Raw genomic sequence first — 72,089 nt, 5'->3', positions numbered from 1 at the left:
CCGCTGGCCTCCGGCCTAATCACCTGACTGCACGGGACACTTGCAGGGTCATTCATTTGCTCCCCTTAATGCCGAGTAATCTCGGAGCTCTTCCAGTTCCCAGTCTCTCTGGCATGAACATCTAATCCTGTTGCCTTTCACTGCCGCTCTCCTTGCCCGAGTAATGCTCTTGTGTTGCTATATGACCTACGCGTGGAACCAAAAACAATATTTCCAAATGCTTTTCGAGCACACTTTGTGCAGTATGCGGACGTCTGAGATTTCAAGTACGTACCTGATGCAGGTGTTGCGAGCTGGAAAACCTCTGGAAACCAGAATGATACTAATGACACACCTATGCAGGGCTTGTGATTTAGGGGACCAGCGCCCTGGTGTGGGGTGTGATGTTTGCAGGGATGGCAATGGCACACATTAACTTAACCAGAGGGGCACGGATGAGTCAGCCCCAACAAGACAGCTAATAAGTAAGCTATTTCAAATCATAAATAACGAATGTGTCACTGCCAGAGTCCACGCTGCTGTTAGAATATGTCAGTACAATGAACTTGGTAGAAATTCATTAAGGAGTGTACATGCCTGCTCCAGTTGTTGGCTTTCCAAATACCACCATGTTATGGCCCCGGAATTCCTACTCCGTTCTAGGAAGAGAGGGCTTCGTTGATCCCAGAAGACGACTAACTAGCCTTCTTATAGCTTTGTTATATCAGAGTGCTTTGCACGCTTGGCTTTAGGTATCTGAGGAGCCTGGTAATGACATAGTCCATCACCTGCGGTCTAAGGCCAATTGGAACACACCGCCCCAAGCATTCAGCTCATTGGTCACTCACGACGGTGTTGCGGACACCAGATAATATACAGAATACGTTTACATTAAGGGGCTCGTTTTCAGTTCATTTTACATTTACATCATGGACAGAAAAGGGGAAAAGAGCGAAAAATACTTTTTCAGTGCAGTCCACCGCATGGAATTCTGATGCAGGTTGAGACTGATGGAACCTCATGGATTTGCCCTGTGTAAATTCCGGAGGAATCCTTCAACATGCATACCTGGGGAAGGGCACTCAGCCAATCAGGTGGCTGGAAAAGTGGACTAGAACTGACAGTGTACTGCATGTGTTTTCCAGCCACGCAAGGCCCTTCCCTGGGTGCTGCCAATTATTTTAGGATTCTCAGCAACCCCGCCAGGCCTCCATCTCTGCCCACCTCCCCGGCAGTGGACAAGGGAGGGAGTATTGCTATCATGGACACAAAAAATATAAGAAAGAAATAAAGTGACAAGTAAGTAATGAGGAGTTTTACCGTAAAGCTAACACTAATCCGACATCTCTATCCAATTGTGATCAAAGCCAACAACTTAGGTATTGTCATTGATGGAGAAAAAACACATTCTCTTAAAAGAATAACCAGTTGCTATCTAATTTCTCCACAAAATACATAAGTACATGAACAACCCACCACGCAGGATGATTACTTCAAGTTTGAACTCAGTCTTAGTACTCTTGCCAGCATTTTCCGATGGATTATTGAGACATGTGGTTGAAGAAACAATATACCATGCACATGATTAAAATCTTAGGAATCGTAGAAAGCACTATGTTTAATGCCAGAACAGATATGTTAGTTACCATGGATATAGAAGCACTATAAGTATATACTGCACAGTTTGATTCTTTATAAATATTGACTTTTATTTTGAAAATAAATCAGAATTTCTAATAAATCTTTCCCAGATTGTGTTCAGAAAAAAATGTATTTCTATTTAAAGACCAATTTTATTGGCAAGTTAAAGGCACTATTTGGCTGGGCTCCACCTTTGACCCTTGAAGCCAATTTTCATATAGCTTATTATGAGAACAAGCAGGTATATCATGAGTTCAATCTATTTAGATATTTCATTATTAAATGGCACAGATACATTGACGATATATTTGTAATTTGGCACAATAGTCCAAATGAACTAAGTAGTTTCAAGATATGGTTATACAATCCGAATAAGAATATAAAACGGATGGTTCAATGGTATTATAATCAAATCAATTTTCTTGATTTGATCATACAAGACCAGGGACATCTACTGTCTATTGATCCATACATTAAATCTTCGGACAGAAATGCATTGCTTCACTTCAACAGCTGTCATCCTATGGGTTTAAACAAATTTACCATTGGGCCAGATCTTTTGAAGTCATCAGAACTGTTCCTCGGGTCATGATTTGGAGAAACATGCATATGCATACAAATTGAAATTAAAAGAAAGAGGGTACCACACACATGCTATCAATCAGGCATGCAACAGTGCATGGTTTAGTAAGCGATATGTACCCCTACACCCACAGAATCGAGAGAACACACAGAGCAAGATAGTTGTGCAGCAACGTTCTCTAGTGTGAGCAACATATTCAAACAGATGATTACAGCTTATTGGCATCACATTACAATACAAGGCAAACAGATACCAACACCTCTGTTTGCATTCAAAAAAGGAAATAGTATTCAACAACAATTAGTCAGAACATATGCAACACTTTAAAGACTTCACAATCCATTACTACAATGTGGGGTCTGCAACCATTGATTGGTGTAGTCATTGAATAAATTGCAAATATACCAAATTGACAACATTTTTACATGTACTGTCTTTACTTGGAATTTGCCTAATTTCTGATACTGTCAAAGTAAGCAAGTGGTTTATGCTATGAAATGCCCCTGTGAACACAAATATGTTGGAATGACTGAAAGGAAAATCATAAAATTCATAGCTGAATACTGCTCAAATCTAAAAAGAGATGATACAACCAAATCTCTGGTACAACACTACATAAGTGCGGGTCATAGTAACAACACATTTGAATGGTTCTTTATTGAAGTAATTCACATCAGTATGCGAGGCGGCAATGTAGAGGCCATCATACTGAAGAAGGAACAAATATGGTTATACCAGTTAAACACCAATGTAACAGGTCTCAACAAGCAAATTCAGTGGTTTACTTTGGCTATGTTGAAATAATTAAGTTTGAGATGAACATCTGATTCATGACTAATAAAAACTTAGCAGTTGAATCAGTTTTTCTCAAACATATTTAGGAATGAGACCATCTAAAGGATTTAAGCAATTTCCATCTGAAAATAACTTTGCATAACTTTCAAGCAAGGCCATATCTTTAGCTACAAATGGCATGCAAATAACTCTGTGACTAATACATGAGAAACTTTCTGGTCATTGTCATTCCACCATGTAATCAGATTGGTTACATGTCACAGAATGATGCATAGTACGTGATGACATTTACACATCACAGAACTAAAATCAGTACTCTTAGTGGACACAGCAGTTTTAAAATGAGCAGACAGACCCTTGAGCATGCCCATTCGAATTGAAGATCACACGCACAAGATTTATTCAAGAATATGCTCCCATTTAAGCCTGTAAGTACTGGGTAGTTGATGAACAAGTCCAAACGAAATACAGGGAACAAGGAATTAGGCTATTCATTCTTACTAAATCTGATATCATTTACAGGACCGCCTATGGAATGACTGATGCAATGACCAACACATTTTTTAGGTGCAAAACGAAAATAAGTGTAATCTAGCATATTATGACTATGTGTGAAATAAGGCCCACAATACATTTTATATTAAACACCAAAAATGCATATATAATAATTATATTTATGAAGTAGATCTGTGTGTTTGTGTTGTAGGTTATTAGATATAAAGTACTTTGACTCAAACATTCCAACTTCATATGATAAAAGAACTGTTCTAACACACGGGTTTACATTTTGCATTGCATGCTATTTGAAAACAAGTTCTGCCATTCTAGCCCAGCTGCCAACTGTCTATGGAATGAATGCTGCAATGATCAACACATTTTTGAAAGACAAAAGAAAAGTTATTGAATATAAAGTACTGCTTTTCAAGCATTCCAACTTCACAGGATTAAAGCAATGTTCTAAGAAATGGGTTTCAATTGTGTACTGCTTGCAATTTGAAAAAAAAGTTTCAATTAATAAGTAAGGCGTCTGTACTTGTCATATGAAGCAAGATTCCCAAATAATCTTTCCATGAAAAACCTATGGTTTAGAATGCAGGCGAAATATTGCGGCCTGACGAAACCCCATAAGTAATATTTCAAGTGGTTGAAACACGCATGTCGATGCCACTTATACTTCTACTGACAATCTCTCAGTCAGTTTTAATTGATTCGGACATGGTCATGTATTTAAACTGTTTAATATTGATGCTTGCTCCTGTATCTTATTTTTTTGGACACTTGGTTGATGTTTTGCATAGGCACATGACTTTCCACTTTTTACACATCTTATCGATCCCCCCGAATTTGTATTGTTCATGATACATTTGGTTGTATTTTCCAATAATTTACACTCATGAATGTTTGTGGGGGGGAGTACAGAGCAGGATGTCCTGTGATTTGTATTACGAGGTGCACAGAGTGATGCCAACAAATCTAGGTGTTTGTCAGGGAGGAATGGTGGGGGCACCTGCGGGTCTGGGATAAGAAGAAGCACCTCTCATCTTAGAGGGCTAATTTGACCTCGAGTGTATCCACTGTGCTCATGTCTAATTACCAGGTGCACATCATGTGAGGTGTTCATGGGGAGGAAAACATTTTTACATGGGCCGCCAATCATGTTCTTAGAATCCAAGGTGGAAATGCTGAAGACCACGTGGAAGGAGGCTGGCATACAGTTTAACTGCAACCAATTATCCGATGTCCCATAGGTAGCAGGTGGTATATTTATAGGGGTTAGCCTATGAGGTTGGGGAATGAGTACCATTTACTGATGATGACATTGCCCGTTATAATGTGTTGCTTCGCTTTGAACTAACTAGTGCGCTCTGTGGCAGTTGGGATTGAATGCCCCCACTAACACTTTCTTTTGTGTGAGAAAAAAACCTTGTCATCTTTGCAAGTGGTGCACCAAGCATTTTTGTTTGTTTTTACTCATCAGGTTGTTGGTGGTCTGTCCTACAGAATGTTATGACCTGACGTGATCCCAGACCCCTCCACAGAGACAGAGGATTCCTGGCTGCACATCTGGAGGGGCTGCACCCTCCTGCAGTGACCAGTCACTCGTGCAGAACCTGGAGCAATTTACAAGAGGTGTGTTGCCAGAATTCCCATTTGTTCTTTGGTGCGGGGTGCTGCTCCCAGATTGTGCAGGCTGTTGATGGGACTCTGTGATGGAGGAATTCAGGAGAGCACGTTGATGTAAGCGAACCTTTTATGGGAGAAAACAACATGGGGAGGGGTAAAGAGGATATGTGTGACTGTTGAGCAGTGTGGAAGGAAGTGGTGATGCAGTAATTGAGGTGTGGGTGTGTAGTAGGAAGACCACATGGCGTTTTGGTTTTTTATATTTTTTAAATTATTATATGGACTAAGAGGATGATGGAGTAAAGGGATCCTTTCCAATTGGGGGAAGAAGACAGTGCTGTATCTTTAAGGAAAATGAGGAAGAAGGGTAGAGGCTCTGTATATTGAATGGGCCCAGGAGCTCCCTGCTCGATGTAAAGGAGGAGTGGGAATGAAACGTAACATTTTTTATTGTTTTATATTGATTATGTTGGTGTATTAGTATGGAACGAGGAAGGGTACAGGTTTATTGTCTGGAATTTTGTGGAGTTGTATGGAGTGAGGGTGTGAGCGGTTGGTCTGTAAGAAGATGGAGGTGTCTTGGTGTGAGACTGGAGTGAGACAAGAAAGCGTGATGGAGAAAAGCAATGTGGAACAAGTGGGGGTATCACAACAGGTATGGGTGAGGCAAAGGGACGATAGAGGTGCCGCTGGATCGGACCTCAGATAAACATAAAGTTTTTGCTGTAATACGTTTTGATTGGTGTGGCTAAAATGGAGAATATATGTGTGGAGCCTTACCACTGTACAAGGAAAAGGTTTTGAAGTATCACAGAGAGTGGGTGGCCGAAACACGGGTGGGGGGCTGTTTAAACCTTGGCCAGAGCAGGGAACTAATAATGAGGAGGTTTTAGGCCACATGTACACATTCCTGGCATCCGAATATAAGGGGGGGTGTTAAGAAATAGAAAATAATTGTTGGAATCCTACAAAATGGTAGAAGATGTAAAGGATGTCTCCCAGCCAGGCAAATACATCAACAGGACTCCCATCCCACTGTCCCACCCACACCAGAGTCAACTGCGCAATTGCCATCAGGTACACCACAACCCCCGTTATGATGTTATCCTACCCAGACAGCCTCAGGGTACACACACCCTGAGTACATCCCACTCCCTGCCATAGCACAGCTCCCTCAACCACCAGCCCAATAAAAGAACCTTCCCAACCCCATACCTTTGGAAGCTGTACAGGAGCAAGATCAGGGGGACCAAGATCGGAAACCACAAACATAATTAGGTGAGGCACTGAGGAGGACACAGGAGGAGTTGGCATGATTGAAGATGGATCAGAGGGATGAGCAGAAAGCACCTCCTGGGTTGGATGAATGGAAGGCAGAGGAAATATTGTTCAAGACTGATAACACTGCTATTAGGGATGTACACATTGAGAAAGAGGACAGGGGGCGAGAGAGACAGCAGGTGGGATGTTTGGAGTGGGGACAGTGTGGTCAGAGGATGAAATGGGAGGTGAACCAGGGGAAGAGGAATGGGCACAGTGGATGAGGTAGAACAGAGAGAGGCTCCACCCGCAATATCACCATGAGTGGAGAGTTTGTGGGGGCCCATGTTGAGAAATTGTTATGGGCGCATGGCAGTGGCAAAAGGCAGACAGATGGAGGAAAGGGAAAAAAACGGGTATAGACAAAGGTGAACAAAGGGGTATAGACACAGCTCTCCTTGTTACATAAAGGGCCAGGGAAGGCACAGTATGTTCCATGGCTGCACATGGAAAGAAATGATCTAATTAAAGTACTGCCATCTCTCACGGCATGGGCAAGGAAATGGATTTACGAATTTGAGAAACAAACTGCCGGTATCCCTCTGGCCATAGGTGATCTGAAAAGCTTATTTGTCACAATCCTAGGGGACCAGGCAGATGACATATGTGTGACATCAGGGTATCTCGGGGTGCAGTTAGGGGGCAACATTCATGATGGGGTCCATTTTAACAATATCAGGGCACAGGTGTGGGCTGCTTTAAGACTTGCCTACCCAAACACCCTAGATCTTCAGTCCATCATGCAACGCCCAGTATTATTTAACAGACACAGGAGATGTGAATGGTGGAAATGGGTGAATCATTAGATCGATCAATCCTATTCTTTTATTTTGTGGTAAAACATGGGCTACTCAAGAAGATCCAAAAGGCTCACAATAAGATAGTAGGGCTGGAGGCAAAGGGGTGGGCGGAGATATAGTCCATAATCATACACCATTGTAAATGGTTGAGAGAATAAAAGAAGGAAACAACCCAGCGAGTACAAACAGAGGAAGCAAAACTGGTGCAGAAGAAGTTAGAGAAGATATCAGTAGAAGGGGTGGTGGTAGCAGCCTTACAGGATAAGCAGACAGACCATAGGGATGTACCGCCAGACATGAGGATGGCACCTGCATGGGCAAGAGGATACAAATGGAACATTGGGTTTCAGCTGCAGTTGCAAGAGGGGCATATGCAGGGTCGCAAGGGGAGAGAGGAGGATTTGGAGGGATGGTACCTACCTGGGGGTGATACACAGGACAGTGTTGGACATGCAGGCAAATGGAACATTTCTCATGGGAATGTAGGAGCAGGACAGCTGCTGCCTACAACCATATGCCCCCATATGCCACAGGAACACCAGCCCCAAACATACAGCACTATGCCCTGGGACCTACAGTGGCCCCATATGGCCCCGTACAGCCCACATCAGCCCCACCCCTTCCACAGTTTCCGCAGCTGCAAGCACAAATTCCTAATGACCCTGATCCTTATACAGCACATCCTACCCCACCGCAAGCACCTCAAATACCCAACAATAATGCAGTACCCAATGGGACTGTCATGCACTATCAAGAGGCAAGCATGATGGGAGAAAACCCTTTTGTCTTCCCAGGGAAAAACACCTATCCAGATTAGGACAACCCACAGAGAACCTTAGCATGCCCAGTCCTGTTAGCCACTGCTAACCGAGACAAGAAACCCTTGGTGCTTGTCGAAATAGGCGATAAACCCTTCATACTAATGGTGCACACAGGGGCAAGTAAATTGTGTGTCAGGCAAGGTTATGGACACGCAGGGCTTCTCTGGAGCTGTGGAATCGGGTCCATTCACAGGAGAATTAGGCATCAAGATGGGGGGCAAGGTAGTATGGGTCTGCTGTTGTTTTCAACAATGTCCCCTTTCAACCTAGTAGGACAAGACATGTGGACAAGTTTGGTGTGTTCAACCTCAGGAATTTGCCTCATACAAGCCATGGTAGTCAATGATGCCTTAGGGAGTGAGACAGCAGCGGGGAAATTCCAATCCACCAGGATATTTTTTATCTATGGGGTTACAGTGTTGTTAAATGCAATCTTTCAATTGGTTAAAGGGTTTTGGCAGATACCCTCTGATTTCTTATTCAGGCCTGCCCAGCTCCAGGACATGTGGTGGGGACCATCCTCACCTTGGACATAGAAGGAGCGGTGGTGTCGAAAAACAGAGTTGTTCTAATATCGACAGATACAGATGGAGGGGAGTGACACAGAGTGCTGTGCATAGAACCAGGGTAACCATTGAAAGAAGTCACTGATGCTGATTTGTTTGAGGACCAGAACAATGATGAGATCGTGTTAACCTTATGTGTCCCTTATGAGTTCATGATCCAGTATCATGTAAACAAATGAATGTACCCTTACTGGTGAGAAATGCACTAAGCAATTTGTTTACATGGACAGATGCAAGACTTTAGGGCCTGTCCACAGATTTTTTTCTCTTTTTCAAAGGTATGGTCTCCTAAGTAGGGGATCCAAAACAGGGAGTCTGTAAATACTAGACGCTCACTGTGTTGGAAATATACACAAATACGAAAGCAATAGTTTATTTGCTAGTTACATGAATACATATAGTGCAGAAGAAAAATTAAAAAACAATATTTAAGAATTGCAACATACATGAGAAGAGTAACAATTAGCAATGACTTTAAATGCAGAGTGAAAATTATAACATATGCAATAGAGTGAAAAAGAATTAATATATACACTTGTGTGAACACAAAAAAAATGCTTTGTGGTAAATCCAAAGATCAAAGTGGAAACAAAGGGGCTATAGAGTCAACCCAGTTTCTAAAGGATGTTCTAGTTGGGAAATCATTCCTTATATGTGTGGGATATTCCTTCTAGGTATACCAATAAATGTTACAGGGTCATATGGAAAACAAGATATCTTATGGCCTATAGCCCATGATCCAGTATCACCAGGTCTTGGTTCCCATGTAGTGGCAGAAAGTGTCCCATTCTTTGCCCAAGAAGATTTACCCCAGGTACTTGACATTTTGTTGGCAACCAAGCCCTGTGACTTAGCATCCCTGCAAACATTGATCCCGTCCAAGTTATCCTTAAACCAGGAACAATATTGTCCCGAGTGAAGCAGTACCAAATGTCCAAAGAAGCAGAAGAGGGAATAAAGGACAGCATCACTGCACTCATGCATCAAGGCACTATTATACCCTCTAACTTTCCCTGTAACACAGCTATTAACATCATTAAGAAATCAAAAGGATCTAGTTGAAGGATGAGTCAGGACTTATGCCCTTTGAATGACATATTGCAAGCTGAGTTTCTGGTAGTGCCCAACCCCATGACAATAATATGTAATTAATATACCAACACAGCAACCCACTTTACTGTCATTGACTTGAAAAATGCATTTATCTCTGTACCATTACACCCTGTCTCCCAATATCTCACAGTGTTTACGTATGATGGGAAGTGGGAGGGGATTCCAGCACACAATACTGCCCCAGGTATACTGTGAGTCCCCCAGTATCTTTAATAACGTTACACATAGATCGAGGGAAAATAGGTGTGCCAAGCAACAATAATTCAATATGTGGATGATTTGTTAATGTGTAGCGCAATCGAACAACAGTGCAACACCCTATTGCAACTACTTGCTGACAAGGGGAAAAAGGTGGAAAGATGAAGCTGCTGGACCGCCAGCAGGAGGTGCTATATCTTGGTCAACTTATTTCTGTTCATGGTAAGAAAATAACACCAGAATGTGTTGCAGCTGTCTGCAGCACTCCCCAACCAGTGACAGTTAAGGACATGCAGAAATATCTAGGGTTGTGTAATTATAGCAGTGTATGGATCTTTGACTACACAATGTAAACACGACCAGTGCCGCACTCAAAGACGCCCAGAAAACAAAGAACACAGTTACATGGACAGAGGAAATTATCACTAGTTGCCAAGAGTTGAAAAATATTAATGCCACTGCCCCTGTCCTAGCAACCCCTGACTACACACAAGACTTCTGTCTTTTCTTCATGCAGATGGGCAGATGATAACGGCAGTACTGACCCAGAAATGAACGATGGGTCATAAGCCCTTGGCATGCTACAGTGGAATGTTAGATTTGGTTATGCAGGGCCAATTCCTGTGTGAACAAGCTCCTGCTGCAGCAGATTTTGCTACAATGAAGTCAGTCACTATTACAATGGATGTTCAGTGACATTGTACATGGAACTCACAGGGTTTGAGATCTTGGAGTGATCCAAATCAACCCTGACCACACAGAGGGCATCGGCCTATGAAGTTATACTGTAAAGTCCTAACATTCACATAGTACGGTGTAAAACAGTATATCCAGCCACTTTCCTTACTAAAGCAAACACTGACACTGATGATGTACATGACTGTGCCACCTATGAGGGACCCGATGATGACATTTAAAAAGCACGGGTATATGCCCTAAATGGCGAGAAGTGTTCTTTGTTAATTGGTCAGCAACTATTGACCAGGAGATGGGAAGGAGGCACATGGGGGCTGCAGTGGTCCATCTAGTAGACGTAAAATACAAAGTGCTAGTGCAAAAAAAGGTTACCCATGCTCTGCTCAGTGCAAGCAGCTAAACCTATCACCTTAGATAAGGCTCTGGAGACATCACAGGGCTGCTGGGTTACAATATATTCTGACTCAGCCTACGTCATGACCATGGTCCACTCAGGGTTGTCTCAATGGAAAGGGAGGGTGTTTACAATAGCTGATGGGTACCCAGTACAGAGCACAGTCCTGTTGGACAGATTAATGTATGCCCTGTCACGTCCCACTCTAGTAGCAATGGTGAAATGTGCCAGACATACGAATAACACAGGCGCAGTATCCCTTGGCAGCGCTGCAGTGGACGCAGCAGCAAAAGTAGCAGTCTATCTCCCAGTACTGGACATTTAGGAATACCCATGGATTGCAAGAATGCAAGTACAACTACCAGATCCATATGCGTCTTTACCAATTACTCAGATTGTTGAACTACAAGGCCAGGTGCCACAAGAAGAAACATTGTTATGGCAAAAGAGAGGGTGTGAACAGTCCCCCAAAGATTTAATGTGGAGGCAGGGCAATAGAGGTGAGGTGGTGATACCATGTGAGTTGGTGGTGGCCGCATTTGAGCAGGTGTCATGTATCGACGCAGCATATCGCTGTGGAAATACAGGAGGACTAGTATGTGACTAATCTTCAAGAATTGTTAAATGTGTTCATATCAAACTGCATAGTATGCCAAACATACAGTACTGGGTAAACACTAGGGACAATGACTCACCCTAGCGGGCTGTGCCGTGAGCTCCACATCAATTACGCTGACATGGGAGAACGGTGCAACACCAAGCGGTACTTAATTGTGGTGGTGTGCCAGTTCTTCCCATTGGGTTGATGATGGTCCATGTGCACATCCAGACGCCAAGTCTGTTGACACATTTTGAAGTGTTCCCATGGTGGGGAGTATGCAAGATATTAAGATCAGATAATGGCACACACTTCTTTTTTTTTAATATCATATTTTATTGGTTTTTATAACATACAACTGCTGGTCCTTACCGGGCCAGCTCACATTACCATAGTAACAATAACATTCGATGGCACACTTCTTTAAAAAGGTGTTTCAGGAGATCACATCTCGGTTAGGTATTAAGCATAAGCTGTGTTCCGTTTACCACCCTCAAACCAATGGCATTGTCGAATGAATAAACAGCTTCTTAAAGGTCAAGCTATCTAAACTGTGTGTCACCCTCAAGAAGAATTGGGTCCACTGTTTGCCCTTATCCCTTTTCAGCATGCGGATGCAGCCCTGTAAGGATTACCATCTTTCCCCTCATGAAATTGTGATCGGACGGCACATGCATACACCGTTGTCACCAGTTGAGAGTGCCTCTGATGCTCACATGGCTGCATCCATCTTGGGGGATGAGTTTAAAATGCACCTCTCTGCCTTGATGAAATCAGCTACACTTTTTTTTGACAGATAGCACTGCAGCGATCAGAAGACAACAGCGCTGCACCTGAATCTGCGAGCTCACCACCCATCCATCTGGCAACAGGGGACACAATCTATTTGCAGATTTTTGTCCACAGGTGGAATGAGCTGAGGTACAACAGTCCATTTACCGTCGTGCATGCCACTCCATTTGCAGTCAAGGTAAATGACTTGCAGTTTTGGGTGCATCTCTTGGATGTCCAGCGAGCTCCCCATACAGCAACTCCTCTGTCTGAATCACTAGCACAATGTTCCCCAGTGTTATGATTGTTTCTTCTTTTATGTCTGTATGAAGAGCATAGCACATGATGACTGGACATTCAATTGATCTTTGACATTATGTTTTTTGCTTATGTATATTTTATATATTACACAGCCACGTTAGTGGCTGTGTAGTTATGGTTAAATTGCTAATCCCATAGGAAGAGCAGTTTTTGGGCGGCTTATAACTTCGCTCCCCTGGACGAATCCTCACCAAACTTTGCAAAAAGAGTATATGGCCCACTCTGAATTTATTTTGCAAATTTTAGTGAGGTTTGGTTCAGGGGGGACAAAGTTATAGGTGGGGTGCCAAAATTACATAATGGGAAAAAGCTTTGCGCACGCCTACAGCTCAAACCACTGGACGGATTTCCACCAAATGTGTGGCAGGAGTGGTGGCTTAATCCCAAAAGCATGGTTTTGGTAATTTGGTGTAAATCCGTCCAGTAGTCATGTTTTTAAATGGCCAAAATTTAAGGCAAAATAATAGTGATATCTATGTCCACTCCTGGACACACTTCCCTGTTCGCTCCGCTGACAGGACACCGATTGTCTAGTCAGCTTGTGTCATGTCTGCGGACATCCAGCGTGTTCGCCGATTGGCTGGGGTGAGGCGTGAGGTGCATCACATTGTTTTGATGTGCCCACCATCTTGGATCCGCCGACAGCGTGGCGGAGAACAGAGGCAAAATACAATTTTTGGGAGTGTGTTGGTGTGCAGGAGTGCTTGGGGAGGGTTGGGGAGTAAGAGATGGGTCAAATACTGTATTTATTTAGGTGACAGGTGCCCCTGATGTGTTTGCCATGTCCACGGTCGTAGCGGTTGCCCGCGGAATTAATCAATGCACTACTGGCTATTTTACTTTAGTATGATGTTGGTTTTGGATTGTTCATAGAGGATTAATTGTAATTAATATCCCCTATAAGCAGCCCATATACCACAGCCAAAATGTTTGTATTATAGGTGTGTTATGCTGCGGTGGTTGGGGCCAGGGCCTAGAGTGTTAGGTGCATGGCGGAGGCCGTAGGCCGTAGGCCATGCACCCAAGACTGTACGCTCTGGACACAACCACCATAGCATAACACACCGATAGAATCAAACATCCATCAAATATCCAGAATGCAAAAGTTTGTGTACTGTTTCATTTGTAGAGTTTGTATGTGAAGTTTTGGCTAGGCTATGCAGTTCGAGTACTTGTTTGACTGTACCATGTAGAAGATTGTTATTTAAATTGACTAGTGCTAAAGCAGGACTTTTAGCATAGTACAGTTTATGGACCAGATTTTTATAGTTGCATGATGTGTTGATATAATTTTGATATGATGGAAGGTGGTTTTGCAAATAGGTCCTGAAAGGCAGGCTAATGAATGTGCTTATAGTCCTGTGTATTTGTGCACTGGACAGCCATCCATATTCTGTAGTAGTTTCATTTTTATTTTGTCTTTGCTTTTTACATACTGATTGAGGAAGTGGCATAAAGATTTGAAAGATTTTTTGGCAATGTTACACATTGATGTGCACGGCCATTTGTAGACTGGACGTTTTGGTTTATTGGAAGAGAGAGGTGATACTGAGTTTTTTGGGGATATTTTTGTGAGCAGAGCTTCTTGTTTCATAATGGTGTTATTATGTTTTTCATACCCTCGTCCACTGCTATGTATGGCAATTGGGTTTGTTTGCTTTTGTTTATATGCTTCTTCATGAAAATAGTGTTCTGTGGTCGTGGTGTGACTCCATTCACCTCCACAGATGTTTATGGAGTTGTTTGTCTGTGGCGCACCATTTTTTGGAACATAGTTTTTTTGGTATGGTTAGTTGCTACTATATCAAGATTTATAGGTGCAGCGTTAGCAGTAGTGGTAGCTGAAGTCTTGTTAATCACTTTCTGTTTCGTTTTACATTTTGATGGAGGAGGGAAAGTTTCTGTAGTGGAAGCTTCTTTTGTTTCGTGTAATGACTGAATTAGCTGTTTTGTTTGAACTTTTTGTACAAAATCTGGTAGAGATGGATGATTATTTTGGACACTTTTATTTTGATTTGCTCTCTTTCTGCGTTGCTTTCTACTGAGTTGCTTTTGGTAGGCATTCTTTGGGGTTTGTTGGAGAAAAAAGAAAGTGTGGGTTGGCTTGTTGTGCAGTGTATGCGTGCTTTGTGCATGAGTGTCTGAAAATGATTGTAAGGATGATGGTGGAGGTGTGTGATTTTGCAATGGGCAGCTATAATAAGTTGGGAAGGTTATTCTTGTATTTGCGTGTTAGCATACTGGGCTTGAGATGACAATATAAAGTATGTAACTGGTAAGGGGAAGCGGTAATAATATATCTAATGGGAAAGGGTTAATACACTTCTTTGTTCTACAACAGTAAAATGCTAGTGTGTTTGAGTAACAGTTGGAACATTATATTAGAATTGTACTTACTTTTTTGTATGGAAAGAGTGGGTTTCTTCTAAGTTCTTCTTTGTACTTCAGACACTGCTGCTTTTCAGGAGAGTGGTCTTCACTGCAATTGTAAAAGAAAGAAGCTAGTGAATATGTGTGTTTACAGCACTTTTGTTAATGAAGACATTGTTTTTTTTTGTTTTTGTAGTAGTAGTGTTTTCTTACATCTGAGCATAGTATGCATATGCACTTTCTTTTGTCTATGTGCATCTTGTCTATTTTATTAAGAATCTATTAGTTGAATATGTTTTACAAATGAGTATAATAGTAAACATATAGAGCACACTTGTTTTTTTAATGTTATGTGATTGGATGGTGAGAGGTGGAAGAAATAATCATATGCATTTTTTGCTATTTTTACAGGGTAAATTGCAGAGATTGTACAGAGAAGCACGCAATGTATGCATTTGTGAAAGTGTGGGAAATAAAGGAGTAAGATGTCATATAGAGGCAGTGGTGTTCTTTGAGCTGGGAGCCTTTGTAATTATATTGTCTGTGTGTGTGTGCTTGAGTGAACATGCGTGTACTCAATCAGGCTGCGTGTAATTTTATAACACACTGGACAGTCTTTTTCATAATTATATTGTTATTTCTCACATCTTTTATTATGAAATAAAACATTTTTAGATATCTGTGTGAGTAAACAAAGATTTGGAGAGGAGACAGGTTTGCAATTGATACTTCATCATACCAAATGGGATAAATGAATTAAGGTCACTCTCCCCTGCTAGGGCCCTCACTCTAGACACTGCTAACACCAAACCATTTGCCTTCTCACCGCTCACAGTTACCGAGGTAGAAAATATCATCCTGAGAATTAAACCATCCACTGCCAAGGTGACCCCTGCCCAGCTCCCATCATTAAGGACTCTGCACATGATTTGGCCCCATTCATTAGGCCTTCATCAACTCCTCCTTTAAAACAGGTATTGTCCCGGACAACCTTAAGGACGCTTGGGTGATCCCACTGCTCAAAAAACCATCCCTAGACCCAAGCATACCTACTAACTTCCGACCTATCACCGCGGTACCGTTGTTGCTTAAGATTTTAGACCGCGCAGCATACCTTCAGATCCAAGATTACTTGGAATCTAACAATCTGCTAGGTCTACGACAATCCAGATTTCGTCCCAGACACGGGACGGAAACTGCGTTAATAGACCTAAAAACCCAAATTGAGGTATTGAAGGATAAGGGCAAACTAGCAATGCTACTACTCCTTGATCTCTATGCCGCATTTGATTTGGTCAACCACCAGATCCTATGCAGGCACCTCCACTCTGCTGCCAACTTCTCGTCCTCTGCTGTGGCCTGGATCAAATCCTTTTTGAGCAATAGATCCCTGAGGGTCTTTGCCCCATCCGCAGCCACGGACCCTTCCCCAATTCACTGCGGCGTACCTCAGGGATCTTGTCACCTACACTCTATAACATTTTCACGAAACCACTCTTTGATGTGCTTGACTATCTGGGTGTCTCCTACACTAACTATGTGGATGACACCCAGATACTCATTCCCATCACAGGTGATTATCTAGCTGACACCAAGGCCCTTAACGACGTCTACCTGATCATCCAAGCCTGGATGGCCCAACACCAGTTATGCCTAAATGACGACAAGACTGAGCTCCTTATCCTGGGCACCTCACAACACCTGAGCAAACTAGAGCCGTCCTATCAGTCATTCACCATAGACGGTAATACCATACGAGTCTCGAAAGACACCAAAGCGTTAGGTTTTTACCTTGATGCCACCCTATCCTTATCTCAACAAATAAATGCAGTCAGATCTGCCTCTGCAAACACGTGCAAACCTATTGCAGCTTGCAAACCATTTCTTACCACCCCTAACTGTGTCACACTAGCTAGAACTCTCATTATGGCCAACATTGATTATTGTAGTGCCCTTTACCTAGGCACTAGCCAAGAGAACTTGAATAAACTCCAAACAACCCAGAACAATGCCATTCGAGCTGCCCTAAACATCCCCCGCAACCACCACATTTCAGAATCCAGAACCAACCTAAAGTGGCTACCTGTCAAGCAGAGAATCTCACTAAAAACACTTGCCCTTACGCACAAATGCTTGGCCAACAAGGCCCCTATCTACCTCTGCAGTCGGCTGTCTCACCACTCGACCTCCCGACCTCTAAGAACTGCCCAGACTCACTGTCTATCGATCCCTAGGTTTAAACTTCAAAAAGTGGGGGGCACTAGCTTCCCTGTCATAGCCTCTAAGCTATGGAACTCCCTCCCCGCTACAATCAGAGCTGAAGACTCATTTAACACATTCAAGGCCAGAACCAAATCTTGGCTTTTTGACCAGCACTAAGACATGCTCTGCGCCCTTGTCTTACATACACTGGCCCGCTGACCTGCGTTACTATTTTCTGTACACCCTATGGGTATATCCAATGTTAGCATTCTGTTAATGTAATTTTTATGTCTGTATATAAGCATTACTGTAACTTTGTACAAATTGCGCCCTGATGCCTCCGGGCCTGATGGTCTGCGCGTTATAAATAAAACAAATACAAATACAAATACAAAGGTCATTTTACAGTTTATACAGGGTAAGTGGAAGTTACTCTGTTTCTATATATTCTTAGAAGAGCTGTACATGTACTGTGTAGAAAATATGAATGCCTGTAGTCTGTGTTCATGCATGTGGATGTGCATGAATCTGCAAGTAGAAATATTGGCCAGTTGTATAGAAGTTGTTGCTGTAGGTCTGTTTCAGTGACAGCGGAATTGTACTGAGAGTGATCAATAGTACATCTAAAGTGCTGATGTGTGATGATAGAGTTAGATATAGAGTTCTTGGATGTGATTGGTGGATGATTGTGTGACTGTTCAACAGTAGCCAATGAGGAAATGGTGCAGAGAGTGAAGTGGAAAGGTTAGAAGGGCTGCCCCAGTGTTACGCGCTCCTCGAACATTGTGGGTGTTCGCGGGAAGAGCGTGCTACATCTGGGGTCTCAGCAAATGCAGCATGTAAAGGGGACTGTAAGGGTGAGCCAATCAGATGTTGAGTTTGTGGTTTGTGTTGAAAGAGGCTGTGTGTAGTGAAGATGGTAGAGATGGAGAAAATCAGGGTGTTGATGGTTGGAGATATGTTTGTGCATGGTTTGGAGTGGTATGCTAAATGTAGGAATGTGCCAAACAATTTTGATGTTAAAAGAGTGAAGGAGGTGTGGAGCACTATGCCTGGTTTTAATGTGCAGGGAATTAGTGAAGTTTGTGGAGATATGGGCAGGGTAAACATTGCACTTGTAGTTGTTTTGCACTGTGGTGCTTTGTCTTTGGGGTATGTCAGGGTCCCTACTTTGTTGGCAGATTTTGAATATTTGGTTCAGGCAGTAATGAAAATAATTCCAAATGTCAAGGTTTTTTTTCTGGTTTAGTACCTGGAGCAATATGGCACAATAGTTTTTTTTTGGGCTCAGCAGGTGGAAAGAAGAAGATGTAGGGTGCGGTTTATTGAGGTAGGTGGCAGAACTTCTCATTCTCTGTTGTACAGTAATGTTGGTATCATTATATTTGACCGATCCACAATTCTTTTCTATATATGAAGTGTAGTGATGTGTATTGTTTGTGGCTGCTGCATGGTACAATATACCTAATGGTGTGAGTTTTTTTTTTTACCAAGTAATAGTTTACTATTTGTAAATCCAGTTAGCTTGCAGTTTTTGGTACCATTTGCATTCTAATATGAAGGCATGACTATTATGCATTTAATATGTGTCTGTATTTGGAAGGTGGTAAGATGCCCACACCGTTCATTTCGCTGGTGACCGAAAGTGGGATAGTACAAACACACATGTGCAAATTATAGGCCATTAATATATAAGTGCGGTCATTGGGGTCAGGGTCCCCGGTGTGGCTGGAGGGGGATGTAGCAGGGTTTGTTCGGACATTCTCATATGACCAATGTTTGTCAGGGCTGGAGACTTGCTCCTTTTTAAAAAAATGTTTACGTGAGTTGGCCTGTGAAGAGGAGATGCAATGAGGTGACAGGTGGTTTGGCCTGACTGTGGGAGTCACTGGGAGGGTGCGAAGTTCTCTAGAGAAACAAAATAAATCCGTACAAATGTTGTCCGCCTTGGTGAAGGGTAGCATACAATTCATATGTTTTTCAAAAATATTTGTAATGCCACTGTTGTGTGAAGCGCTATCGGCTCCCATTCTGAGTGAAAGTCAGTGCCGTTGAATTTTTGTTTCCTACCTGAGCAAACCCACGTATGGTACACAGTATAAGGTTCAATTGTTTTTTGACGTTGAAACAAAGGGAGGATTGCGAACGGATGTAAGACTTTCAAATATGATAATGTTCACCATTCAAAAATTGGACAAAGGAACATGTAATTTCATTTTCTGAAAATTCGTTGAAGTGAAGGGAGTGTCTGTTTGACACCGATAGAATAGAAATGCTGAATATTATGTACGTTTTACTTTGGAAGATTTTATATACAAACTAGTCAAATTATCATTCAGTGACATTATTGGTGGGGTACATTGTATTTTTTGTTGTGTGTGGTATATTGCAATGACACGCAATTACAATTTGTGTGTGTTTACCTTGTTTTGTCGTGGGCACATGGGCAGTGCAACATCGAGATGGGTATACTTCAGTAGTGGGTTCCCCCAGTTTCACAAACGTATAATTGAAATCTAATCTTTAATTAAAATTCTGTGTATGTGTTTTTCTTAGTTATAATTAGCTCTCTGATTGCAGCGTCAGCCATAGCATCCCATTTCAAGCTGACCATACTCCATAGCTGTAATTTGTACAGCAAACTGAAGAGTACTTTGCAGGTTGTTTTGTTTAAGTTATCATTGTTTGACGTCCGTGTTTATCAATAGTTGTAACAGGGGCCCAAATTAATGATTAAAATGATAAACTGTAATAAGATCAGTTACTGAGACACATTTCTGTTATCTTTTTTTAAACAGCTACATCTTGACTTTCTGCGATTGTCATCGATTCCAGATACCAACTGACATTTTTTTTTACCGTCAGCTACAGATCCACGTGAGTGGGTAGATCACAGTGACGTTTTTTTGGGATGATCGACACGGGCCCATATGGACTAGCACGAAGGTTATGCAAAGGCTTTGCGAATCACAGTGCATCCAATGCATTCTTATATCCAAAAGGAACAACGCGTGACTCACAATAAACATTTGTGGATCGAGAATGAAGAAAACATTTACATATTTGCTTACATATGTAAGTCTCCGTATGTTCTGGGAGCGTTTATTGTGAAATAAATGTACTTTACAAATTGTAAAGTTTTGCAATTTTTTAAAAAGTATGGTGTCATATTCTGGGACGCGCTGTGTTGTGAGATGATGTGTGTTGATATTCCGGGTTATGCGTCAAGTAACGTTATCACGTAGGTGATGATTAGGTGCGTTTTACTACGCTGTATAGTAATATTCTGGAGATAGATGGAGCATATCTCTAGCTTTGGTGATGTTAGCTTCAGGGGCGGGGCATATGAATTAGTCCCGCCAGGGCAGTCCACCTGCGGGAACGGATAAGATTATCACAAGATTGCCGCGCCCTGCTGCCTGATTTCGCATGTGTAAAAAAGAGGAAAATTACAGTAAGGTGCATAGGAACTGTTTGCAGGATCTATCAATGTATGCTTAGAAGTACATGCCCTAACACTTGGGAAAATAATATTTCTGAGTGCAGTATTATTTTAATAGATCAATTTTTTGCTGCATTCGTTGCAGATGATTTTCTAAGGTCTGTTTCTGTAATATTTTTAATGTCTGTATGGTGTGTTTAAAAAAAAAAAAAGGGAAATTACACATAAAGTAATGTGTAATAATTTGTTTATATAGAGAAGTGTAGTGTCTTCCATTAGGAGGGCCGGTCTTACACCTGATTGTACCCCATGCAGGAAGCATCATTGGCGCCCCTCCCCGCAACAAAAAATAACAACAACATACCTTGGGTGCAGATGAGCACAGACCGTCTTACTATAGTATTTTGGGGGCGTGATTCAGGGTGGGCTATGTTTAGAATGAATAAACTAATTACACCTGCATGATCTTCACTGCAGAATGTTCCCACCATACAATGCATTATTCACCAACATAAATATGATATCCATTCTCTTGAAAACTGGTTATAAAAAGAGGCATGTTAGTATGACTTAAATTCTACAGTTCACTATACAAATGTGGATCTTGCACCAGTAAATGCAAGGTTAGTAAGATGAAGAGAGGTAAAAGGTATGGGTAAATCATATTGCTTGACAATCAGTGGTCGAAGTGAGCGGGAGCGGCGGGAGAGGTGCTCCTCTACTTTACTAAATTACCATTCACAGCTCTTATACTTTTATTTTAAAAAGAAACCGTTCAGGAATGGTTTCATTTTAAAATAAAAGTGTAGGAAGAAGTTGAAACTTGCACTTTCAGTGCACTGCACTGAACGTTCCCTTAAACAGCAGGTTCAAGTGTCTGGGTGTGTGTATTGTGTATGGGAGGGTGTGTGGTGATGGGGTTTGTGGGGAGTGGGTGCAGGCAAGCTGGAAACATAGTTCCACTACTTCTTTTCGTACACTTCGACCACTGTTGACAATACTTTGATACAAGCGTCATCGCAGGTGTTTGATGGGTCCAAGGTCCACATACCTTTACAATGCGCAGTTGTCGGTTGAGGGGGTGCACACTGTGAGCCTACTTAGCAGACTTCTGCTAAGAGGTTGTATACAACTGACTATGCTGGCATTTTCAAATACAATGAAGGAGGATTTCTGTGCTATAAAGGAAGTTGTTTCAATGCATAAATACACACATGCTTCCAATCACTGTATCAGTAACTAGTCTGCCAAACATTGGTTTCAGTCTGATATGCTTCACGCTACATTTAATGGTCGTCTTCCTATCCTGATGTCCAGTCAGTGCACTTTTGAGCCATGCTTGCATTTCCAAACTCCCTGCCACTATCTGATGTCCAAGTGCATAGCTGCCATGTGAGCCACTAAGAGCCATTCGTGGCTTTTCTTGTTGCATGATTGGATTTGTAGTTTCATGTTTCCCTTGCTAAGTATGGGCATGTAAAGTCAAAAGCAAGAACAGGCTCATGTTATCGGGCAGGATATGGGACCACTTGACAGCTATGCAACTGTTCATCCAAAACTCACGCTCCTGGAAGGTTTTGCGACTGCCCTTCACACTCTGCTATGCTATGCTCAGTCGTGTGCTTTTAAATGCTCCTGTAGCAGATGTGTTACCACATGTGGGTTTTTAGGTGAATTAAAGCATGTGTGCGCCCTATATTTTTAGGAAGACTGTCCCTTATTTCTGAGAACACCTTATGGTGCCCACAGTAGTGAGACGTTCAGCAACTGGTTATTTTCTTAAATCCTATCAGTTTAAATTCAGGTTCTTAGGGTTTTCAATTCCGGTTATACATGCATGATAGTACATATTCTAGAAGGCACAGAGATCTAAGTAAAGTGCTACGAGACGACTGACTAGACAGCTTCAACCTGACGGGGACCCAGTCCTGCTCCCCAGAAACACGTGTGGTGTGGTGCTACATCCCGAGTCTCCCCACAGCGTTTTAATCCTATGCCACAGGTGTCCCTGGTTGTCTGAGGTTCAGCATAGGTGTCAGATTTTTGAAGTGCGTGAAGCGCACGTTTGTCTGGGAGAGTGTGTGTGTGTGTGTGTGTGTGTGTGTGTGTGTGTGTGTTTGTGTGTGTGGGCAATGCCGGTCTTTGCATTAGGCCATGTATTTTTGAAATGTTAAAATTAACTTTCAGGATTAAAAGCACTTCTTTTAATCCTGCGTGTTAATTTTGCTTCCCATTCACACCTCGTTCACACTCCCATTTACACCTGCTGGTGGTGGCGCCCCCTGGAGGCTTAGCAAAAACAAAGAGGTGATGGCTGGAAGGTTTAGAATTAATCTTAACCACTGGCAATGCTCTGGGCAACCCTCCAGACCACCGTTCTTCGCCTGCCAAGCCATTACAGAAGGGAAAGACCATATGCAAATCAGGCTTGGCCCCACCCAAAAAGGGGCAGTCCAGCCCAAACTGCTAGGTCACATCCCTTCAGCCTGGAGGCTGGCACATCAGGCAGCCGCCTGCATGGCCTGATGCAAAGACCGCCCCTGAATCACTTATTTCATCATGAGGAACATTTTCTTCCAGCCATTCCAAAGTAGTAGACATTTCTGTGTAAAAAGAAATATATATATTATTTTTACTGTACCTAATACAGAACGTTTATAAATATATAAAATCAGTGAAAAAAACTTTGTTAAAGGGACGTTATGGTTAAGTTGCACTACTAAAAACCTATGAAATTCAGTGACAAAAACTTTGTTAAAGGGATGTTATGGTTCCACGTAAAACCGAAAAACCCCAGAAATTCATACGTTATTGTAAGCTAAGCAACCATAATTCATGCCACCAGTGTGCGCTGCAAGGACTAACACACATGACATAAAAGATGCCATCACAAATCTCATTGATGACATCACTGATGACATTACATGTGCATTTAGTTTTCATGGAAAGCCTCCACAAGTGATGTTATTGTAATGGTGGCAGAAAACTATCAAAGATCATTGGAAGAACTTGAGATAAGTAGTTAATTGCACAATGAATTGCTATACACACCATTGTATTACAGATTTCCTTGCAGTACATGAATCAACTCATGTGGACACGTAGCCATTGTCTGCACCATGCCCTATAGAAGTGTAATCTTGAAAATCTTACCATGTAACATAGTGAAATCATGAATGCTTTCATTTTAGAGTTTTGGTTACTGTGAAACATGTAAGAGGTAGTAGCTACCATTGCCTTAATAACTACATAATTGTGGTACTGCACCGAAAACATAAAGACACCACAATGCATACAAATATGTGCCTATACAGGGAAATTACAGTAAACAAACAAGGAGCAGTATTACCAGAAAGTGTTCATAACATAACTGATTACCTTCATGCACAGAAATGATTGCTGTGTTTTATGCTTTATTCTTGCCTTATATGTATATGTATCATATGATGTGATTGAACCCTGAGGAAAGTAGTGCAAGAACATATGAAAAGGGTGCCGTACACAAAGATAGAAACTTTTGAATTGTTACTTCCTGACTGTTAGTGAAGAAAAGCACCTGGCCTACTTATGACAGTGAACAAAAAAGGGGAAGCCACACATGTGATGTCATAAGTGATGTCATCAATGAGATTTGTATGGCATCTTTGATGTCATGGGTGTTAGTCCTTGCAGTGCACACTGGTGGCGCAAGTTACGGTTGCTTAGCTTACCATAACTGAGGAATTTCGGGGGGTTTTCGATTTTACCTGTAACCATAATGTCCCTGTAAAAACGTTTGTCAAATGAATTGCATAGGTTTTTACTAGTGCAACTTAACCATAACGTCCCTTTAACAATGTTTTTGTTAGGGAATGTCATAGGTTTTTAGTAGGGCACTGTAACCAGAATGTTGCTTTAGCATAGTGTTTTCTCTAAAGATGATACTGTTTGGTACTGCAACGGAACCATAACGTCCCGTTGACAACGGTTTGTTACTGATTCATTGGCTGCCCTCGTGATGAATGTGTGGGAAGTCCAAATTGTCTGGTGTATGTATCCATTTGCGCTACCCCTTCCTTTTCCGAATAGTATTGGTGTATTTTAGCAATTACAGATGTACATGGTAAATGTTGCTGAGTGTTTGAGTAGTTTCTCTTTTTGTGTTAACATTGCATGGTGAAACTGTGCCACACTGTACTGGCCCAGATGACTGCAGATGAGCAATATGGATGTTTCCTAGGGAGACTGCACCTGGTCGGCGTATGTGCAATCACACTGCAAGTATCAAGGGACCCCATTAGTGGCCACATGTCCGCATCTTCTAATGCACTTTGTCAAGAGATGTGGAAGCGCACATGTATCCGTTCCACACCTATACACATGCATAAGTCATCCACCTTGTGCTGGTAACATGGCCCCTGCCGCTAACCCTACGGATTCATACGGTAGGCTACCGCATTTCAAGTTCTCCTGCCGACTACGTGGGTGGCTCTGCAAACCTACCAATTTGTGGCTAGAGCATGCCTGACTGTATGACGCCCACTGGTAAACAAGGACCTGCAGTGTAACGTGAGCGTGTACAATGTCACATCAATTTGATTGATGTGCTGCTCACCTTTCCATGACCCGTGAAAAAGATAAATCGTGTTTGCACTGAGCAGTGTGACAGAAAGTGTCAAGAGGTCGCCTATGGGTTGTAGAGTTGAAGAAAACATGTAACTGCAGGTGGGACAGTGTGTAGTGAGTCTGCAAAATGGCAAAGCTGGTGCAGCTTGGTCACGCACATACTAGTGCATGTAAAGGCAAGTAAACAAACAGCAGAATGTGCAGAGCGCAAACAATGTTAGTGGTGGTTAGAAAAGTACTGTAGCTGCATGGGTCGCATAGAATAAATGGCTTCTTGCTCCACTTAATGAAGCTGTGTTTCGCATTGTTGTAAACATTCTTGTATTCCAAAATGTATGCATCTCCGTGAATGCTACTCTCAAGACTAATGGCGTAGCATGAAGTGTTTGTACTGCATGTGACGACAACTGAAATGAAAGCATAATGGACCAGTGGGCAGTCTACCGCCCTTCCAACAATTACGTAGGGTAATTTAATGTACATTTGCCACATCTGCTGTGGGCAACAAGAGGGGCACTCCTGTAGGGCAGCAGAGCTCTAAAACATACTTTCAAACCATATGCCATGCTACAGATCCTTATCCAGCAAAGGGCATTGTATTTTGCATGTACTGCAACGTGCTACTCTATAGAGGGAAGGTACTGGGAATTGCGTGGGACGGGTCCTTCCGGGAGCATGACAATGACTGGCGCCTATGTAGGTGAGGCCCACCCAATAATTCTGTCTCTCGGCACATCCCCTATGCTATCTATGCAGGTGCTGCCCCTTCTGTACCGGGCCTTTCCTGCCTTTCCTTCTGTGGCGTGTGTCAGAAGACCATAATAAATGGAAATGAACTGGGAAAGGAAAAAAGGGAAATAAAGAAAGCTCCTTCTAGAGATGAACAATGGAATTGCCAATAAACGGCTGCAGGGCGGGAGGCGTGGCAATGTGCAAAACACTGTAGTTGAATCAGTTAGAAAGGTGGTCACTGTAGAAAGAGGTTTCTTTACGTGCACAGAGTTTTGAAGAGTGTCAGTGCGCAACACTTACTACAAAAAATGTTCCACTACTTTCAAGAAGGGCACCCAGGCAATTTGGATGGGGTGTGCAGAAATCAGGATGGCAGACATACTAATATGAAAGTTATAGCTAGGGAAAACCTTTTTGTGCTGTGAAACGTCATATTCTCATGTGAGAAGTACGCCATTGGCACATGTCGTACAAAGGCACAAAAAACATCTTCGCATGGTACCGCACTTTCTTCATTTGAGGACCAAATAAAAAAGGACGCAGCCACATTGGTCTCCGCATAATGCGATAGAAATGTATGCAAGAGACCGGAAACAAATGCATGACCTGGGCAAGTGCCTCCTTCATCGTAAACGGCACTGAAACTTGTGAAACATGCTGTGCAATTTTCCATCAAGAATGAACAACAATAATATCGGCATGATTGCGTGTCACCAAAGTGTCACAAAGACAAACCAAAATCAGTGACTTCATTGTAGGTACTCCATAGCACTACACATCCACATGACAGATTCCAAAATGAGCAGCCACTGCACAGTGTTTTCCATTCACTTTCAGCCAATGTATTTCAAACTCCCCTAAAACCTGCACGCTGTGGCTTGTGAAACACACAGCCATAACTGCACCCTTTGCATATCTGTCGACAAATACACTGTGTACCATAGTCTGTGCATACACAACACACCCAGAAACCTTATTGACCAATCCCGTAGCCTCTACAGGCTCATTTCTATGGCCGTCATCTTCAAAAGGTGTGTGTCTAACACGTGCCACCCTGCAACTTTAGTGATATTCGCAGACTTTTCGTGCTGTGCATGTTCAGGTTTGCAGGAATAACTTTCAACCAGGGTAGGGGACGTCGTTGATTGTGGCGGCTCTTAAAAGAGCCTTTTTTATTTTTTTAAATGTGCTTCCATAGAAACACCTTTTTTGTGGTTTTTATAAGTAATTTTGTGTTTTCAACGTCAGCTCACATTATTACAATAGGGTCTTCAGTGCAGCCTGTAGATTGTGAAACAAAATGTAATTGCCACTGTTCGACAAAGACATGCCATTTTCTTTGAAAAGGTTTATATATCAAATACCAATGTTCTCATTCTCACAGGAGAACATCCAGCAGCACTCAAGAAGTCACACATGCTTATGTTGATGAAACCCCTTCTGACCTCTGGCTGGCGACAGGAATCATTGGAATACTTCCACACTATTCTCGGGGGTATACATGAGAAAAGCACCTTAGCAGTGGGAAAAATGCGCTGCACTACTTTTATCATCTTCTTCACTTGATGGTACACATGGGAACAAGGCATGGAACCCAAAATGAAGGCTCCAAAGGGCACAACCATAACATGTACAGTTGCCGAAGAAGCCATGCGTCAACATTCTACAAGCACTCAGCTGAAACAGCACGCTTCGATACTGTACCACAAAGCGTCCACTCCCTCCAAACCGAAATTGCCACAAAAGCTTTCATGGAGGGCATACACGGACAGATCTTCCACAAAGGCATCACCCACGACAAAAACTGTGTGTGTTGCCATTTTTGCAAGCCGCACCACACAAACTAATGTTAAAAATGATTGCCGCCCTTTCACCTGATTGGACATTCCCCACAGTCCCATTTCCATTGGTCACCATGGTGAGAAGCGCAGAATGTGGCACGTGCCTTTCCCCAAGTACTGCGAGGGCCGCACCCCAGTGAAGCAGGAGGAGTCCATCTCTCTATTTTTTGCTCCTGCCTGTGACGCACACCCTCAGCACCTGATTGGCCAAAGGCCATAGTCTCATTTCCATTGGCCAGCATGGTGAGAAATGCAGAATGTGGCACGTATGCTTCCCCAAGTACCGGGAGGGCTGCACCCCAGTAAAGCAGGAGGACTCCTTTTTTCACTTTCCACTCCAGCCATGCATGCAAGGCGCTAGGCCTTCCCCACAGAAAACACACCATAGCACAGGCAATGGTTAAATGCTCATGTCATGTGCACTGCACTTCACATCTGCAATTCATCCTGATAGCTTTCACCCTGGGCACATATTTGCACGCATGACTTCATAACATTGTGTTGGGTGTGCTGAACGGTATGTAGAAGCCTGTGTAGGTTAGCCATAGTTTACATGTGTGCTGATGAGCACAGCCTTTCATGCTGCAATATCTTACAGCACTCCCAAAAGCAAGGGGATCATAAGGGCCAAACCATAGAAAATGCACATGGTGGCATGTGGCTCCCTATTGGGCAATGATGTACACCGTATGCTAATGTACACATACCCGCTTACTTCTGCTGCTGTACCAAGTCTCCAATGTCCTCCACAACCATTGTGTAAAGGTCACCAACTTCAAATGCATGCAGAGACCATTGTACACGCTGTGTTTAAATGCTCATTCCATGTGCACTGCAGTCCCAATCTTAAATTGAGGCTGCCAGCTTTCATCCTGGGCACATATTTGCATCCATGGACTGCATAACGGTCAGTTGGGTGTGCTGAACGGTATGTAGGAGGCCGTGTATATTTGCCATAAGTTACATGTGTGCTGCTGAACATGTCCTTTCATGCTGCAATATCTTAAAACACTCCGTAAAGCAAGGGGCTTATAAGGGACAAACCATATGAAATGCAAATGGTGGCATGTGGCGCCCTATTGTGCATTTTCACAACGAGCATACCTCATTGTTGCAAGAATACCTCAGCTCACCCAACGATCTACCAATATCATCAGCTCCTTTACGATCAAGCAGCCATAATTTTTACTGAATGCATACATGTTATTTTCACTGCACTGGTTAAGTTAAACAACACTTTTCATAGTGGAATTTCTTTTTCAGTGGTCAGCGCAACACAGTCTTCTCATCAATGTTGCCAAGTAATGAATATGGTGATATTCATATGTTCCGCTTTCTTTCTAGGGATCAGCATTTACACACTTGGCCAGGTTATATGGTTCAGACATATAAAGAGGAGGTGTCATAGGGGTGGATGTGTAAATATGGAAGAGGACATTTCTAAGGAGGGTATTGTTCAATCAAAGGTTCTCACAAATGACCTTATTGATGTACAGAAAACTCAGGTAATTAACACAGTCACATTGGCATTGTCATGTAAAGAGAAAAGGTGGGTGTATGAAGGAAGGAGATGCGACGAATACAGAGTGATTGGGTTAGAAGAAATGGCCGATGTGCACCACCCAGAATTTAGCGGTGTGTGCTACAGCCACATTTATTTATTTCTTTTATTTATTGTGTGTTTGTAAAGCGCTTATAAAGCAAGACATTGTGTTTCAAAGTGTTCACACAGCAATGTGAGGGAACATGGGACAAAGGTAGTAGAATACAATAATGAACAGGATAGAGATGGTCCTACTAGGCCTTGTGAGCATTCAGATCATGCAAGTGCAGAGAGAGAGGGGGGTACGTGAGGGGGTGTAAGTGCTGAGCAGAATCCACAGGGGATGCAAACGGCCTTGGGGTGTGCTGCCGGTTACCGGTAAAGTGCTAGGCAGGGGTCACATAGTAAAGTATGCTTATCTGTCACTACAATGTGCAGTCATGTGAGGAAACACTGACCAGTGTATGCCCAAGGGCAAGTGCTAGGAGCAGGAGGGGCTGAAGGTTGTGCGCTTAGTGGTGAAACAAAAGGCAAATGGAAACTGCTATGTCTGCTCCTTGATCACCCATGCATCAAGAGCACTCAAAATGTTAGTGTCCCAGGAAACATTATCTTTAGAAGCCCAGTGCTTAGTTCATCTAGCGCTATGTCGGTTTGCAGCTTGTACCAAGGGCACAGAGTACGACTTGTGTTGATAGACAAAGACAAAGCAAAATGTGTCAAGAGCAGCAAAGACCCACAATGCAAACCACGCTGGCAGGGCAGGTGGGGTTCAATGAAGAAGCAATGTGGGTTATTAATGGCAAGTGCCTCACCATATGGGACACGTATGTTCCGAAACAGACATGGATGGAATCCAAGGAAACATCTGCTAAAGTGCAAGCAACAGAAGAATACCATTTGTGCTTTCAAGGGCTCAGAATTATTCCAGTGGGAATGAACAATAAATGCAACAAGAATTTGTACATTCCAGGTATAAACAAAGGTACTGCCGCACTCATGGACACATACTGGGTGTGTGGCCAGAAGCCGTTCTTGGTACATGTTCACTGGCAACATTACATTCTGTTATCCTTGTGGTCCATGAAGCACATGTGAACATAGCACCAACTATAATTACAACCCAGCCAAGACAACCTCCACCTCAGCCCCCATGAGCAAAGGGGAAGAGGCACTCAGTGCAAAGACAGAAGAGGTGATTCGACTACCTAGCTGAAGATTCTTCCAAGCTACTGAACCAATTCCAGCTTTACACCAAGACACAGGTTTCCTTTGGCGCTATTGGCCGCAGCTAACTCGAAATAGCTTCAAATAGTAAGGTGGGAGATAATCCAGTTGGTGAATGATACCGAGCAAGGATTGAAATTGATCAAGAGCGAAATGCATGCTATCAGGTTGATAGCCATGGAATAGGGGATGGGAAGGTACAAATAAATCAGACTGTCCTGTTGCACATACTTCTCCCAAAATGATGCAGAGAAAGAGTCCCTGTCACATATCATAGGGCCCTGCACAGGCTGAAGACGGGCATGGAAACTGTCACAGGAGTTGAAGCTGGTGACTGGTTCGATACAATGTTCTCTTGGGCACCATCATGGTTCAGAGCAGTGGTGAAGATATTGGTTCCCACCATAGTATTCCTGTTGGTGATGTTCTGTATGTGCCAAATAATCCTTCGATGGTGTGTAAAGACACTCCCGAATAGTGCAATGATGATGGTTTAAATCAGAGCAAGTGGTGCACTTCATGGTAGTAAAGATGGGCAAGCTCAAACAGATGACCCTAAGAAACCTTGGATGGTGAGAATTAAAAGAACCATAGGCCCCCCAGGGATGGTACTACACCCCCACCAGATCCAGATAATTATACAGAACATTGGTTCGACCTATCAGGTGATGGGTGGTGTATTTACATTATTTGTACCCCTGAACAAAATGGCCAAGCAGGTGAAGTGGGTCGACATGTTCCAAGTATGAGTGCCTAAGGAAGGCACATGGAGAGCACGAGAAGCAGCAGAGTTAATTAATGTTGGATTAAATAAAGAGGGGAATGTTGGGATGCATGTCCAGCTCCCCTGCCCACAAAACAATTCAGGTTGAGGAAAATGTCCTAAGAACACAAAGAAACAAAAGAAGCCAGACTGTAGGCAGAGGTGATAAGCAATAGGCAATGTAGGTGTAGTGGGTGAGATAAGGGAATAGTGGGTTACGGAAAAATAATGGTAATTGTGTCTAAATTACCAGATGCCCACCAGAATTGCACCTAAATCCCTCACAAACTGACTGATTAGTGTGGGCCTACAAATGCACAGGTGAAGGCCCGGGGAGGGTCGGCTGCCAGGGGGGCGGGCACAGAGTAAGATGTCCTGTGATTTGTACTACAAGGTGCAAAGGGTGATGGCAACAATCTAGGTCTGTTCCGGGGAGGCAATATTGGAGGCGTCTGTGGGTTTGGGATAAGAAGAAGCGACTCTCAGGGCCAATTTGACCTTGAGAATATCCAATGAGTTCATGTCTATTTACCAGGTGCACATCACGTGAGGTGTTCATGGGGATGGAAACATTCTTACATGGGCCTCCAATCATGTTCTGTTCTTAGAACCCAAGGTGGCAAAGCTGAGCACCACGTGGAAGGGAGCTGGCATAGATCACATGCAACCAATTATCAGATGCCCTATTGGGAGTGGGTGGTATGTATATAGGGGTTAGCCAATGAGGTTGTGGAATTGGTACCATATACTGTTTGTGTCATGGGTGATGACATTGCCCATTAAAATATGTGGCTTTGCTTTGGACTAACCAATGCAATCTGTGGCAGTCGGTGGCAGTCGGGATTCAATCCACTGACACGTTAAATCTTGTTTATTTATGTATTTATTTATTTGTACATTAGTATAGCGCAGCCCAGCCCTGACGCATCTAAGCGGTTAACTTAAGGATATGATTACAAGTTGGTTTGCTGTGGTAAAGATGTTGCATTCATACCACAGGTCTTACATAAGTGTTAAATTGCATACAGGTACATTCATTTGTTGCATAAAGGTTACATTCAGTCATCTTGGGCAAACAGCCAAGTTTTGAGGCCTTTGCGGAACAACCAACGCAGCTTGTTATCCTTGCAAGAGGTGCACTGAGCCTTTTTCCTTAGAGGATTGTTTTTATTTGTCTTATTGTTGCTGGTCTGCCCTACATAAGTTAGACTGCACATTTTTGTTTAATAAGTGAAAAGAATGTCTGCACCCAATGGAGGTAGTTTTTGCATTAACATCGCAAATTATTTGTATGTTTGCTGTATGTCAGTTGTGGAATCCTGAACTATGTGGCCCATTTGCAAATGCAGTGGAGCATCACAGTAAGTGAGTAAGTTAGTGAATAACTTGCCAGTGAGAGCAGCCACGCAGCCACACAGAGCAAAGCAAGTGAGGCATGGAAGTCAGACATTGACCCAATCATAACAACGGGAGGTAGTCCTCGGGCTGAAAATCAGTACAAGCAACAAAAGTAGGACTGTTAATAAAGGGAGATTGTCCATTCAAAGAGGCAGCTTAAACATGTCAGCAAATTCCAATCTGTTCCGAATAGAAGTACAGAGTTTACATTGGTTAGTGCAAGGTGACCTCACCTGTCTAAGAAAAGGCTTCCGTGAAGAGTAGGGATTTTAGTGCTTTTCTAAATAATGGAAAGTCTTCTTGTAGTCTCATGGTTTCGGTGAGGCTTATTTAGAGCCCGGGACCTGCGGCTGAAAGCATCATCTTGTTTGACCATGTGTTCTTGGTGCATGGGAGTTAACGCTTGTTACCAAGTTGTGAACTGAGGCACACTGTGATTTTGATGTGGAATAGATGATAAAGGATTTTAGTCCATTTGGCCAGTAGCCTTGATCTGTGTCATGTAGAGACTTTTCAATGTTATCCTGTGTACGATGGATAGCCAGGGAGACGCACTTGAGAGGGGTTAGTATTTGGTCTCTTCGTTTGAGATGCAGGATCATGAACTGTCCTTGTGGAGTCTCTGTACTGAGGGGGTGAATTCTGTAAACACGGTCCTGTGTAGGCATGTGTAGTAAATGAGCTTGACAAGTCGTGGATCAACACACGAGCAGCACATAACCCCACAATAGCAACAAGGGCCCTCAAAGGCTGGCACCACTCAGCACACTGGATGAAATTAAATTATATTTTATTTATATTGCGCACATACACAAGTATTTCAGAGCGCAACCAGACAAATGGAGGGGAACAGGGGAGAACAAAAACAACAATCTTACTAGGCCCAGTGACATTGAGAATGAGCAAGTGCATGGGAATTGAAAAATGGGGGATGAAAGGAGGAGAAGTGGAGAGTGGGGAGCAGAGGAGAGACAGAATAAATAATAGTAAGTAAACAAAATAAATAAATAAATAAGGCGATAAACAGTGGTAGTGCAGCCAGCAAGTGGCAAGTGCTAGGTTAAGCAGATAGGGTATATCTGATAGGTGCAGGAGAAAAGTGGATGGGGAGCTGTATGGGAGGCCCGGAGGCTGTGCAGGAGGGTGGCAGGTGAACAGGTACCTGGGTGCGAAAGACAGAGCATGGCCAGGTGCACGGTGCCGAGAGAGAAAACAGATCAACAGGGGAGAAGCGGGGAAAAGGCAGAAGCAAAGAGGAAGGTCTTAAGGTGCATCCGGAACAAGAGATGGTTCTCCTCAAGTTTCAAGGTGCCAGGGAGGCTGTTCCAAAGGGAGGCCCCAGCAGAAGACAGAGATCTACCCTCAGCTTGTTTCTTTGAAAAACAACTGACCCTGAGGAAGTTAGAAGTAGAGGAGCGAAGAGCTCAAGAGGGCAGGTATTTACAAAGGGGTAGTTGAAAGTATTTTGGACCCAGGCCCCAGAAAGCCTTGTGGACAATGCAGAGGGTTTTAAATGTAATTCTTGCATCCACTGGAAGCCAATGAAGGGATTTCAGAACTGGAGAGATACGATCCCAGGGCTTGAAGCCAAGAACAAGTCTCGCAGTACTGTTCTGGATAAGTTGTAAAGGGCGGAGAGTGGGGGCAGGTAGATTTAGAAAGAGGCTGTTACATTAGTCCAACATAGTGAGAACCAGAGCCTGGGAAACAGTGAGCTTCTGAGGGAAGGAGAGGAAAAGCAGAATACGTCTGAGGAGGTGTAGTAAGAAGTTTTAATTTTTTTTAAAGAGATGTCAGAGATGTGTGCGGAGAAGGAAGTGAGGAGTCAAAGAAGATCCTGAGGTTCTTAGCCTCGCAGGTATGTTTAGGAGTTCCAGCATGGCATAATTCATTCGTAATGCAACAAAGGAGAATTCGAGGAACTGGCTAATGGAATAAAACATCTTCTATTAAATAGCATCTGACAAATTGGATTAAAGAAAACCTCTATGCACAATCATTCACAAAAGTCTGATTTTGGAGCACAAATTAAACATACTTTCTTGGCAACCATTCAAAATATCAGAACATTGTCTCTTTACCCTCCTGAGGAACCATAGTCACCAATGGGGAAACACGTGTCGGGGGTCAATTATGTTTTCGAACCATGATCAAATGGATTAAGTTTAAATTGAGTTAAACAAAAAAATCACTACAATAATGAAACCTTTATTGGAGCACATCTACCATAGTGTTTGTATTTTTCTTCACCATCAGTAAGAGGAGGGCCAAGGGAAGCCGGCCAGAGAGTGAGGGGAAAGAATAGTAAAGGTGTACCAATGAGGAGGATATCAGTCTTGTTGACATTTAGACAAAGATCTTTGTGGGCACACCAATTTTGAATGACGATTCGGCAATCAGAGATGAGGGAAGGAGAGGAGGTGGCTGAAGGAAGCCTGAAAATGAGTTGGGTGTCATCAGCATAGCACTGGAAATTTGAACAGACGATGTAAATGCAGTAGGAGAAAGCTGCCAGGTAGTAGTTGAAAAGGCAGGGTAAGAGGTTAGATCCCTGGGAACATCGCAGGTAGAGAGGGAGATAGAAGAAAGGAAGGACCGAAGTTGTACCTGGGAGGGTTGATCCAAGAGGAAAGAGGTCAGCCAGGCCAGAGGCTGATTGGTGATACCCAGGTTTCCACAGAGACGGTAGAGCAGGGTGGCATGGTTGACTGTGTCAAAAGCAGAGTAGAGATCAAGTAGGATGAGGACAGAGGGAATGTTAGAGTCAAGATTGGAGAGCAGATCTTTATGGATGTTCAGGAGAGCGGTTGCCGTGCTTCTTGAAGCTCTGAAGACAGATTGGTGGTGATGGAGAGAGCCAACAGAATCGGAATAAAGGTTAAGCTGAGAGATGGCCAGCTTTTCCAGGAGTTTACCCAAAAAGGGAGTAATGGAAATTGGGCGATAGTTAGCTGGACAAGAAGGATCAGCTGTGGGTTTCTTGAGGAGAGGATGCACAAGGGAGTGCTTCAGAGGGGAGGGGAAAGATCCAGAGACAAAGGAGAGGTTGCAGAAATCGGCAAGGGCCAGAGCAAGGTTATCTATGTGATCCTTAATGGTTTTAGAGGAACAGGGATGGACCGCTTTTGATGAGGCTTTCATAGATCGGACTTGTCTAGCGACCTCATCAGGGGAGAAAGGGGGAGAAAAGGGTGGGGGGGGGTAGCTGAAGGAAGGTCAGCAAGCAGAACAGAGATGGGAGAGGAGGGGGAGCGGAGGAGAGGGAGGACAAGATGTTCTGGGTTTCAGAGATAAAGTGAGAGGGAAGGGCATTGCAAAGAGCCTGGGAGGCGAGAGGAGGGGTGGAGACTGCAGCAGCTGATGAAGGATCAGAATGGTGTCGACCTGTTGAGACGGATGGGAAGGATAGACTATGGGAGCAATTCTGAGGTGCGTGCAAATGTAAGAAAGTGTTCCTCTATAAATGAGGAACACTTTACTTACAAGCACCATATTCTGTTGAAGAAAGAATTTGGTGCAGGGACATGAAAGCTTCGGCTTTTGCATGTGCCTGATTTATGGCTTGATTTGACCCTGCCAGGATTTGCGCCTGCCACAGCAAGCTGGGCACAGATATCAGGAGTGAGTACTTATCTTACTGTGCTATCTGCCCGGCTATCTGATCTGTGCTCTTGCATGGTAGTGTGGGTTGAGTGAGGATCACATAACACCTATATCTTTAGCTGCCAGAGATATGAATATGGTGTCAGTTTTAACATTCATTATTGGTCAGTCACTCTTTACTTCAGTGCCTTTACAGATGCCGTGCCCTGGCTTCATCTGTAGAATAGAAATTGGGGAGTGCAGGTGGGGGAGGGGGATTTTGGCAAGAAGGAGAAAGTGAGACTTTCTCCTGCTATGCTCCAGAATTGAGGAATACATTATCCCCTTCTTTTCAGAAATGACCACACACATACACACATAATACAATGCCTAAAGAAAGCAATATAATACAAGAGAGTTACAGTTACTAATGGCCTACTCATGAAGCCAGACAGGGGCACAAGGAAGGCTACTGAGACTATTCGCACACAATGCACACATCTGTTACATTCTGCTATCAGCTCCCGTTCAGGTCAGAGAGCCCTCAGATGCCCTATCTCAGAAGCACAGCGTGCGCTTCCATGTGCCCCATGATCTGTCTGTCCCATGATGGTGCGCTTCTATCAATCGCCTGGAATGCAAACTGCAAGGGAAGGAATCCGCTGCTTCTATGACATACACAGTGTGTGGTGCAGGAAATGGAGCAAAACAGCACAAATCCCAGATTGGGCTGAATTTTACATTTCATTCACACTTTGGTGTCGTAGAAGTGTCCCAGTCTGCGATACTGTACCCCACTGCTCTGGCAGAAGTCCCTTAAAAGAGCATTAAAACAGGAACAAAAAAACCCTGATGGACAAGTACAGCCCCCTGAACAGAACATGTGCAGAACTGACCACTCCTCCCAGACGGAACACATTTTATAGACCTAATAGGTGGGGGTTCTAAAGGTTTTGCTCTCTCACAGGTAAGGTTACACGATGGCTTCATTTCACTGGGGACACTTTTGCTTTAATCCATTTAATTCAATTTATGTGAGCAAAGGCTAGAATATGCATAACGTAATTAATGGAGAAATGAAATCCCAAGAATGGGACATAGTACCCTCATGGCATTGAGTATGCTGGTAAACTTACCTACAGCTTATTGTCTTATTGTCTGCAAGTCGCATGCAGGGACTTAGCAAGTGGCTATATTTACAAACTACCCTATCAATATAAGTGCTGGGAGCCTGGTCTCCTAGCCAGATGACCACGGGACTGCATAATGTAGGTACAGATAGTGTAAGCGATATTCAATCAACACTACAGCCAAGTCAATGCCTAGTCTGGGATGCTGAGGAAAACCCTTATTAATGTATTTTTATGTCTAGTTCAGTACTCTGGATGACCACCCTTGTATAACACCCCCTCTTAGAATCCCCCTGACCCCACTGAGCCAAGAAGTAGGTTTGTTTTGCAAATTAAAAGGTTTATTTGAAAAATTAAACTATATATATATATATATATATATATATATACATATATATATATATATATATCACACTTTTATAATAAATTAATATCTGATAGTACACTGAGACATATGATGTTGATCAACAATGGGTAATCTGGCACTAGCACACTTCTTTACAATCAATGAGGAGTTAGTATAGGATGGATAAAGTAGCAAAAATACTTTTATGATTTCAAGGGAAAAGCAATGAGGAATAAAATGCAGTACAGGAATACTTGATATGATTTTAGCAAAAGATAAGATAATCACTTTTTCTCTGGCAATTCACCCCCCTCCCCTATGCAATGTAAGAAATGGAAGGAGATGGAAAGAGGGGCACACAGTTCTCAGGAATGCAATCAAATACAATACGAAATTCAGTCCCCCCCCCAGCAAGCTTAGAGGAAACAGGTAGGAGTTTGAAACACAGGCCCAAAATGCTTTTAAATGTGATGGTAATGGATGGGAAAATGTGCCAACTGATTTTAATTCCCTCTAGAGATTCAGGGTGAGTGGGAGATGCGTGTTGGTATTAGTTCAGGCTCACTTTAGCAATGCTCTATGAGTTATTACTAAGTTGAAAACGGATTTTAACAAAAGAAAGAATGGAGCTGCTATTTTGACAAGTGGAGAAATTGAGCCAAAATCGCAAATCGCGGTAAATTTCGTGAGTGCGTGAATCGTGATTGCGGAAAAAGTATAAGGAGTAGGAAGTCGGTTTTAGGTTCTAAGCTTTCAGATGAAAGTTAAATTTAATTCCTAGCCCAAACGGTTCCAGAGATACGGACGATTAAATAAAGGTAGTTTTTCGGTTTTAAAGTAAACTCAAAATGACAGGTGACAGCTTGCAGCTTCAGAATTGACAGGTGACAGTTGTGCAGCTTTACAAATGACAGATGACACGATTTCTAGGAGGCTGTTCTACTTAGGTTAAAATAGTTTGGATTAGATTATTTTAACTAAGAGATTGGTTCTGCACAGTTCTGCTAGGTACTCACAATATAAATTTGAAATGGGCCTTGCCACGGATCTGGTCAGGTTTTGGACTGGACTCCGGTTCTGGTCTCGGCACTTCACAGTGATCTGGGTCAGCTCTCTGGTTCTGCTCACAGCGGTCTGGGTCACTCTGGATCTCTGGTCTGGTCTCTGGCAATTGTTCTTGGCAAAAGAATTCAAACAGCTCGCCCGGCTGTGGAATAGTTTTCCAATGATTTTAAGGTTGCTGAGGCCTGCTGAGAAGAGTTCTCAGTTTGTGGGTTTAGGCACTTGCTTTAAGTTCTGAAGTAAAGTTCTGGTCTTTGGAGATTGGTTTATTTGAAGTCTGGATCTCTGGATGTGAAGTCGTCGGTCAGCATGCTCCGCAGCAAATGGAATTGAATGTCTCTACTTGTCCCAGCAGTCTCTTTTTATGTGTTTTGGAAAGTGGGTGTGTGCGTTGGTCATAACTAAACCTGCCCCTCTCTACTTGTCATTGGCCCAATTCTCCCCTCTCCCATGATTGGGGGAAGGAAATGTGAGTCAGAGTGATGCTGTAGGTTTTATGGGTCAGAGGATCCTCCCCTGGTCAGTTTGCCCACAAATCTATATTTGATTCAAATACATCCTTCCCAGATATACAATTTGTTGAAATTACATGTGCACATTATATATTCCTTATGGTTCATGCTTGTCCGCCTCTGATCTTCCTGGGGGCTTGCATTAAAAAATGACAACATTTTGCGCTTTTTAACTGGTTTTGCAATATCGGACATTTACCCAAAATTACACACATGTGCGCAAGGAGTATGGACATTAATTGATGAAGTGTCAGATTTTTAACATGCAGACATTTGGAGTGAGACCCTATTTTCCGCTAGCAACCCCCCAGAATACACCACAGGGTCCTAACGCCTCTCAAAATGTTCACAGAAAAATCACAAAAATAATGATATTACTTATATAATTCTGACAAGTCCGCACTAGAGTGGAATAACTGGTTTATCAACTTCCCCCAAGCTCAGCTGCTAGCAGAGGCACTGCCCCTCCCAGTTTCCCCTAAGAGGAAGCCACTTTTACGACACCCCCAATATAACATTTGCCTGAGTCCAGGACAGGCATTTGTTCAACTCCCTGTAGTCCCCAGCTGCTCCACCCCTAATCTAATCAGAGAGGTGACAACTCCTTTTGGCTAGGGGCAGCAGGATGCAGCTAGGCCTGGGAAGAGTGGCTGAACAGGTTTCTCCTGTCGGGGGTAGTTGTCAGGCAGAATCCAGTTTCACTAAGCCAGGTTTCAGCTAAATGTCACTTTTTGTTCCCAGTTTAAATCACTTACAATTTTTACATATACATTAAATAATTACTTCCTTCAAGTCATTTCAGAATATAGTTTTACATTGTATCCACCTCTTAGCAAGTCTTTCCTTGGTCTGGTTTTGTTTCATTTGTGCAGTTTTACACAAAAGTCTGGTGGTTTTAAAACGCCGGCTTTCTGATAGTGGTGAGTACTGGTAATGCAACCATTTTTAGGATTAAGAAAATGAATTCCCCGCAGTACTGAATTGCTTTTTATGGCAATCTGCATTGCCATTCCCAATGGTTTCAGGCTACTGTGTGTGTATCCCAATGGTGGTTTTAGGCAGTGCCCTCCTGTGCTCACAACATAGGCAAAAATGGGTGGCAGCCTATTCTTCCTGTTTTCCCTGTGCACTCTCTGGGGAGTTCTGGCCATCATGATGTTTTCCATGCCAGTACTGCACAGTTTTATTGTAGGGCTTGGATGCATGGGTAAAAACATCCCACAAGCCCCCCCTCTTGCGATGGCCATTCTGTCCTTTCACTGATGGAACTCTCAAGATCTGGGATGTTCGCCTCCTCTTCTTCCAATTCCATAGGTGGCACAGTTCAGCATCTTTTCCTCCCTCCAGTCGATCAATCAGTTCTCCTTGCTGGTCCTGATGGGAGGATTGGGTGGTACCCCGGGCCCCTTGGGTCTCTGCTCCCGGTCTCCGGATCGTCCTCCTTGGCCAGTCTCCAGGTTTTCTTTCTCCTAGGACGACAAAGGAAAAGCGGCAATACCTATTCGTAGACATTTTTCCATCACTACTAATGGTGTGGCAGACATATACATTTTATACTTTAACATACCTAACATTTTACTTTTGAGATACAAGTTATCATTCAAAGACAGTGGCTTACAAGAGTATAATATTTTAGAGACTATATGTGGGATATTTTAGGGCTGGAACTGAATTAATCTGGAGCGGCCCCCTCTGGGATTCCAGTGGATTCCTCCAGTTGTTGCAGAGTGTGCCTGGGATGGCAACACTTTAGCTGATTTATATGTACCCACTTGTCTTCCCCTTCCGCCAAACTGCCTTTGGGGATGCGGATCTTGTATGCAACAGGGGAGATCTTGTCTATAATTTCAAACCGTCCCTTCCATGTAGGCAAGAATTTTCGCTGTTTGGCCTGGTTCCTTTGGAAATTGTATAGATAGACCCGATCACCCACCTTATATTCCTTTTGGGTAGTTTTTAAATCATAGTGGGTCTTCATGCTCTCGGCTGATCTTTCTAGATTCCGCTGAGCATAGGCAAAAGCATGCTGAAGGTGTTTCCTTAAATTCTCCACATACTCATGAGTTGTGGAGGCATTTATCAATGTTTGCTCTTGGGTTCTGTAGAGCAAATGCTGGGGAAGCACCATCTTGCGTCCAGTCATCAACTCAAATGGTGACATTTTGGTTGCAGATGAAGGGGTAGATCTGATGGCCATTAGGACCAGAGGTAATCGGATATCCCAACTTGGCCCTGCCACAAACTTTTTTAAGATGCTCACAATGGTTCGGTTATATCTCTCCACTGCTCCAGAAGAAGCTGGCCGGTAAGCAATATGTAGCTTTCTTTTGACCCCCAGTATCTCCCACATCTTTGTCATTACTTCACTGGTGAAGTGGCTACCCCTGTCTGACTCAATCCTTTGAGGTAGACCAAAACGGGAAAAGATGTGGTTAATCATCAGGGCAGCTGCTGTTTCTGCCTTGCAGTTTGGGGCTGGGAGACATTCCACCCACTTGGTAAACAAGCATGTAACAGTCAACATGTACTTGTTTCCTCTAGACGAGCGGATTACAGGGCCTACAAAGTCGATTTGCAAATCTGACCATGGCAGTGTCATCCCCCTCTTTTGGAGAGGCGCACGGTGTGTGAGGGATGATGGCTGAAATTGTGCACACACAAGACACCCCTTCAAGTATTGGTCGAGGTCCTGCCCCATGTGTGGCCAGTATGCAACCTCTCTTAAGATTTCCAGTGTTGTGTGAAACCCCCTATGACCGGCGGTGGCCGCATCATGGGCATGACTTAACATCAGGCTTCGGAATAAGGTAGGAACCACCCACTGATCATGGCCAGCTTTGGATTTCCTTACCAGCAAACCGTCTTGGATTCAGAACATTTTTGGACATTTCATCAACACTCTTAGGTCCTCTTTCCCAATGTTATCGGTATCCGTCAGGGGAGAGTTCTCAGGGTCCTCAAGGTGTTGGTAAAACTTACCAATAATTGGATCTCCCTTCTGAGCTGTAATTAAATCAGCATCAGGGGTCTCCTTACTCCATTGTGCAGTTGAAAGATCATTGTGAGCATTTGTCTGGGACCTAGTGATAGCAGTGACCTGGATTTCCCCCAACTGGGACTCTATTTCTATTAGATCCCCTTGGATGGCCCCGGTTTTGGCCAGCTGATCAGCTAAGTCATTTCCAGTTTTGTCTGGTCCCTCTACTTTGGAATGACCCTTGATCTTTTTCCGGTAGATGGTCATCCCATTCGATGTGACCAGATCATCAATGTTTTGGATTAACTTCCCATGTTTCAAGGGTTTGTTATTAGCACATAACATGCCTCTGGTTTTCCAGTTGACCAGGTGCTCCACGAACCCGTTCCGTGCATAATCCGAATCTGTGATTATGACCAGTTCGTGGAGTTGATGTTGGACAGCAGTGAGGATGGCCTGATGCACAGCCATCAATTCTGCCACCTGACTACTTTGGGGACCAATTTTGTATCCAGAGGAGGGTTCTGGAAACTCCTTCACCCAGGCATTCCCTACGCCGGCCACCAGTTCTTTCTCCCCGTTGTTGTCAACATGGTACGAGCATCCATCCACATAGACAGTGGGCATTCCCTCACACTTGTCTTCTTCAAAGACTTTGTGTGGGGAATTAAGGTATGCCTCCATGTTGTCCTTGATTTTTAGACTTTCGTCCTCCAGACAGTTTTCTCTGGCACAATCATGCAAGTCAGCCAGACCTTGCGCGAGGGGACTCTTCTTGTTTTGACCATATCTGACCTCCACAGGAAAGCCTTGCATTGACAGAATCCAGGAAGTAATTTGGGAATTACTCACATTTCCGGCCCGGATTCTGTCACTTTGGAGATATTGCAGAGGCTGGTGTGGAGTCTCCACTATGATGTGTTCCCCCTGGATAAACGGGCAGTAATTCTTCAATGCCCACACCGTTGCCACGAGTGCCTTCTCACAATCGTTGAATTTTTCCTCCACAGAGGATAAAGTTTTGCTCGCATAGGAGATTACTTTATTGACCTTGTCATGCTTTTGGTATAATACTGCCGTCAAGCACGTATTAGAGAACCCAGTCTCCAGGAAGAACTCCTTGTTTCTGACAGGGTAAGCTAGGCAAGGAGCTTGTGGGAGGCTTCTTTTGAGTTGTCTTACCGCCTCAGATTGTTCTGGACCCCATTCCCACTTGACCCCCCCTTCAAGAGATGAATCAGGGGTCTAGTGATCTCTGCGTAGCCTTCAATGAACTTTCTGCTGTAATTAGTCAGTCCAAGAAGGCTCCTTAGTTCCCGCAGAGTTGTGGGGTCTTTCAGTTTCTGGAGTGCTTCCACTTTCTTTTCTTGGGGACAGAGACCCTGAGGAGTAATCTCATGCCCCAAGAAATTAACACGGGTTCTACACCACTGTGCTTTCTGAAAGGAAAGTTTTGCTTCAGCGGCCCTCAACTGTGTCAGAACATAACGGATCTCCGCTATGTGTTCCTCCACAGATGAACTTTTGATGAGGACATCATCTACATAAGCCAGGTTACCCCTCGCACCCAGGTCGGGCATTGCCTTATGTAGGAAAATGTTGAATTAATTGCCGGAGTTGAGGTATCCGAAGGGAGTACGGGTCCAGGTGTACTGCTGGCCCCCAAAGGTAAAAGCCAGTTTTTATTGGTCCTCCCTACTGACAGGCACGGTCCAGTATCCATTGGTCAGGTCTATTGCTGTGAATACCTGTGACCCCTGAATCTGGGCCAGCCCTTGGTCAATGTAGGGCAGAGGCCATCGGGAAGTATGGACCCGTTTGTTGAGCTCCCTAAGGTCGGCGCAGAGTCTCCACTGGCCGTTTGGCTTCAATATTCCCAGCACCGGAATATTGAAAGTGCTGTGGACTGGACGGATTATTCCCCGGGACTCAAGGTTCTTAATTATTTCAGTAAGGGACTCCATGGATGCGAGAGGCAAACGATATTGCTTCACAAACACTGGAGTCATTCCAGGGTCCGTGGGAATTGTTATAGTGTGGATGTTGGTGCGACCACTGTCATATGAGTCTACCGCAAAGAGATCTTGGAAATCCAAGAAAACTTGTTTCAACTTTTGCTTCTGTTCCAGAGTCACACAGGCATCAGCTAGGTTGACTCTCTCTTACACCATCTGCCTGAAGCCTGGAAAGATTTCTGGTTTGGCTATCTCAGCGGAGTCCTCCAGCTGGGTGGAGAAGTCCCTGGTCAGAGTGCCGATTTGGACTGGAGGCTTCAGGTGGGAAAGGCAGCCCTCTTGGACCTGGAAAATCACCTCATCCCTCCTGAAGTCACAAGTCACATCTTCCTTACCGTAAGGGCAAGAAGTGTACACCAGGAAGTTCCCCCCATGCCGGGTGAAGATCCTGTCTGGTGTTGTTTTGTCATCACTGTCACTGTCAAAACAGTCCTTGGGGATTGGTCCTAATAGTTCATTTCCTAGATCAATGGAGAAATGTCGGTCATCAACCGCCATTCCAATAATGGTGCCTGCGGCTAGAGTAATACTCTTTAAGTCACTGTTATCCACCTCTATTGGAATGGTGTCATGTTCTATGTTGACTAATGGAGTTGGGTTTACCCCCAACCCTTGCTGTTGGAGAGAAGCATTTAGATGTATATAAGCATCAGGGTTTTGCAATTTTTGTCCTCTTTTAACTTTCACTTCCAGGGAGAATTGTCGGGTCCTTTCTGGGATGGTGACTTCCTCTTTGATCTGAATTTCAACTGCATAAGGTAGCAATTGAGCGGACCTAAATGCTTTTTCTGGATCATCAAAGCCCATCGGATTATCCGCTAATCGGGACCAAGCTTTGAAGTTTATTAGGTCCAAACTAATGGCAAAGCGATTGAGAATGTCACTGCCTAAGTAAAAGGCGGCAGTGACGTCTCGCACGACCCAACAATTATGGACTATGCTCTTGTTGCCAATGGAGATTTTGAGCATACACCTGCTTGGCAGGAGATGTTTGGAATTAGGTGCTTCCAGGTCCATTTCCCATTTGTCTATCTGTTTGAATGTGGGAATGGCTGGATCTTTTGGGAGTTGGCGGAACATGGCTTCGCTGATGAAGCTCTTACCGTTGTTCACACACACTCGAGCGAGAACAGAGTCCTTCCCATCATTTAACTGAACAGGGATGAACAACTGATCTCCAATTTGCTGAATATCAGCCAGGCTCTGAGCTGATTTCACATCTTTCTGGACTATAGGAGTGGGAGTGTCTGATTGTGGATTGGTGAAGAATTTCAGAGTGTTTCCTTCCAGTGTGGAATACCACCTTAAACTGGAAGGAAGGTTGATTTTCAGAAATAGAGAGGACCCCCCATCACCAGTCTGTTGTCCTACTGCTATTACTGTCACGTCTGGAGTTTGGTTGTTCTGGAAGTGAAATTCTACTTGGTCAGATTTGTGTTCAACCATGTGGCAGGTGCCGTTTAAACTAACATGGTTGACACTCTGTTTTAATTTTATTGGTCGGCTAGTCTGGGTCCAGAGGACCTTGTTTACGCAATCTATTAGAGGTGACAACCTTCTCAGGAGGTCATTCCCTAGTAAACAAGGGGTGCCCTCTGGAGTCACTACTATGACCGGGTGTTTCACCTTGTGTCACCCAATTTTAATGTCCAAGTCTGCAGTCCCCTCAACGGGAATTTCCTTCCTGTCAAAGTTCTGCAGTTGTCCAGCAAGAGAGATGAGAGGAATTCGGTAATTCTTCCCCCTTCCTGCATTTAGTTCCTCAAAGGCCCTTTTGGACAGAAGGGTAGCTTGGGATCCAGTGTCCACCAATGCCAAAATTGTAGCCTGCCCCTGTACTTGTACCGGGGCATAGTATCTTCCCTCCTTCTCCTCAAGGGGGCACAGATAATGCACAGTTTTGGACAACTGGTGGGCTAACTCTCTGGTTTTGGACATTGCTAGCGAAGAGATTTGGGCAGAATTCTGTGGAGAGCCTTGGGAATCTGAAAGAAAAAGTTGGCAACTGGAGATCAGAGCCATTGTGGGTTCCCCTGGTTCCGGTTCTGGGCCGCCCCCCCCTTTTTGGAGGCAGTCACCAGGATGGGTTTGAACCAGGGGATTTCGGTATTGTCAGTTCTGGGATGAGATGATGGGTGGCGGTAGCTCAGTCTCCACATCTCCCCAGTCTGAATTGACATCCCTTGGGACCCATTTTTCCTTGGGAGGAGTTCCCCCATCTCTGAAGGAGAAGATCCTTTTCCCAGGATCTTCTGAGGATGCCTCTCCCTCAAATTGGAAGACCTGTACCTCCTCCACAAAGTGGGTCTGTTTGGGTCCTTTGTTTCTCCTACCTCCTCTCTGCTTCTTGGGTGGCAGACTTTCAGGGATAGGAGATTTTGTTTCCGGTTCCTGGTTTTCCAGGGGCTGTTTACAAGTTGGGAAGGAAGCTTCCTCCAAGGCTTTACACCCCATTTCCCCTTGTGCCTCCTGCCTGGGAACCGGTGTGTTATCGGGGTGCTGCGCCCGTCATTGTTCTGGAGCACCAGGTCCAGAGTTTGGGGCATTCTGCGGTGGCATGCTCATCTGAGGGTTCTGTTGAGCCCTCAGTATGTGACCCAGATCTCGTGCCATATTTTGGACCTGGCGCTCAAGTTGTGAAACCCGCTCAGGCTGATACGGGGCTCTATTTTCTCCCCTGGGCTAATCCCGGGAAGGGTAGCTATCCCTTCTCTGGTAGTACCCCTGGTTGGGAAGATTTTGGTACCCATCCACCCTTGGCCTACCCTCTCCCGGATTAGGTTGTCTGGGCTCAGGGAATTGGGGAAAGAAGGATGGATGATTTTGGGGCTGGAAATTGGGTGGATACCTGGGGAAAAAGTTCTGCCCAGTATTTGGAGAATTTCTGCCCTCCTGTGGGAAGTTGGGAGGGAGGTTCCCTGGGTTAGGTGCTTGGCTGGACCCCCCCCTTGGACTGGAGGAGTCCACACATAACCCAGGATTGGTCGGTTTCCCTTATAGCGGGGACTTACATAGTCAGGGGAGCGGGGGACCCCATTTGTGGGACTACCTCCTCGACTCCCTGTCTGTGACTGGCCCAAGGGCCTTCTGGGCTGTGAATTATTTGGTGCAGGCAGGTTTTTAGACCCCCCCATCTCCAAATCTAAAACGGGGGCAACCTTTACCTCTGCCACCTTGGCAGCAGCAGGGGTGCTGTTGGTTTTGGGGTTTTTCGGCGCGTTATTTTTATTTTCGATAGGCTTCTGCACCTCATAGATCCGGGTAGCCTGTTGAATGAAAATCTCTCACGAGCTGGGTTTTTATGTATTTGGGTAAGGCTTGGAAAAACGTATTGATAAATTCTCTGCTATCCGTGCGTACCCTTCTGGTGGTCTGCGCAAAAGCACGCTTTAATTCTTGCACAAACTCTTGTGGGGCCTGATCCTCCCCACATTGCAAATTGTAGGCTGCCTTGCGAGCCTCTTGAGGATTTCTGTGCACAGAAAAAATGTTTCAAGATGGCCGCCCTGTATGTGGACCACCTTGAATGGTTTTGATCCTCCAGCCCCGCAAAGAAACTGGAGTATTCTGGTGAGAAGGTCCACTTTACATATTGAATACAGCTTTGGCTGTCCTTCAAATGGAAAATCTCCATCATTTGCTCATAGAGCTCCAAGTGTTCCCAAACAGAATACTTGGCGTTCTTATGATAAGGCGTGATGACACTCCTTGTTGCTTTTATTTGTTTTAATGGGTCCTTAAGCAAGGCCCTTTTTGCCTTATTGGCCTTTTTGGTTCGGGTAACCCTGGTCCATTCATCCTCCGACTCAGAAGCGCTGCTCACAGAGGTGCTTGTCTGATCTTCCAGGTTTTCCCAGATTCTGCAAGCCTGGGAATGGCTGGCAGAATGTGGGGACCTGGTCTCCTGTGTCCTGTAATGCTCAGAGGAGTCTTCAGATCTCTCCTTGCTGCCAGGATTTGATGGGTACCCCCCCACTGACCTAACTGGGCAGATGTTTTCAGGATGCCCTTAATGGCCCTACTCTCCTGGGGTTCCCCACTAAATTGCACTGTGCTTGGGTGCCCGTACCCGGATGCCCGCCCATCCATTTCTGGGAGGTACTGGCCTATGAGCCCCATACTTCTAGTTGGATAGTAATCTGCCGTCTCCGTGGCCCTGGGCTCATGTGGGGTGGCAGAGTCCAGGGACTGGGAGAGATGAAGGCCTCTGGTACCAGGGCTCCTGAGGTTATGCTCAGGCGTTTAACTTCACCTCGTCTCTATCAGCCCCTCCTCCCTGTTGCAATGCAAGAGCCTGCGCTTTCAGTTCCTCAGTTAAGGCCTTACTAGACTCTATCAGTCTCTCCTGCATCGCTACCTGTTGCTGGAGCCTATCATTGTGCTGACGGAGAGCCTCATTTTCTCTCTGTGCCTCCTGATTGGTCCTGGAGTACTGGGCCAGTCTCTGCTGCAGGAGGGTTACCTCCTGAGCTGTGTCCCTATTGGCCTGCTCCTTTTTTGCCAGAGCATCCTCCACCCTCCTGGTGTGCTCTAACAAGTTCTGGTGTTCTTTTTGGAGGTCACCCAGTCCCTGGAGGGCCAGGTGATTTTCTTCCATTTTCCTTTTTAAGTGGCAGACTTCCTGGCCTAAGGTATCCCTTTCCTGACTAAGAGCCTGCATCTGTGCCGCCAGGTCGTCCCTTTGCCTTTGGAAGGCACCAGCTTTCTGGCGCTCCTGGTCAAACTCTGCCTGGGTATCCAGGTCTTTCAAAATCAGTTTATTGCTCTCTGCCTTCTCCCTATCTAGCTTTCTGGCGCTCCTGGTCAAACTCTGCCTGGGTATCCAGGTCTTTCAAAATCAGTTTATTGCTCTCTGCCTTCTCCCTATCTAGGTGGCTTTGCAGGGTGACTACCTGCTCGGCACATGCCCTATTGAAATCTAATTGTTGCTCCAGCTTTTTCTGGCTCTGCAGTAGGGAGTCCAAACCTTCTTGGTACTCCTTCTGCAAGGCCAGAAATCTGGTATCCTGGTCCGCCTTTTCCTGTTGCAGCACATCCATATCCTCCTTTATTTTAGTGATGTACTGTCTGCTGTCGTTTTCTGACTCCTGGCTCCTGAGCAGCCTCTGCTCAGAAGAGTCCAGATCAGATTGGGGCTTCTCTAACGCCATCTGTTGCCTATTTGCCAGATCTTGGCCTTCAGCACATTTGTCCTGTATGGCTCCCATATATAGATACAAATATGCCGCTATCCTGGCAATCTTATTATGTTCATCTTTGGCTTTAGGGGCCATATATAGTTCACTCAGGGCCACATGTAGGGGACTCTGATCTCCCCATATATCTGACCCTTTTTCAGTGACCTGTTGCGTGATTGCCTGCAACCAGACCGTTTGGTCCTGATGAGTCCACTCACCTCTCACAAATAGCTTATGTAAGAAGTGCTCTCTGGCTATTTTCATATCTACCAAGGTCGTCATTCTGGAATTTGAGTTCCTTCCTGACTTACAGAAGTTTGAATTTTATTTTGCAAAACAGACCGTTTCCTTAGAGCGTTCATTTGAGGGGTGCTTTCACAGTGTAAAACAGCGTGGTGATCTAACCGGATATGTGTATCTGGTCAGTTGGCACACTGTATTAATCTGCACAAATGGTAAATCTAACCCAGAATATCCCGGCTCGAGCCCCCACTTTTGTAAGCGATATTCAATCAACACTACAGCCAAGTCAATGCCTAGTCTGGATCCTGAGGAAAACCCTTGTTAATGTATTTTTATGTCTAGTTCAGTACTCTGGATGACCACCCTTGTATAACACCCCCTCTTAGAATCCCCCTGACCCCACTGAGCCAAGAAGTAGGTTTGTTTTGCAAATTAAAAGGTTTATTTGAAAAATTAAACAATATATATATATATATCACACTTTTATTATAAATTAATATCTGATAGTATACTGAGACATATGATGTTGATCAACAATGGGTAATCTGGCACTAGCACACTTCTTTACAATCAATGAGGAGTTAGTATAGGATGGATAAAGTAGCAAAAATACTTTTATGATTTCAAGGGAAAAGCAATGAGTAATAGAAAGCAGTACAGGAATACTTGATATGATTTTAGCAAAAGATAAGATAATCACTTTTTCTCTGGCAATTCATCCCCCTCCCCTATGCAATGTAAGAAATGGAAGGAGATGGAAAGAGGGGCACACAGTTCTCAGGAATGCAATCAAATACAATACGAAATTCAGTCCCCCCCCAGCAAGCTTAGAGGAAACAGGTAGGAGTTTGAAACACAGGCCCAAAATGCTTTTAAATGTGATGGCAATGGATGGGAAAATGTGGCAACTAATTTTAATTCCCTCTAGAGATTCAGGGTGAGTGGGAGATGCGTGTTGGTATTAGTTCAGGTTCACTTTAGCAATGCTCTATGAGTTATTACCAAGTTGCAAACGGATTTTAACAAAAGAAAGAATGGAGCTGCTATTTTGACAAGTGGAGAAATTGAGCCAAAATCGCAAATCGCGGTAAATTTCGCGAGTGCGTGAATCGTGATTGCGGAAAAAGTATAAGGAGTAGGAAGTCGGTTTTAGGTTCGTTGGAAAGTTAGATTCTAAGCTTTCAGATGAAAGTTAAATTTCGTTCCAGAGATACTGACGATTAAATAAAGGTAGTTTTTCGGATTTAAAGTAAACTCAAAAGGATAGGTGACAGCTTGCAGCTTCAGAATTGACAGGTGACAGTTGTGCAGCTTTACAAATGACAGATGACACGATTTCTAGGAGGCTGTTCTACTTAGGTTAAAATAGTTTGGATTAGATTATTTTAACTAAGAGATTGGTTCTGCACAGTTCTGCTAGGTACTCACAATATAAATTTGAAATAGGCCTCGCCACGGATCTGGTCATGTTTTGGACTGGACTCCGGTTCTGGTCTCAGCACTTCACAGTGATCTGGGTCAGCTCTCTGGTTCTGCTCACGGCGGTCTGGGTCACTCTGGATCTCTGGTCTGGTCTCTGGCAATTGTTCTTGGCAAAAGAATTCAAACAGCTCGCCCGGCTGTGGAATAGTTTTCCAATGATTTTAAGGTTGCTGAGGCCTGCTGAGAAGAGTTCTCAGTTTGTGGGTTTAGGCCCTTGCTTTAAGTTCTGAAGTAAAGTTCTGGTCTTTGGAGATTGATGGATTTGAAGTCTGCATCTCTGGATGTGAAGTCGTCGGTCAGCATGCTCCGCAGCAAATGGAATTGAATGTCTCTACTTGTCCCAGCAGTCTCTTTTTATGTGTTTTGGAAAGTGGGTGTGTGCGTTGGTCATAACTAAACCTGCCCCTCTCTACTTGTCATTGGCCCAATTCTCCCCTCTCCCATGATTGGGGGAAGGAAATGTGAGTCAGAGTGATGCTGTAGGTTTTATGGGTCAGAGGATCCTCCCCTGGTCAGTTTGCCCACAAATCTATATTTGATTCAAATACATCCTTCCCAGATATACAATTTGTTGAAATTACATGTGCACATTATATATTCCTTATGGTCCATGCTTGTCCGCCTCTGATCTTCCTGGGGGCTTGCATTAAAAAATGACAACATTTTGCGCTTTTTAACTGGTTTTGCAATATCGGACATTTACCCAAAATTACACAATTGTGCGCAAGGAGTATGGAAATTAATTGATGAAGTGTCAGCTTTTTAACATGCAGACATTTGGAGTGAGACCCTATTTTCCGCTTGCAACCCCCCAGAATACACCACAGGGTCCTAACGCCTCTCAAAATGTTCACAGAAAAATCACAAAAATAATGATATTACTTATATAATTCTGACAAGTCCGCACTATGAGTTATCTATCTTTTTAAAATTATGCTCTGGTCAAAAAGGGGTGTGGCTTCCCACATCACAGGGTGGAATAATTGGTTTATCCACTTCCCCCAAGCTCAGCTGCTAGCAGAGGCACTGCCCCTCCCAGTTTCCCCTAAGAGGAAGCCACTTTTACGACGCCCCCAATATAACATTTGCCTGAGTCCAGGACAGGCCTTTGTTCAACTCCCTGTAGTCCCCAGCTGCTCCACCCCTAATCTAATCAGAGAGGTGACAACTCCTTTTGGCCAGGGGCAGCAGGATGCAGCTAGGCCTGGGAAGAGTGGCTGAACAGGTTTCTCCTGTTGGGGGTAGTTGTCAGGCAGAATCCAGTTTCACTAAGCCAGGTTTCAGCTAAATGTCACTTTTTGTTCCCAGTTTAAATCACTTACAATTTGTACATATACATTAAATAATTACTTCCTTCAAGTCATTTAAGAATATAGTTTTACATTGTATCCACCTCTTAGCAAGTCTTTCCTTGGTCTGGTTTTGTTTCATTTGTGCAGTTTTACACAAAAGTCTGGTGGTTTTAAAACGCCGGCTTTCTGATAGTGGTGAGTACTGGTAATGCAACCATTTTTGGGATTAAGAAAATGAATTCCCCACAGTTCTGAATTGCTTTTTTTGGCAATCAGCATTGCCATTCCCAATGGTTTCAGGCTACTGTGTGTGTATCCCAATGGTGGTTTTAGGCAGTGCCCTCCTGTGCTCACAACATAGGCAAAAACGGGTGACAGCCTATTCTTCCTGTTTTCCCTGTGCACTTTCCCTGTGCACTCTCTGGGGAGTTCTGGCCATCATGATGTTTTCCATGCCAGTACTGCACAGTTTTATTGTAGGGCTTGGATGCATGGGTAAAAACATCCCACAATAGTCCAAAAGGGACAGTGCCGTCAGTATGGTGCCTGCATTGCATCTTACTGGGAGTGACTCCCCCTTAGGGGACAAGGCTTGGCCAACCGCCATATCTGCATAGATGAGACTGCCTTCCTTGAGGAATACTGTGTCATCCTTCTGTGTTGCTTCAAACAATGGTGGATCAACCTAAGTCAAAAAGAGTTTCTCTTTAAGAAAAGGCTTGTATTTAACTAAGAGTAGTGGATCCTGAGAGAAGAGAGAGTACGGTGCACAGGGGAAGGCCTCTGGCATAAGCACACCTTGGAGAGGCAGGACTGGAGAAAACCACAGAGTTCCCAGCAATTGGAGAGCTACAGAAAGCCAACCCGAGACGCTAGAGTACCGGCAATGAAGACAACGGGGAAACCGTTGTAGAGGCAGGGAGAGAAAGCCTGTCCGACATGGTGGCGTGACCACAGCCTTAACATGGTGGGCCAGGTGCCTGGTGAACAGCGCTGAGACCATTACCACAGTGAGCGCTGACAGCGACCATCTTTCAATGTATGTGGAATGCAACCTCCTGCTGAGAAGCTGAGAACGAGGCACAAGTGATGCCAGAGATGCAGAAGTCGGAAAGGCAAACTGATTACCCGAGCGAGTGCTGAGCCGCACAAGGTCACCCTGGGAAAATACAGGTACCAGGGTGAAAGAGAAGAATGAGGGGCTGCCAGGACCACCAGATGTAAGAAGTGGAATGTGTGAAAGCCAGGAAGGCAGCATTTCCATAATAAACCAGCATAACTTGAGATACAAAGAAATCATAAAGAACGTAATGAAAAGGTCTGGCTGGGAAACAGAGGGAAAGTGCAAAAAAAAACCATTGGAAAGGGGGAGAACACCACCAGAACACCAAGTTAAGGAGTGGGGAAAGCACTCCCTGATACAGTGTCCCGTGTGTTGGGAATTAAGACTGCCAAGTGAACATAATAAGGAGAGACATACGCCAATAGGAAGAACCCAGGAGAGGGTAACTCCTAAAACAAGTAAAAGTATAAAAAACTTAAGCAATGTTGAATCTCAACAAACTGAAAAGCGTAAACCTAAAGGAAAGTGTATGAGAGAATATATCAAGGAGGGACATTCTAAACAAACCAGAGAAAAGAATATATAACCGCTGAACAGTTGGGAGGAGCTACAATAGCTCCTGAAGTTAACGCTAGGAGAATCTCAGAGAAGAACTGCGTAAGGAATATACTTTTAAATCAGAGACATTGGTATCTTGAGCAGAAAGGGACGCAAGATAAAAAACCCTGAGAAAAACCCACAAGCAAGAAAGAAGGCATAAAGGGAAATGACCATGAGAGGAGAGACATTGTATTGGCCTACTCTACTTTTTCATGTAAGTGGTATGGTCAGATAGAGTTAGGTTTGGAATGAGGACATTTTATTTTGGACTTCCTGATGAAAAACGGGCACCTTGAGTTTCTTTAGTCAGGCATGAAAAATCCTATAGCAATAGGGATAGATAGACCTGTTCTTTATCATTTCATTAAAAGAGAGTTAACATGTCCAAAATATGTCAGACTCCTTTGTCTGACTCTTCACAGTCCATTTACCTCCAATAGGCGCTCCTTCTCGTTTGAAAAACTACATGTTGTATCGGAGTGTCTTGATTTGAAAACAAAATGGCTTTGTTGATTATTTTCTTCTTGGAGCGAGCCTTCTTCTAGAATCCTCTGTCTCTAAAAAAACACCTCACATCTCTTCTATTAGTGCCTCTAACTCCTTCGCTCTGCCCTTCAATCTCCTCATCAGAATTACTGGACCATATATCTGAGAATGTTACCCATTTCCTCCTACTGCCTTGACAACTATTCACCCACCTAGATGAGCCAACATAGCCAACATAGTAGACTGTAATGTAAGGGTAAAGATTTCCTAAAAAATCATAAACTACTTTGTTATCTTTTCCTTCTTCTTATTAGTTGAAATGTAATCAAATCTTCCTGTTGTTTCTTGATAATAACAATGAGCCTTTTGTATCATTGAATGTTTTATTTGCAAGAAAAAACGTCTTCAACTTTAGCAATTTCTTGAGATTTGTTTTCGCTGAAACTAAGCTCTAAGCAAAATCAAACCCTGGCTACCATTAGTGGCTACTTGTGAAAACACCATTTTGTATTCAATATCTTCTCAAAAATAACTTTTAAAAAGTCCAGGCTCAATGCAAACTTGCAAACAAAGGGGCATGATCCTCCTTTTCAGCGGTTCCTTTAAAACAGGAATGCATATTTTGGTTATAAAATGTTTTGTTTTTAATCTAAACAAATGATCACTGGCATATGTTACATTCTCACAACAGCATTACAGTTCTCAATAAACGAAGAACCATTAATGACTGTTACAGATCTGGGTGCAAGTGATCAAGCTACACCATATGCAATGACACGTGCCGGTGGGTGTTACTCACCTCTAACTCTGCACGCAGAGCCATCCTGGGAGCTAGGGTAACAGCACACTCTGCCTGAATTCCCCATGTGCTTTTGGACAAAGGAATTTTACTCTTCACCCTATGAGCCCCAAAAACTATCTGTGCTTGGTTAATCAGAGAGTAATAAGGTGCCACTTCCCACGCACTGGGTCGGGCTAAAGCCATGGCCCTGGCACTAAATGCAAATAACCTGCAGTAAAATCTGGTTATTTTGGAGTAAATCTTTACTTCTTATAGCAAATAAACACAATGGCCTGGGACCGAACCAAGGGCCAGCTGTTCATATTCCTGAATGAGGTATTGGGTGCATTGCACAGATGATCGCGGATTGTCGCAGAAACCTGGTTGTGATTAGAATGAAAGGGAGCGCACAATAATACAGTATCAGGCGGCAGGCACACTTCACACTTGTTTTTAGCTGCATGTTTTTAACATTTCGTACACGGGGTGATCAAGTCGGATTTCCAAAAATCAATAGGTTTCCTGCATCTGCAATCCATCCATGGGTTGAAATGTACAAGCTCTCGCCGCTTGGATAATCTGGACCTCTATGAAACACAATGTACACAGACCTCCCTGGAACCTAATGACAGGGTTCTATCTCAGTCCAACACTGGGTTTTTTCGTTTTTTGCAGAGTTTTTTGCTGCCGATTTTTGCCTGACAAAACTAATCGATTCTTTTTATTTTATTTTTATTTTGGGGGGGTTCCTCCCTCAATTCCCCGCTTCACAGTTGTTGACTACCTATTCCACAAACCCTCTACCCCTTATATCCCTTTATCCCCAACCCCCATATTTCTCAATTATTTTTTGCAGCCAAGAATCACGGCAAAAAACCCTGGCGATGAATGACAGGGTACACAATAAATAGAACCAATCAGACTGGGTTTAAGGGGCTCAGTAATAGTACAATTCAGTCAGGCTTTGAGGATTTCCTCAATTAATAAGCATGAGAAAAATACACATGCACTGGCTATCAATGGAGGCTGGTATTTCGTTTTCAGTAAATTAATCAACCCAGATCTAAAAAAATAACAGGGGTTAAACTATACCTCGACATAAACGAACAAGAGGACGAGAGCCCTGCCCCTACAAGCAACTCCAGGATCCAATCGAAAGCAGGATGAAGTTTAAATAAATGTTAATGGTCTATAGTGTGTCATTACAGAGAGAGGAATAGGGATGCCTAGAGCCTGGGACCTCCTATCATTTACCAACCAAGACACCCAGGTCACGCAACAGACTGACAGCTCGCCACCCCTAGGGAAAGCATCAGAAAGGCATTGGCAGGTCCCTGGATATACCTGGCTGCTGGATCTGCTGAGGTGCCCTCAACCACCCTTGAGAGGGCAGCTCAAACCTCACCTCCACCTCTGACACCTCTGACAAACAGACACACGGTCAGAACCATTGGGAAAACAATGTAGACATTGAGAGTAACGTGTCACCACTTCTGGCCAAACCTAAGATGCTCTACTTACAGCCTATTAAATGTTGTCTCTTCTTTATTACCTCCCCCTCCCCCTGAATGATAGCTCAATGAGTTGAGCGCTCAGCCCAAGGCGTCGGCATGTCACAGGCGCAGGAACTGCAACACCTATCATTGCCTATCTTAGAAGATGGAGGAATCCTGCATGAAACACCACACACGTGATATCACTATCGTTATTATTATCATTATTACTGTGTTACCTGAGAGCCAAACTTCTCCATTTATAGCAGCAACTCTGCCAAGCAGCCACACGTGGCATATTTGGAAAGTACCAGATACATTAATCGACGCATATTCTCAATTCACGTCACTGTGCATATGGGCGTCCCCCCTGCACATCGCCAATGTCAATTTTAGTGCAGCACAAAATTCATGTTGATTTAAATGCCACAGAAAATTTCACATAGGTCATTTGATATCGCTCAACAATTTCAACAGGTGACATATGTTAGGGGACACGACAGACTTGCATCATCTCACCACACTGAGTGTGCATGCGCTAAATACAGCACAACCCTTCAAAGTGCAACGCAGAAGGTATCAAGAGGTCACTGAATAGTTCTGCTTGTTAAATGTGATCAAAGCACTGCACCTACTGTCATTAGACATGTAGATGGCTCCCCCTGCTTCTCTGGGACTTTACAGTGTATTTTAATGCCTCTTGGACCACGTGGTAGTAATTTGCCCGAGACTAGTAGAATTAGAGACAACTCCATTTTGAGCGCATTTTGAGGAATTTCAGAACTGTAGCTCCCAAGAAATGGTGGGCGAAAGTGCTCAGTGTCCCGCAAATAAGGGCCGGATTTACAAACGTGTTGTACAATGGCGTAATCCCATTGAAAAACACATTGAAAAACACTTTGTAAATCAGTCCCGAAGTGTTGTATTGGCGAATATTTAGTTTTTAGACGCTGTATTTATAGAAAGTGAGAAAGTGTGATATTATGGGACAAAGGGATTATGAAACTGGAGCTATTAAATGTTCATGGCTAATTTTATACAATTCTTTATGATGTAGTCACTGTTCACATCATGTGTTCGGGAAACATTGCTCGTGCAATTGTGAGAGATTTTATGTGTAAGGTTTGATTTTCAAGACAGAACACTATTACAAAATAAAATAATAATGCCTCTTGAAAGGGCTTTTCAAACACAGCATGCTGTAGTGAAGAATTGTTTCAATACCTTCTCCCATCCTCAGGGCACATTATGTAGTCCATTGCTTCTGGAACTCATTTCGAATGTACTATTGGCGTAGAGGGAGTGTGCAGGTAGGTGGCAGTAGATGCACAGCCACGTGCTGTTTCCAAGTCAGTAATTGCATGTTAGAGCAATGCCATTCACACCGCATTGGAAGAGCTGCCGGCCAGTGGCTGCGAAACGAATGCAGAAGCTCCGCCAACTATGCCAGCGAGCGGACAATACCACAAATTGATCTTTAATAGTCACAATGTACTTCCGTAAGCGTGCTTGAGTTAGCAGTGAGGCAGTGTTTGCTAGTGTTTGTGGTGTGCCTTGGTCTGCGGAACGACTAAACTGCATTCAGGAGTTTTTGACTTACACTGCGCCTGAGTTCCAGCTACTGGCACTAGGTAATGGCAGGTGGCAATGGGTGTGCCCTGATTGGCTGAGGGCCAGTTTAAATGGTGGAGTAAAACTGAGGCGTAATGCTTTTGCATCTCCATGTAACGTGCTGCCTCATTTTGGGGCACTGATGAGACGGAGGAGGGGCACGGAGCGAAGACAGGATATCCGCTATGCAGTGCTCCTGCCCATGGGTGCACCTCATAGTACGCCTGAATCAGGTTTTTGCGAGGTGTACAATGGAAGGATTCCGGTGGAATCTGGCTTGGTTTTGCACCTGGTCAAGACTAGGCACATTCCATAGGAATCCATTAGTAAAGCGCATTTGGAGGCAGCCTTTACTTGTCCAGGAGAGGGAGTAGAACATGGAAAGCGTAAAAGCAAGTTTGCTCCCTTTTTCTCTTTCCATGCTCCGTTTTCCTCTGCCTCATGTACATTCATTTGGGATTATTGTAAAAGTAGGCTGTAGGATTGGATACAGAATGCGTATTTGTACTATGCATGAGGGTCTTGGGGACCCCGAAGAGTCTGATTGTCTGTCAGACTTGAGTGCAGTGTTGGCACCTGTCTGATTTTACCTCAAATCTTTTAAAATTAAAAGGGGCCTGGTATGTTCCACTCACAAGAAATGCGTACTCATAGAAACTTATGAGTCCAAGTGTCCAAGCTGTATTAAGCAGTTGACCAAACGCTTTAGCATGCAAAAACACACATATATATATACATAGATATATTCACTGAAAAACTTTATTAAAGGGACGTTCTGGTTACAAGTAAAACTGAAAAACCCTCCGAAATTCGCCAGTTATGGTAAGCTAAGCAAGCATAAATCACGCAACCTCCGTGCACTGCTAAGACTAACACCCAGGCCATCAAAGATGACATCACAAATGTCATTGATGACATCTCCAATGATATCACATATCTGGGCCACTTCTTTTTGTTCACTGACATATCTAGGCCACGTGGTTTTGTTCACTGATGGAGACAATCTTAAAAATCAAAAGGTGTTACATATGTAGACTTTAACCTTGTTGTATGTTGTTAAGGCACTTTCCTTCGGATTTGGCCTAAGTTCATGGTACACATACATGGGGAAATAACCAATCCTCAAGCAACAAATAATTTCTGTACTTGATAATAAAGTCTTATGTCACTGTCAATTTTTGGTGTGTTTCTTTCCTCCTTACTGAAGTTTCCCTGTATGTGCCCCTGATTTTTATGCTTTGTGGGTCTTGATATGTATTGTTTGTACTGACACAAATATGTAGTAAGTCTTCAATTATAAGCTATTAGCTATAAGCTATTTATTACATGTTTAACATTACAAAAAACTCTGATAAGGTACCATTCATTGTTTTACTATCCAAAATTACCAGATTACAAATATTGTACGTCTATAGTGCATTCTGCAGTGATTGGAGATGTGAATGTATGACTAGGTTCCTCTATTAACAACAACATTCCAGTATCATGTTTTGTTCAGATGACTGTATTGTGTGTGCAAAAAAAATGAGCAAAACAAGAACATGGCGTGGAGGCGCTGCCCTTTTGAACACTCACCTCCATTACCGCAATGAAAGCCTACATTCACGTGGGACCAGTAAGTAGACGTGCATTTTTGCAGCAGAAGCAAGGTCAAATAATGATATTTGAACTATGGAGAATAGTTGTTGTATTGTCCGCTGAAGGACGAGCCAGAAGAGGAGTCAGAGCATTCTGAAGGTGCGCTGATAAGGGGACTGGAAAAGACGGCAAGGGACGAGAGGCTGGGTTTCTCCAGCTCTAACTGGAAATTACAGTCTGGTAACCATTGAGGGGAGGGTTTCCCACATAAAGAGAAGAGGTATTTTCTCTTGGAAAAGCAGATAGATTTGGACCCAAGATAATGCAGTCTCGCTGAGAGGGAGGACGCTCCGCTCCAGACCCTGTTCGTATGATTGATCTCTCTGCCTACCTGCTCTGGGACTAAGCAGTGTTGTGCGGGGCAAGATGAAGGTGTCTTCTGCAACCTGTCTAACAGTGAAGCGCTTTTCTTTTGGTTATATGAACTAGAATAGACATTATATGTGTGTATGTATAAAGAGTGAATACAGGGCCTATATCGAGACACTTGTATATTCATATAATCAGTGGTGAGTGTGTTCTTTTTCTTGCCTATCTGAGTCCAATAACTTGTCTTGTTGGGTCCTGGGAGGGGAAGGGACATCGAGGATAGTGCCCAAAAGAAAGCCAAAAGCAAGACAATGAGTACATTCTTTAATACGTTGAGTAGTTCATGATATGTCTCCCGATGACACCTGACATCTTGTTACTAACGTTATAAACACAAACCCTTTTAGAGACTTTTTATGAAAATGTATTTCATATGTAATGTCATCGGTAATGCCATCATTGACATTTGCGAAATCAACTTTGATGCCTGTGGTGTTCGTTTTAGGAGCGCAAGGAGGTGGCGTGAGGTATGGTTGCTTAGCGTACAATAACTAGCATATTTCAAGGATTTTTCAGTTTTACTTGTAACCATAACGTCATTTTCACTGAATTTCATGGGTGTTTGTTAGTGGAACTTAACCATAACGTCCCTTGAACAAAGTTTTTTCAGTGAATTTCACAGGTTTTTATGAGTGCACCTTTACTCCCCCCCCCAATGTGGCAGCTATGGAGTCTGTGGACAGCGAGGTAGTCCACGGACCTTGGGTGGCATTTACAAGACTCAGAATCATACGGGATACTCAAAAAGGATGTACCTATCAACCAACAAACAGATGTACATAAAATCAAAACTAATGTTTACAATATGCAAATGTGCCTTTTTGTACAAACACTTATGTTAAAAAATGCCATTTTTTATTTTTATTTAGCACACAATACAATGGAATGCACCAATAACAAACCATAACTGTACACTTCATATAATCTCCTCACTAAAACTCTGCATGCAGATGGAGAAACACCAGGTGCTTAGTGACCAACACATTCTTAATAAACAGTAAGTGCATTGTATTTTTTTCTCTATTATTAGCTTTCATGATATAAACGTATTATAAGACAGAAGCACTTTCTTTTCTCACATAAATGGCAAGAACACTTCGCCCAAAAGAAGAAAGTGTAGAGGAGGAGCCAAGTCCTCTATTAGAAGTCCCGCCCCTATGTTGCTTTTATGTTGGGAACCGGAAATAACAACATGTGCAGTTCCAGTGAGGGTGCCTATACCGCAAAAAACCTTTGAGACAAGGCATCCATTGAGAAAAACCTATATGCATGCACAAAGAAATAATGATCTTTTGGAGGAAAGCCCGGAAGAAGTGTGAAAATGAGCAAGAAAGAAGACTGGTGATGTCATACGAAGAAGAGCTGACGCACCCAAAAAAGATGCAAATGAGAAGAGAATATAGACATTATGTAGAATCTGAGGATGAAATATCGAAGGGAGGCAAACATTTCGGGATCAAAATAAAGATTGCTGGTGCGAAGAAGCCCCGAAGATATAATGCAAGTCAGTTTACAAATGTACAGATGCTGAAACACAAGCAGACAAAGTAATCATGAAGCTGGCTATGTAGTAAATAGACTGCATGCGATGCGCCAATGTATATATCATAGGAATGTATAGAATCTGCATGTTCCACAATGCACTTTAGCAAACTTAAAACCCTGAGAATGGAAAAGGCTTGAAGTGTGGCTTAGTTGAATAAAAGCTGATGGTGAAGGAGAATTCAATAAACGCTGGCTGGCCCAGCACCAAGAGTTGGGACTGCTGTGAGCCTAGTTATCTGTTGAAGAACCTAAATGAACCTGAGAAAGAACCAAGCTCCTGTTTGAGGTGAAATGGAAAAACACTGAAGGTGCCAAGAGTTCATGATTTAATAGTATTAAAGCAACAAAAATAACTCAAACGTGGTCTACAGTCAAATGACCGAGATGGAAATAACCTTTGGGTCGAGCTACACCGAAACTAGAAGATAAGACCGTGCCACAGTCTCTTTTATTCTCAGGCACAGTGAGCTTCTACAAGGCCAAGTCCAAAGCCTTAATTGAATGGAACACTGCAAGAGTGATGATGGATGAGGGCTAATTGGGTGGGAAGGCATGACCACGCCGAACCCACATGCACCTGGGATGATCAGCTTGGGTGCTGCTAGCCAGTGAAATATTCCAGAAGGGTACAAGCGCGCCAACCAATCATTGAGGGCCACGTAACAGAGCCCTATAGTTTGATAAGCTAATAGGGTGTTGAGTGTTAGTATGACAAGGAAGATGACTTGCATTTGGGATGGGTTTAGTTGTCCACCTTTTCTTAGAGACCTAATCAATATCCCCGTCCATATGAAATGTATACCTGGATGTTCCTTGCAAGCTATCACAATCTCCCGTAGGTTTTCTTAGTTTGCCACGTAGGATGATGTCAATGGTGACACATTTTTAGTATAAGAATGATGTTTTTTCATATGATGCTTTTAGAGAAATCGAGCAAATGTCTGTTGATGATCGTTGTAGCTCCCTGCTTTAGTTAATTGTTAATAAAACCGTACAGTGTTTTGCCAAATTTCTGAGTCGGTCACAAGGGGGATTGCTGTCAAAAGCAGTTTTACAACACATGACCACATACATGCACGCTGCGTACACGGGAAAGAAGTTGGAAAAAAGATTAGCTAGCTGTGAGCTTTGGAAGATGTATCAGGAGGAACGGGAAGACCCACCTCCTGAAGACTGGATGCTTAACCAGTGTAAAGAGGGGGTGTTGAGCCTTCTGCTCCCCTCATCTCGCCTGAAGTAAATGATGATAGCACAAAAGACGATGGAGTATAACCATTGAGGGAATTAAAAACTGACAGGGTATAGTAATCCAATACATGAACCGCCTACTTGTAGCAGTGACGAAATACCAGAAAGGATTCGAAAAAAAGAAGTAATCTCTAAGGTCTTACAAGACAAAAAGAAAAGTGAACGGTCAAGAGTGACCCTAGAGATAGAAAGAGAAATTAAGAGATGGAAAGGAGAAAAAAAAAAGCTGACGAGATAGCGATCATACAGAATGAATGGATGGGTTGATAGATACTGCTCAAACTTGATGGGGAGAGCATCGGGGAAGTAAAGCAAGGGGAAGATCAAGATGAACAATAGAAAAAAGACAAAGAACGAGAGAAACAATTGAAAGAAGACAAGTATAAAAAAAATAGACAAAGTCGAGAGCAGATGTATCAGGAAGAGTAGAAAAGAGTGCAAGAACAGAGAAAATATGACAATAGACAAAGAGCCATCGAAGAACAAGACAGGCAAGAGAGAAAGAGAGAAAGGAGGAAGGGCAAATGAAAGAAGAGAAGCAAAGATACAGGAAGAGGAGAAGATTAGAGAAGAAGCCAAAAAATTAAGAGAATTTGATGAGGAAATGGAAAGAAAAAGGAGACAGAGGGCATGCGACATTGATCACATTGAGAAAGAGTTGATGGAACAAAGTCCAGTAGTATTATGGGGTGACATAGAGGAATTTCTCCCATTTCAAGAATCGATGCCAGGAACCTCTAGGGTAAACCTAGATGAAAATGTTGAGATAGGATGTCATGATCCACAGAATGTGTCCCTTTTGGACTTCCTGGTCCTTGTCACAACGGGGCTTGCGCTCTTTGATACTTCCAACATGGCCGTCTAACGTGGTACGCCTTGCACCAGCTTCCACGTCGGATGTAGCACATTCCACAAATAGACCATGCCCCCGCGACCTTGCGTGTCTCAACGCTATCGCTGGTAGTGACTAGACGTGTGCTCCATAGTTTGCTGAACTATTCTCCTGTCCTTGGTTCACAGATCCTCTATTTACCCAATTCATTCCTCCATCCTCTCTTACCTTGTTTCCCGGATTTAATGTACCGTCTTCGTGTACACGTCCTCACTTCCTGGACGTCCTGAGCATCCGAGTATCCTGGAGCGCTGAACGCATGCTGGAGTCAGAAGAGACTCGCGCGGGCTTGTATAAAACCCGATCCGTGTGCAAGAAGACTTCCTCCAAGAAATCCTGCAAGGAGCGATCTCAGGTGAGAAGGGGGGAATTCCGTGACAGTTTGAGACGCCCAACGACCGAAGTTGAAACCAACATGGAACAGGCCGTTCAGGATCTCATGCGTGGCATGGAAGAATTAAAGACCGAGGTGCAGAATTTAAAGGTGGAAAACGCCGCATTGAAACAACTAGATTTGTCCTGCGATTCTGCCACAAAGGAAAGCGTGCTACTGGGCGGCATTGTAGACAAATACGATGGGTCTGAAAAAACCCTTTGTGTATTCCTTGACTCTTGTTTAGTCCACTTTACCTTTAAGCCCTACTATTTTTCAACTCCCAGGGCGAAGGTGGGCTTTATAATCTCGCACCTCTCCGGGAATGCACTGACTTGGGCTACTCCTTTAGTCAATTCTGGAGATGCCCTCCTGGATGATTACGATGGATTCATACAAGCCCTTAAGACCATGTTTGATCACCCAGGAACATCTACTTGACTTTCGGCAAGGATCCCAGGACATGCTTACTTATGTCACACGATTCAAACAATTGGTCTTCAGAAGCAAGCTTTACTCTTTTCCGAAGGGGGCTAAATGAAGAGATAAAAGATGAATTAGCCAGAGTGGCTCGTCCAAGTTAATTCCAGGCCCTTATGGATCTTGCCATGCAGATAAACTTTCATAACCAGGAAAGGAAGGCAGAGAGGAAAAAATCCAAGATGCCTTTCCAGAAGGTTTCCCTTGAGACCTCATTGAAACCCGACCCTACTCCAGTCTCTGGTTGCGATCCAGAACCCATGCAAATAGGGGCCTTCCGTGGACCCATATCCCCACAAGAAAGGATGAGAAGGATCCACACGGGCTTATGCATGTATTGTGCCTCGGATAAACACCTAGTTAGAGAATGTCCTCTAGCCTCTCCACGGCGTACGGGAAACGCCAGCTCCCGATCCTAGATGGAGCAAGGGTTCGGGAGAGAGATGTTTTCTCCACATCTATTCCATCCTTGAACTCTCCTGGACAGAACAATCTAGTGACTCTAAAAGCCTTCCTATTGTCATCCAAGAATGAGACCTACCCCATTTTGGCCCTGGTGGATTGTGGGGCTATGGGAATATTCATTGATCAAGATTGGGTCATTAAACACCACATTCCATATGAAACACAAAGTATCATGCAACTTGTGGAGGGGATCGACAGAAGACCTCTTTCTTCAGGACCTATATCCTTGCAGACCAAAGAAATCCAACTCTTGATAAACCATCACCAAGTGTTGATCAAATTTGACATCATCAAGTCAGCCCATTACCCCAATGAAAGACACTAAAAAGCTTAGACCTTGTCTTGATTATCGTGGATTGAATCAGTGCACCCTCAAGGACCGCTATCCCTTGCCCTTAATCTCTGATATCCTGGAAGCGGTGAGAGGAGCTGTAATCTTCACAAAGTTGGATCTCAGGGGTGCCTACCATCTGATCCGTATAAGGGAAGGAGACGAATGGAAAACAGCCTTTAGAAAACCCTTTGGTCACTTTGAGTACTTGGTCATGCCCTTCGGGCTTGCAAATGCCCCTCCAGTCTTCCAACGCTTCATGGATAGGGTGTTTTCCGACATGTTGTTCCTCTTCGTCATTGTTTACCTGGATGATATCTTGATTTACTCCAAGGATACTCAAAAACATGAAGAGCATGTAAAGGCAGTTTTGCAACGGCTACGTGAACACAAACTCATAGGAAGCATTGGGGATAGAATCGATGAAGCTTATCTGGAAATGAGGACAAAAAGTGAATCAAGGAACAGGGGAAAGGAATATCGATCAATAGTTGCCCAGTCACGAGGCAAGGAGGGAACTCCGTTTAGCCTCGAGCACAGAGCCTTGTCTTTGGACAGGCTGACTCTAAAAAGAGATGAGAGAGATGACAGTCATACTAGTTGGGGACAAGACATGTCAGACGAAGACAGATAAACCTTCCATGAGGAGGAGGGAGCAATTATAACAAGGAAGTAAGATGGTCAGATTTAGAGCAACCTAAAGGCAGGACGCCAGAACCTATGGCATACTCAGAGCCTAAAGGGTGATCACACAGTGAGTGGGGGGAATCGCCACTATATGTAGGCAGATTGAGGTAATTCCCAGGAAAACAGTGATCAGGAACCATTGTCCCTGCTGTGGACAGGCAGACGATGGGAGCCGATTGCGATTTTGGGATTTTGTAATTCCCGCTATTCGAAAAAGGAGGGGTCAGAGCACAGTATATTACCTGGCCCCAAATTGCTAAGGATAATTTGAGATGTAAACTTCCCAGTTTCACGGCAAGTGGGGTAAAATGGATTTATGAGCTAGAGAAAATAACAGGAGGGAATATTTTAGCCATAGGGGACATTGAGGGTCTTCTGGCAGCTATCCTTGGGGAGAGGGCTGATGACATTTGGATGAGAGCAGGATATTCAAGTGTCACGGCACAGAACACAGTGCATGATGGGCCACCGTTCAATAACTGTAGAGCGGCAGTTTGGAAAGCGCTTAGAGTACAATATCCTGATACAACAGACATGGGTGCAATTATGGCATGAAAAATGAAAGAGGACGAAGATCCACTTGCTTACATTCAACATTTTCAAGAACGTTGGACTTTGGAAATGCGAGAGCCATGGGGAAAATCTATACCTGTATTTGACCATATTTTGTGTCAAGGGTTGCCAGAAGCAGTTCAGAGGCAGCTCAAGAAGTTAGTGGGAATGGAAGCAAAACCATGGGCAGAAATACAGTTGACCATTGTACACCATTGCCGATTGTTGCAAGAGAAAAATAAGAAGAAGGAAGATGCTAGAAAAGTTGAGGAAGCTAAATGAGTTCCAAAGAAAATGTCAAAGTATGCCATAGAAGGAGCAGTACTGACAAATGGAGAAGGGTTGGGAATGCAGCAAGCAGTAAGCATGCCACAGACAAGTAGTCAACAGTGATTACATCAAGGAGGAAGAGGGTTAATGCCAAGAGGCAGGGGAACTGGTTTCAGGGGAAGAGGAGGCTTTCAGAATAATGAAGGAGGTTTTCAAAATAATCAAGGTGGCTTTCAGAATGTGAAAAATGATAATGAAAACATGCAGGGAGGACAGATTAGCAGACTTGTGTTGGACATTTGGAATGACAGGGCACATAGCGTGAACATGTGGGAGGCAATGGTATATACAGAATGGGCAATTCTCAAGAGGGGGGACAGCTTATCCTCCAGCATATAGCCCACGAAATAGGGATGGGTTCACCCAAGATCAGACAATGTATGAGGCACAAGCACCAAAATACAACAGGCTTTGCAACCACAGCAAGCACCATTGAATTCACTGCAAGGGCAGTCTTTACATGCACCCATACAGACACAGCAGAGTGCAAACACAGGGCAGTTATTAACTCCTAGGATAAAGGGCGTCACTGTCGTGGGAGGGAGTCCTTTTACAGGCATGGGAATAAGTATGCACCCACAGTAGACAGCTCACAGGGTGACTTGATGTGTTCAGTACTATCGGTGACAGCAAATTCTCAAGAGGGACCAAGGGTTCATGTAATCATAGGAAGCAAATCCTTTTCTTTTTTGGTAGACACAGGGGCAACTCGCTCATGTATACGAGAGGGAACATTTTCGTTATCAGGAATGCACAAGTCTTCTCTGGAGTTACAAGTAGAGTTCCTTTAACTGAGAAATTGCCAGTCTCTATAGGAGAATGTGATATGCCTGTTCCATTATTGTATTCAAACAAGACACCAGTTAATATTCTGGGCCGAGATTTAATGACGAAATTGAATATGACAATTTCTTTTACTGATGAAGGTATAAAGTGTTCGACGCCGGGAATACATTATTTAAACATGGGCTAATTTATCATGCCATTTACGGTTCAAACAGCTATGCGAGAATGCCATCAGAGCCAGAAGTCATTCATTATGGGGTACTGATTTTGTTAACATGGCTACCGGGTTTAGTGGGAAAGATTATGAGGATACCTGGCCACAGGTACCTATGGATGAAGAGGGGGGACAGATTATTCCCTTAGAATTACAAGCAGCCATATTACGAGGGGAATTGGCCATGCTCGAAGGAACTGATGATGTGTGCAGGCCATGGAGAACAGTAATTGCTATTGGGGAAGGATGTAGATTGACTGACATCACTGATGAGGATATGTTCAGAGACAATCTGTCAGATGACGAGGTGGTGTTTGAAACGAGCATTACTTAGATGCTTACATCAGGATAGAAAGAAGGTAAATTCTGCAGAGAATGATGATAGCGTGGCAGCGCCCAGTATTTTTTGATGAGGACATGGAAAAAGTGCCAACCTCTTTATGGACTACTGGTCCCTATGACGTAGGCCTGTTGAAGGGGGTGGGACAAGTGAAGATTAAGCTGAACCAGGAACAATTTTGCCTCGAGTAAGGCAATACCTGATGTCTCGAGAAACAGATGAGGGGATTTATAAGACTATATCAGCTGTGATGAACCAAGGCATTTTGGTGACGTCAGAGTCACTGTTTAATACCACAGTGTATCCTGTGAAAAAATTGAAGGGGGGTCATGTCAATTAATCCAGGACATGAGGCCAATTAACCAGATTGTAGAGGCAGAGATCCCTCTAGTTCCGATTCCTGTGACAATTCTATGTAGTATTCCCCCAGAGGCACGCTATTTCACGGTGATTGATTTGAAAAATGCATTTTTCTCAATCCCATTGTATAAGGATTCCCAAGATCTGATGTCATTTACTTTCCACCAGACTAAGTTGAAAAGTACAGGTTTGCTTCAGGGGTATTGTGAGTGCCCATTGATCTTTAATAGGGTCCTGCAGATGGACCTAAGTAAATTAGATTTGCCAAGTGTTGGACTGCAGTACGTAGATGGTATTTTAGTTTGTAGCACAACAGAAGAAGAGTGCAGATGAGATTTGATTCAATTGATGATTGTCTTAGCAGACAAAGGATATAAAGTGGACGAGGAGAAATTGCAATATTGTCACGAAAAAGTGTTATATATAGGTCAGTTAATTTCACGTGAGTGAAAGAAAGTTACACCTGAAAGGGCTGAGGCAATTATGAAAACAGTAAAACCACACACAATAAAACTAATGCAGCACTTTCTGGGAATGTGTAATTATGTCAGAGAATGGGTATTTGATTATAGTTCAGACACAAGAGCCTTGTTGCAGGCTCTGAAGAAAGCACCAGTGAATAAAGAAAATAAAATGGACTGGGGAAATGGAGGAAGGGTTTGAGGAATTGAAAAAAGCAATTTGTACAGCTCCAGATTTAGGAATTCCTAATTATGCAGAGGTGTTCTTTTTGTTCTCGCACACAAATGGAACAGTTATGACAGCAGTGCTTCCACAGCAAACCACACTGGTATATAAACCTCTGGCATACTATAGTGGGATTTTAGATCCAGTTATGAGAGGACACTTTCCTTGCGAACAATCGCTTGCAGCAGCCGCGTTCATTATTGAAAAGTCTGTAAGCATAGTGATGGGGTGTTGCATTACTTTATTTGTTGAGCATGCTTTGTTTGCTGTTTTAGAAAAACATAAGGGTACACTGACATCTCATAGAGCTTCATATGATGTGGTTATATTGAATCCAGCGATCAAAATAGTCAAATGTAAAATAGGGAATCCTGCCACATTTGGCGACGCAGCTCATGGAAGTTCAAGGCTGTGCTCCACAGGAAGAGAAAGAACTGTGGACACAGAGAGGGTGTTCTTTATCCCGCTTCGAAGCATTGTGGCGACAGGACAGCACTGGAAAGCCGGTGATGCCTGAAGCCGTAAAAATGGTGTTGTTAGAACAGTTACTAACCTGCGCATGTAACTAGGGAGAGCCTTGCAGCATCAATTGCGGAGAACTGGTTTGTACCGAACCTGTTATAACACATTGCTTTCTATGTAGTAAATAGCATCTTATGTCAAAAGTTTAATGCTGGGCACACATTGCGAACAATCAGAGGAGTGATTACTCAACCAAACAGTCCTTTTCAGCATTTACATAGTAACTATGTTGATATGCTGCAAGTTTGTAGTGGATACAGGTATATGACAGTGTGCCCCTTTTCGAGATAAATTGAATCTGGTCCATGCACACATCCTGATGCCACTTGCACTGCAAAGTTTTTAGTTTGGGAAGTATTCCCTAGATGAGGAGTATCTGAGGTGCTAAGGTCCGACAATGGTCCCCATCTCGTGAATGAGATATTTGAGCAGATTAGTCTATTGCTCGTTATTAAACATAAGTTTTCTTCTGCTTATCACCCACAAGCGAACAATATATGTGAGATACTCAACGGTCTTCTCAAGGAAGGGATAGCCAAATTCAAATTGACACTGAAGAAAGGGTGACTGCACTGCCTGCCCCTTGCATTATATGCATTAAGGTATCAGCACGGGTCGGACCACCACCTCATGCCCCATGAGTTACAGGGAGGCAGATGAGAATGCCTCTGACTCCTCCAATCTGGAATAGAAGTGATGCCCAAAAGACTGCAGAATTGTTAGGAGCTGAGTTACATGCATACTTAACATGTATGACCGCTAGTATCTTTGTCATTTCAGATCAACTCAAGCGGAAGGGGTGTCGGTCTCAGGACACAGATGAAGACTATACAACAACCCGATATAAAGAACAATGGGCCTCATTACGAGACTGCCATTAGGCAGAGTTGCATTTTTTCCGGCGCCCATAAATGGGCAATTACCAGGTCATTACGGCCATGCCAGACCTAGTATTTGCCCATTCCTGGGCGCTGGAAATAAATCTTCCCCTTTCCCATTTGAGCCCCATAGGGCTCAATTGGAATAGGGAAGCAGATACACAGACACTGTTATTAACGGTGACTGTGCATCCTAAATGCTGTGCTTGCGGGTGTCTTTCATTCCACCAGGTCAGATCTGGCGGAATGAAAGGCACCTGCGAGTACAACTCGGAGTTTGCCGGTATGTATACAACGGTACCGGTAAGATTACCAGTACCGTTGTATCCAGACCGGCAAACTCGTAATGAGGCCCTTAGTGGAGATTCTGTACTGATTACAAATTTCACAAGGAAGTGTCATGTGCCCAGATTCAGTGGTGCCTGGATTGTAGAAGACATTACTCCTTCAGCAGTTCAAGGGAGGCTTGGATCCACTTGGGAGATGTGAAGCTGTATTCTGGTGAGGCTGTCACACCCCCACCCCATTGAGAAGCAAGTCAAGAAGTCAAGAAGAAGTTCAGCATGTGCATACTCGATCGATGATGAGAAAGAAGGATGCAAAGACTGCTGAGTAGATAAATGCAGATTTGCTTTTGGACTGTGGCTCCTTTCGAACACTCTTTATAGATATTTGTGTCCAAAGTAACTGTTCTTGA

Source organism: Ambystoma mexicanum, chromosome 4p, assembly GCF_040938575.1.
Source record: "Ambystoma mexicanum isolate Mex_15411 chromosome 4p, UKY_AmexF1_1, whole genome shotgun sequence".
NCBI lineage: Eukaryota > Metazoa > Chordata > Amphibia > Caudata > Ambystomatidae > Ambystoma > Ambystoma mexicanum.
Note: the sequence above shows the minus strand (reverse complement) of the source record.